Below are 72089 nucleotides of genomic sequence, written 5' to 3'. Positions count from 1 at the left end.
GCACATACCCCTGTGAACTATCGAAACTGACCCTGGCTAAGTCTAGCCAAGCGCGGTTGGGAATACTTAAGTTAGTCATCGATAACCAATCGATAGCCAATCAATAGATAATCCGGAAAATTTTGGAAAATGCTGGGGATGACTTCATAGTGCTTAGCCTAGCCCAAATACGTGGCTAATACCTTGCGATAGCCCATCGATAGCCAATCAGTAGCTAATCGATAATCGATCAATAATCAATAAATTTTGGAACATGCTGGGGTTGACTTGGTAATGCTTAGTCAAGCCACAATGCAAAAGCGCTCGTGTTCATAGGTTTAAAGGCACGTTATAGAACTCCAAGCGGTCGAAATACACGCAAAGTGCGTCGAGCGGCCGGTCGTGGGGCCATTTTGCGTGTTGTTCGCGGACTTCTTTCACGCTCGGAAAAACACATTTTTGTAGCATGTATATTGAGCAACAAAAAGCTTTATCGGGAGTTTTTCATGTTGCTCTACAACTTTCTCATTGACGCTTTTCATCTAATTATGTAATTAGGCGGGATGCAAAACATTATCTGAGTATGTCTAAGTGACGGCAAACAACATTATTTTGGTTCTGTTCAGCTACGTGGTGTTTGTATACATTTACAATTTGGCTAAAATTACGAGGGAGACTGTATTAAGCAGTCACACGCATACAGTGTTGCAACTGCGAGAAAAGTATTCTTTTTAAGGCGTTGGCCTTTATATAGTTTTCTCGTGCGGCAGTGTTGCCAGACGTCCTTGGCGCCCGGCCTTCTACCGGTACATATTCCTTTCCCTGCCGAAGCTGCACAAGGCATGGTGGTCACCTAGTACCGCAGGTAGCCTGGTAGCCTTCGCACTAGAGTAGAACGTCGTAGGGGCTGGGTTGTAGGGTTCACATTTGGTGAGACCACACAGATGGGGTTATGCTCTCCTGTTGTTGGCTCCTGGGATGGCACTGCAGTTTCGCGACTCTCTGGAGTTTGTGTCCTTGCTGGGCATGATGAACCACAAGAGGCCCTGCACTTACCACAAGGTCATCTTCAGGGACCGCCTCTGGCTAAAAAGGCTCCTTTCTCTTTAGAAGGTGTTGTCGGTTTCTTCGGTACTGTTGACCTCCTTCTGTGCGACCCCTGTAGGTCTTTGGGGCCAATGATCCCTCCACTTGAGCCTTAGGACCCCACCACCCGTCATGGTGTATCCTTACAATATCTCCTTCGTGTAGCATTGGGAGAGGGTGACTATGTGTTGAGTTCTGAGGGTGCTTGTGCACAGGATTTTCATCGGGGGCTGAAAAGATCGCCAGCCTTCCGCGAAGCCGTCTGCCCATGAGTATCTCACAGGGTGTCCACCCGACCTCCATGGGGGTTGTTCGGTAACAGTCCGAACCAGACAACAGTCCCAACCAGAAATTTTCGTTTGCGCGCTCACTCTATTTCAATAATCGTTTCGCTACTTGAACTCATTTTCAACCAAGCCGTTGGACCTGGGGAATCGTAGGCTGGATGTTGTGTGGAAAAAGTCGCACTTGTCTCTGAACGCCTTGAAGTCACGATAGAAAAACTTGGGAACTCCATCTGTGCACACTTCCAACGGAATTCTATGGCGGGCAAACTTCATAGAAAGTATGGCGACTACTGCCTTACTTTTTGTCTGGTACAAGCACTCGACTTCGGCGTAATTCGAGTAAGCGCAGCAGGCTATTGGGTATGTCCGGCCACCGTGCTCACAAAGGTCACCGCCAATGCGCTGCCATGGTAGCTTCGGGGCTTTTCTTGGTGTCAGAGGCTCTGCTGGTTGTCGGTATGCAAACTAACTACAGGTTCCGCGTCGACTAAACGATGTTGCTGTGTCGGCATTCATTCCTCGCCATTACATCAGCAGCTTTGCACAGGCCTTGCACTTGTTAACCCCTAAGTGTCATTCATGTAGGTGCTGCAACATCTCGTGACGTAGAATTTTGGGTATCACCACTCTGTTGCCCAGGAGCAGAATTCCATCAATATACGACAACTCAGACGAGAATTGCGCTAGTTCCCCACTGCAGGATTTGTCTTCTGTAGGGACTATATGACTTGCTTCAACTCAACAACTTCCGCTGTTGCCGAGGCCAGTCGGGCTTTCATGTTGTCACTCACTAGCACTGAGAGAACGTGAGCAGCATGTCAGCCTTGTCAGGGTCTGGGCTATAGGCGGCTGCCCCTTGGATCTGAGAAAGGGTATTGGCCAACACCAACTGCTTCCTGGACCACTTACTGGAGTACAACAACATCAAACTACATCAGACTCAAAAAATATCGCTGCAGCCGTGGGGGCATTTCACACAAGTTTTGTTTTGCTATCGCAAGGAACGGCCTGTGGTCCGTATCGACTAGGACTTTGTAACCCACTAGGAAGTAACCCTCAAGCCAACGTTGCAGCAAGTGTCTCCTTCTCGATCTGTGCATACATGGCCTCGGTGCTAGACAGAACTAGCACGGGCGTAGCCAGGGGGGGGATGAAGCCCCATCAGCCCCCTCGCCGAAATTTTTTCGCGCTGGCATGCACCACCGACCAAAACTGCCATCGACGCCGGGAATCATTCTGGATTTTGTCTACAATGTCTTTTTTACGCTCGAAAAGACATTTCGGCACGAACATTGCGAACTCGGGCTGAATTTAGTGGGAACACCCTTACACCTGGAGTCACGTAACGCAAGGAGCCCCATCCAAGCACAAGCTTTCAAGGGCTTTTCAATAGCGAGCGGGCGCGTTGCGGCATCTCGCAGCGGCCGCGGAATCTACGGAGCGCATGGATTTCAATTACGAAACATTATGGGTATAAAGTTCTCATAAACATTTGACGTGAATGGTGCACTGACATTTCTAAAGGCGTGCTTTAAAAGATTTTCAATTCTAGAACTTCATGGGGTTAATGCTGTTATAAACTTGGGCCGACATGTGTGCACTGGAGCCCTCGTGTCCAAGCCGTTCCAGAAATGGAAGTACGCGCTCGCAATCTTCCACACAGACGAAAATACTAAACATCACCGTGACTGTCAGCTATCAGCTGATAATTTTCTCCGAACATTTTCAGGAAGCATGCCCAATGTGATCCATCAGCTGTACCAGGGCAGGCAAAGTAAAATATGAGAAAACAGTAGAAAGTAAACAGCCTATTATTGAGAATTTTATTTGCGGGCGACAAGTTCTGGCTCTCCGTGGCCTCAGGGACAGTGGCCCTATGGATTTAAGCATAGCCCCCGCTGAAAATACAGGTATTTTCAGAGCGCTTCTTCGCATGCGAGCTGTTTGTGGAGACACATATCTGAAGAACCATTTGGAAAGTTGCCCCAGTAATGCCTCGTATTTATTCCCAGATGCACAAAACCAAATTATAGAAATATGTGGTAAAATTATCAAAGAAAGCCTAGATGCAATAGCAGGCTGTTTCTCCATACTTCCTGACGAAACGATGGACATAGCTGGAATCGAACAGCCTACTGTTTGTGCAAGGTACCTAAACAAGTATGCCAACGGCATCGAGGGAGTGTTTTAGGCTTTAGCACCGGAATAGATGCCCATCTCTCATTACGACTGCAGGTTTTATGTAAATGTGTAAATACTGCTGCAGATTCTAGTCACCCTGCCAGTGACCACTGCCAGCGCACAGAGAATATTTTTAACAAAAGTTTACTAAAAAACTACTTGAGCTCTACAATGTCTGTGGAACGCATGGTTAGGCTGGTACTTCTATAGACCCACAGAGACGCCGGCATCAACGTGTCCGGAGTCATTGACCGCTTCGCTCAACTTCCCCGCCGAGAGAGTTTGTCCTTTAGATAGCGAAGCAGCAAAAGTAAATCCAAGTAAAAAGCTACGTTCTTTCAGGTCCATAAGCTCGTAATATGAAAACGTATGACTGTTCGTTAGCTTTTAAAACCGCAGGAATTTTAGCCGTTTATTCTAGCAGTTAGCATCATGATCAAAATTATGCGAATACGAAAATTACGAGGACATCGATAGCCACTTTTTACCGACCTTGCTCATTGAAAGCGCGGCCCACGCGGCATTTCCCAACAAACACACTCGGATATTGGGCAGTTGAACTTGCCGCTTCATCTATGGCTTTCGTTTAAACTTTTCTGTCCTTTTTAGCTACCTGGTTTTACTTCTTTTTTGAAACGAAGCAATACCCTACTTTAATTTTCGGTGCAGAATAACTGTTGGCGCTGTGCAGGCAGTTAAATTACACATTTTCGTACTGATTTCTGCATTATCCCTCTATTATTCTAGCCACATGGTGCTGTCGCGACCGCTGCATGGCCCGAGTACATATCACGATTTCCGCGATCATAGTTTTGTTCTTGCCTGGATCATCTTTCTTTCTGTGTGCAAAGTTTACTATCTGTGACTGCGCAACATGTTTATTTGTCTTGTTTGACGCATTATATACAGTGACGTTTGCTTAAATACATAGATTTATTGGAGACTTATACGTATATTTAAATGTCTCGATCGATGCGAGGTTTTGTGTATACAAGGAGTGAACTTTGCTTCCAGCGACTCTTTTTTGTCCTTTAGCGAGTTGTATCTACGCATTTGTATATTCTATTCTATCTTCGCATTTCTAATGTATATTTTGCAGAACTCCTACTTTTCATCTGTACTCACTGTTGCGAGTATAATCTCAGTGTAATTACAACACACGACCGGTTACAGCTGCTCTTGCGCAATCTATTGCAACGAGGGACAGCGTCATTGAGGTTTTCTCCTGACCCTTGCATATGTAAAAAAATGTAAACAATGAATGACAAATATTCATCAAAATATGTGTCCTCAACTTATGCATTTCATGGCCTTTACGTTTTTCATATCAGCTGCATGCACTGCTTTGTTGGTTTCAAACTGATATAGTTCTAAAGTTCGTGTGATATTTTCTTTACTTATTAAATAGACAAAAAAACGCAGAAGCATTCATATCAGTTATTTCTGCCGCAATTTTTGGGGCATACGAATATATTCTTTTATGAAAAAATACATATTTTACTGGACAGTGTATGGCGTTGAATAACTCGTTTACAGCATGTAATATACAATAGCATTGGTAATGAAGTTATTATTCATGCGCTTGATCCCTCGACAAAGTATATAAGGAGAAGGCCGCGCTGCAACCTGAAACACCCCCCCCCCCCCCTCCCCGAACAAGCTTTCTGGCTAAGCCACTGAGAACTAGCGGCGCATAAGCCACAGGGCACCAGCCTTGGTCATGCTGTTGAAACAGTGCAGTGCCTATAGCAAAACTTGACGTATCGGCCGAGTCCTTCGACGGTTTCGCTGGGTCAAAAAATAATCACCGCATATCCACGAAGTTAATGATGATGAGTGGGCGAAGCACCGGGAGATCATTCGGTTAACCGTGAATCCCCCGACGCCGGCAAGCGGACCCAGAGGCGGCGAGAGCGCGTGAATCGGCGGCAAAACGCCGGAAGCGTTCTCTACCTTAGATTGGTGGCGCCGATGCTCGGTTCAAGCGCGAGCTTCGCGAGCCCTCAGCTCCGGGTCCGCTTGCCGGCGTTGCCGTGCTACTGCAGCTTCGCGAGCCCTCAGCTCCGGGTCCGCCTGCCGGCCTTGCCGTTTTGCTGCAGCTTCCCGCGCCCTAGACTCCGGTTCCGCTTGTTTTCTGCGTCGCCGTGCTGCAGCAGCTTTGAGAGCCCTCGACTCCGCTTGCAGTTGAGCCGCCACTCTCGTCTTTTCATGCATAGCGGGCGCGCCATTATCAGAAGTGACCGTTATCATCCATGGCTGAAAGAGAAAGCGAGCGCGCGTCGGGAACGAACAAGGAGGTTATAGACCTTTTCACAAACCGACGTTTGAGCAGCGCCATTTGCCGACGCGGGCGACGTCTAGCGTCAGAACATGTTATGCCACCATTTTGGACTGTGCGCCTTGCGAGAGCAGGCCGGCCGCACTTCGGTTGTGTGATCTTCGCCGCGCATTATTTCGATTGTTTTCTTCCGTTTCGCTTGTCTTGTGCGGCTTGACTTGTAACATGTTTCACGTGCTCGCGTGAGCGCTCAGTGTGGTGTGCCATGGCAACAGCAAGCCCAGCCAGTGGATGTGGTGTTTCGTCGTCGGTAGCGGCGGCAGCCGCGTCTGCTTCGTCGAGACCTGGCGTGCTAATCAGCGGTATATTTCATTGTCATTTCTGGACACATGTGACCGTATCGTCGATTGAATCTGATCACCATTAGGTTTCGCGGTTGAGGTTTGCCTCATTTAGCGAAAGCAGGCACGTACGTAGCTGTCGGGAAATGCTTAGAACCAGGCGCCGGCGGCCCGACGACGCGTGTCAGTGGTTGGTAGATATGCGGTGGTTACTCCATACGCTTCCGACGCAACTGAACAGCTCAATCATGCAAAATTTATTGGATCTGGTGCGGTGCAGTGTGCTTATAATCAAATGTCAAAGCATAAGCGTGGCGATCGAGCAGCGTGGTACCTGCAGCGAACCGACGCGCGGCAGTGATCACAGATGCCAGCGCAACTGATACAGCCCAGGTGCTAGATTTTTATTTTTAGTATTTAGTAGTTATTTATTTATACATACTGTCAATCCCAATAGGGATTGTTATAATAACATGACTTGTTATAAATATATATTTGTTTACCTATTTTTTTACGTTTGTTTACCTGTAATGGCTTTTCTTTCGAATGTCTGAATTTGGAACAAGCTTCGCTCACGGTGAACCTTAACGTAGATCGTGCGCGAAGTTTGTATTGAAGATATCGCGTACGGAAAGAATTGTTCATGTGCGCTATCTCTGAAGCGAAATAAGCCAATAATATTGCAGTGTTAGGGCCATCTCTGCTCTTTCTCTAGTTTCTGTGCAATGTTCATAATAAAGTAATGTCGAGTCTTGACAATTGTCGAATAAATACATATGCGTATGACCGCAAACCACTACTCACCGTGAGTGAAAAGCGCTTAGTGGTCAGCGAAGCGGTCACTGCACGCACGTAAGTATTTCACTTGATCGACTGTGCGAATAATTTATTTTTTCGTTGCTGTTATTCTTGAAAGTATGATGCTATTGTCCGCGCGTACCCATGCGAATACCATTTTTTACGTTCTAACTTGCGCGGGCTCATTTAGCGCGTTTCTACGCCATGCACAGTTAGCGCATTACGGTTCCCGAACTCTAGCACTGGCGCTAGGCCGCGCTGATGAGGTTGACACGTTCGTTTTTACATTCTCTTGCTGCCCAAGCACATAGACAACGCTCAAAGATGGGTGAGCTCGATGCAGCACCACACTGTTGAAATTATTAACTTTATGGGCAGGGCCGCGCAGGGTGCGTGTGAACGCAGAGACAATGTTTTGGTGGACACAGGGTCTGCATACATCTTCCATAGGACACGATTTTTCCAGATCGTTGCGAAGTGTATTTACCGACTAGTTCTCTCGCAGAGTGCTTCAATTTGTGTTATACCGGTGTCACACGGCCATTTTGATAGCGATCGAGACCGATCTGGATCAGAATGTTCGACCGCGATTGGCTCCCTTCGGCAGATTGAGCAAAGAAGCCAATCGCGACCAAGAAATTCGACCCAGATCGGCCTCGATCACGATCAAAAGTGCGCCGTGTGGCCCCCGTATTAGGCAGTGGAATGAAGTCGTGTTTGAAACAATAACAAATGTAGCCTCTGCCACTACACACGAGAAAATATTGCATCGAAGAGCTGACAATTCTCGCAACCTATTGGGAAATGTGCCGAAAAAGGTTTACCAAAATGCGTTGTTTTACTGACGTGCGCATTGGTTCACATTAGACTGAAATGCCAAGTCCTCAGGTGATGCAGGAAACCGGCGAAACGTGAACATATCACATCGGCAGTGGTCTCGCGGAGTGCTGTGTTGTGGACACACTTAGTCCCCAAAATCGTTATTTTCCGCTGGTTGTTTGTGCACCCATAAACTGCACAGTGCTGGCCTGTAGCCTTTTGATGAGTATATATGCCATTATTTACGAGCGTAATTCGTGACAAAAATAAACGGAAAGATCGAAGGAAAGTGGAAATCCCCTATGCGCGCCCATGCGACTGGCTGAAGCCTGGGAAACCGGTTGGCTTGCTCCGGGCAAGAGCGAGCGCTGCTTGCGCGCTGGTAGCGTAACCAGTGCGCTTTCGTGGCGGCGTTTTATGATGAAAGCGGGAGAATTAGTATGATTTATTTAGCGCAAATGTTTTTTTAATGCAACAGCCTTTTATGCATACCTCATGGTGGGGTGTCCGTCTCAAGGCTGTTTCAAAACCGTCTTGTTGACACGAAAGGATCCTCTTAGGATAAGAGGCGATAGCGAGCGCAATACCACTATTAAATGTACAATATTAATTAAGCAAGTGAACTGAAGTAACAATGAAGATATAGAGGTGAATGAAGTGTATTAAGACTGTAATAATGTTGAATTAGGAGTAAATAATGGTGGATTAAAGAGGTTTAGCTGGGTGATAAGAGTTTAACGAAAGGTAATGATGGGAAGAACACGCGGTGCTGGGCTAGTTGATGATGATGAGAAAGCCACATTTAACAGTCTAAAAGTGATTACGCAATTGAACTGAGGCAATAATGTGTGCTCAGAGAGGCGTATTAGGCGAATTTAGAGTGACTTTTTGCTGAAAAAATTATGACGAAATAAAGTGACGAAGACTCCGTAAAAGAAGTGGAAAGCGGCCGTTGTATCATTGAGTTAGCGACGCTAGGGCTTTCGTGTCGCCTGGTTGTATCATTAGGAATCCACAGTAAGCTTTGTCTTGTCAGGTTAAGGACAAATCCACAAGGCAGTTTTTAATGCAAGAATACGTGGGCTGAAGCTGTAACGCCTTTTAGGCGCATCAGCTTGCCACATTACCGAAGTGACATGAAGTACAAGGTGAAATCAGTAAAGTGGTAAAAACCAAAAAATTGCACCAATGCCCAAAATTAAAGGCATTCTGATAATGTCACATCTTAAGGCGCACGGTTCAGTAACTACGAATAATATCTTTTAAATATTGTAAAGATCGTGAGTCCGCAATAGACGAATTTGTATGAACTCTGATTTGTATAGAACTTTACACGACGACATGCAACAGCAACTTGATCTCAGAAAACCGTAATATTCGCGATCCATCCTATGTTAAATTACGCCGAGATAGGATACCTATGGCTGCACAAGAACTGTTGTTGCTCCAGGCACATATTGTGATGGTTTTTTTTGTTTGTTTTTTTTTGTCACCGATCTCGGGGGCGTGCGGGTGGTAAAAGAGATGGAGAAGGAAGACGGATGGCGACACAGCAAACAGATTTTTAATAACACGCAACCTCAAAACCAAAACTAAAACTCAAGCACATTCAAACACACTGCGGGAAAAAATACTAACAAAGATGCAACCGAAAGTTTAATATACTAAACATATTCCAACCGCCACAGACACGCCCACGCTTGTCTGTGGCGGTTAATTCCCCAAAGTCAGGCAACCCTGTCCTATCGCTGAGACGCTACCAATAAGAGTCACCTTGCTGCGCTCGTCGTTGCACGTCTGTTCGGACTTGTCGGCTCCTTTCCCAAGCAATTGTCGCTCTCGTTGATGATGTAGTCGCCTTGTCGTCGTCGCGTTGTCTCTTTTCTCGGTGGTGAGCTCCTCGGTACTTCGTCGGTGATGAGCTCGTCAGTAAGTCTTCAGTGATGGCGCTCGGCGTTGCTTAGGCCCACCTGCATAGGCCTAGCGTCGGGATGCGTCGCAACTTCTTCATGAGTGCCGACGTGGCGTCCCGTGGAGAATCGAACGTGCCGGTCTGCCGCAGAAGGGGGATCCTCTCTGGGGTGCCCGGTCCTACCGTAAGAGGCTGCAGCCAGTCCAGGAGCCTCGCTCGAACTTGCCGAGTTCGACGGCCACACCTTGGACGGCCAACGTCACGGACTCAGCCAGATTCCCAAGTCTCCCGTCGCCAGATCGGAGCTGGCGATGCGACCTTCCTGGCCCGGAGCCACGTCGATAATCCACCGACAGCGCCGTTCATCCCCCGATCACGCCTCGGCTCACGCGCCTCGAGAGCTCGTGCCGTTCCGAACACTGTGCTTCACGTGTTCTTTTTCGCGCCGCAGGCGGCCTCTTACATATGACACATATTGCGCGGTTACACACACGATATGTGACTGGCAATACTCTTTATTTACCAGTTACGTCAGTTATTTTCTTGTTTTGATGCGAAACAGTTGCGATGCGAAATTTATGCACGTAATTATAAACAGTCAACTTGTGAGACGCAGCTACGACGTCCGCCAGGTCTGAGAGCTGCCTCATTTTATATAAATAAGTAGTGAATAATTCCTCTCGACAAGCGGAATCTCATATGCAAGCACACCGAAAATATATACGAACAGCAAGCATTTCCTAAGAATTCGATTTTTTATGCAGATGTGCGGGGAACGCTGGAAAAATGGTTGGAATGCTGCCTTGTAGCAGCCTTGTCGTTTGACCAGATCTGTCAAAACAGTGCACCGAACAAAGAACATCCGAATCTTTAGGCGCCCAGCCATCTCTGTGAACAGTGGGCTGCCATGCGTCACGCAACGTTTTCTCTTTCGGGAACCTGTCGCACAAACACATGCAGAAAAAAAGCTTGTTTCAGCCTATATTCGCCAGTTAAAAGGTTGATTTCAGGTACAACAGCGCTCCTCGACGGAGATAGTGCACAGTAATGGTCGAGTGATTGAAGGCTTTTTCGCGCTACTTACAGGTGAAACGTTACTCCTGACTTTTGCTTCGCACGATTCGTGCAGCCGAAGGCGACGCAGGCGTTCACCATCCCGTTCAGCAGAGCTTGGATATTCCCTTACAAACGCATAACTACCGCTCAGCAGACCGTAATTAAGCACTAAGAGTGGATAAAGGCCGCAACTGCCGAACTACCGCAAGGGCCCAATCGGCGCAGCTACGTTTTCTGCCCGGAGCAATATGGCGGTCGCCGGCGTCAGCCGCGGCGCGGCATCTCCTCTCCAGAAGTTTTTTTTATAACCTCCTTGGGAACGAACACCCTTGTAAGGTCCCTGTATTTTTCAAAGGTAGCGCAAACTCCCCCTCTCCACGCTGTTTCCTCCTCGCCCCTCCCTCTCGGCCGCCATTATTGAGCGTAAGAGATAACTGCGTAATACCCTCAACGTGTTTTTTTTTTTTTTAATTTCCAAAATGCATCCGCGCGCTTTTCTTTCCCCTTCAGTTCCCGTGGTTCCCGACGCGCGCATTCTGCGTTTTCCTCTTTATTTGGCGAGTCTGCCATATGCTCATTTTTTGAGCAGTCATGTTGGTATTCATATTCCCAAAATGCGCCCTTTTGTTCGCCGCAGAGCATAAACCGGGACTTTCTTTTTTTTTTTTTGTCAGTCGGCTGATGGTGAACTTGCGAACGCAGCTACATTTCCGCGTTCATCACTAACTGGGTGAGAACAGCGATCAGAACCTCCCTCAGTAATGACCTCTCTCGGTGGCAGTCAAATTTCTCTCTTCCGATACGGTGGAGCCATAACGCTCGCCGTTTGAGGTTTCGTTTGCCACGAGGAACCGCAAGAAGGTTGCCGCCCTTGGCAATGTTATTCGAATATCCAACAGCACAGCAAGTCGGCATCGTGCTGCAGCAGAGCGCGTCTTCAAAAAATGTCACAGTTTCGCCCTAAGGGCGAAGCAATGAATGCGATAGCAACACAGCAATGTCATACGAAGTAAGGTGAGCGGCTTTGGTAGCAATGTGAATTGTAGTAAACATGAGCTGATTAAGTAAGCAGGTGTGCTGCGGCGTAAGTAGACCGACATGAAGAGAGACTCGATGACCACGAGAAGGCGCGTGTGAAACGGTGGTGTTGATGAGAAGCGCTTCCCGTGGGCAGCACGTGCGAAGGGACACACCTGTAGCGCCGCACTGCCGATCCGGGCAGCATTACTTGTGTAGCGTGCGTTGGAAAATGTGGCCCGACTATTACTAACTGAATGAACAAGCGTGGTGTGAGCGCGCACAAACATGAATAGATCACACTGAATGACTGCAGACAACGACTGTCAAAACGCTGGCAGCAAGCCCATACGCTGCAGCGGGCGAAGGTACGTGCGGTCTATCGCTTCAACAGAAACTGAGCGGCGAATGCACGGTGCATAAAGGTCAGAGCCGTGTGGAGATAAGAGACGGTGCGGTCGAGCGACGAGCGCGGTTGTTGGCAGAGTAGAAGTGCGCCCCCCCCCCCCCCGCTCCCTCCGGCGCTGGCTTCCCGCTTCCTTGCTTGCGCGTGGGAAAGATAAGAGACTGTGCGGGCGAGCGACGAGCGCGGTTGTTGGCAGAGTAGAAGTGCCCCCCCCCCCGCTCCCTCCGGCGCTGGCTTTCCGCTTCCTTGCTTGCGCGTGGGAGATTGAGTGCGTTCGCTCTCCGTGATAGCGCGCGTCCCCGCACGCTTCCGCTCGGGCATACGGCGCGCGGCGAAGATTTTATCTATACGGAACCTCACGGCGACGGCGACGGCAGAAATCCGGTTGAAGTGTCCATATAATTGCTATCGCAATAAAATGTAAGAAGCCTACGCTCACGCACAGCGCACATGTGTCCCGGTGTTTGTACGCTCACTAATGGCGCCGTTTTCCTGTGATAACGAAAGCCGCGCAGGTTTTCGTCAGGTATCAAGCCTCGTCCAATAGGAGAGCGGAAAACGTCGAAGAAGTCAGGAGAGGGGTAGAGTGCTGGGAGGAAATTCTCCTTTCCTATTTGAACAGTGGTTTCCGCTACCTTTGGAACATACAGGGACCTTACACGTGATGATGATGATGATCATGATTTATTGGCATCCCCTTTGAAAGGGGCGGCGACAAATAGTCACCTATCCTGCTTGATTTAACCAGGTATACTATACATGTTCTTTATCTAGCATTTTTGTATACCTCTCATTATTATTTTTCTTTTTTAAAAATTTAACTTGTGCCGCTGCCTATGATTTTAAGAGATCAGGTCGTATCCATCTTTTCCCTGCTTTTTTTCCACCAGTACTCCAATCGTCTCTTGCTGATCTCTACGGCTGATCTGTTTATGTTTCCTTCCACTTTGAAACCAAGCGCTTCTGGGAGTTGCACGTTACCTACGGTTCTCGCTGGGTGGATCCCGTCGCATTCCATCAGGATGTGCTGAGTGGTTTCTGGATCTTTACTGCAGCATGCACATGTCTCATCTAGTTCCGAATATTTGTTCCGATATGTTTTCGTCCTTAGGCAACCGGCTCGAGCCTCAAATAGCAAGGCACTGCCCTTTGTGTTATCGTACAGATTTTCCCTTCTAATTTCTTTCTTCTCATTCTTGTAAATCTCCATTGTCCTTTTTGTTTACATTCTTTGCATCCAATTCACGGTCTCTATTTCTCTCACTTTCTTTCTGATGACTCCTGATTATCTATTTGCAGTTTCGATTATCCTGTACTTTGTTGCCAACTTCCTTGACCTCTTCCTCCATTCTGTGTCTACGCTTTTCATGTAGAGATACTTGTGCACTTTAGCCGCCCATTTATTTTCATCCATGTTTCTGAGCCTTTCTTCAAAACTAATTTTGCTCTGTGCTTCTCTGACTTCAAAAGAGGCCCAACCCATGTCACCCTGCACTGCCTCATTTGTGGTATTAGCGTGGGCTCCCAAAGCCAACCGGCCTACTGATCTTTGGTTAACTTCCAAACCCGCCAATATATCCGACTTTAAGCATTTGCGAATGTTAGCGCTGGCACCATTACTCCTTTCCAGATTCCACGCACCACCTCATACGTATTGTGGTCCCACAGTGCTCTGTGTTTCATTATTGCTGCATTCCGCTTCCCCTTTATTTTCAGATTATCTTGGTGGTTGTTTGAGTAATTCTTTCCTTCGTTTATGATACGCCGAGGTACTTATATTGCTTCACTATGGGTATTACTTGCTGTTGAATTGACACCACGAAGTTACTCGTGTGTTCATTAAAGATCATAATTCCTGATTTCTCTGTGCTAAACTTAAGGCCTAGATTTGTCGCTGCATTCCCACAGATATTCGCAAGCATCTGTAAATCTTTTTTATTGTCCGCTAGTAGCACAATGTCGTCTGCGTACATCAGTCCGGGGACCTTCTGTTGCACCATTTGTCCATTATGCATGTAGGATAAATCAAAACCTAATTCGCTGCTTTCCAGTCGTCTTTCTATACCCTTGACGTAAATCGTGAACAACAATGGTGACAGAGGGCATCCTTGCTTCAATCCTTGGTGAATTCCCACCATTTCATTTCTTTTTCTACCTTCCCATACCACTTGTACTTGGTTGTCTCTATATATCTCCCTCAGCAGCTCCACGAAATCGTCATCTATGCCTTCGTATTGAAGAACACCCTTGTGCACCGCAGCGCCCCTAGCGGTCTCCATGCAAACCAGAGCTACGGAGGTCGGACGACGAGCGAGGGACAAGGCTCAGCCCTAAGGTGCTTCGCTCCTAAAACCGCAAGAATAGGCACTGATGTAAGCATATTTACTAAATTGTTCCATTCGTGATCATGTTGGGGTTCCCATAAGAACGCTGTTTCTTGCGTTATCGGGGACCTCAAGCGCTCTGTTTTCTTCGAGAGATTAGGTAGAAACTTCGCAAAATAGTTTACCGCCCCAAAAACCTTTGTATTTCTGGCTTGCTGGAAGGACGGGGCAGGTTGATCATACACCAAGTTAGGTCGAGTTCCGTCGTAATCCCAGCTTTGCTTATGCGGTCGCCCAGGAATTTTACTTCCTCCGTGGCAAATACGCATTAGTCCACTTAGGGTTAGTCCTGCCCTTCTAGCCGCTTCCAACACCACACGAAGACGTTTGTCATGCTCCTCTATCATCGCTCCTTAGACAAGGGTGTCTTCGATGTACACACGAGTTCCCGGCAGGCCTCCTAACATTTTTCTCATCGTTTTATTGCGATAGCAGTTATATGGACACTCCAAGCTGATTTCTGCCAGCGCCGCTGCCGTGAGGTTCCGTATAAAGTCCAAGGGCGATAAAACCGTCGCACTGTATGCTTTATGTGCGAAGGAGGCACATACAGCGCACGAGGAACGCCGCTTTCACGGAGAGCGAACCCACGGCGGTGAGCAAACGCGACGTCTCCGTCGCGCGAAAAGCTGTGGGCGGATGGAAGCGAGGGAGGGGGGGGGGAGGGGGGGCGCTGTTGTACTCCGGAACCAACTGCGCATTTAGCAACACGACATAAGGGGGTCTGGCGATTCAATCTCACGCGCGAAATGAGGAAAGTGGTAGGGCAGCGCGGGGGGTGCGGCTTCTACTCTGCCAGCGAATGCGCACTTGTAGTTTGCGCTGCTGCTAGCGGTCGCCTGTACCGTATCTTGCAAGTGATCTGCACACAGCTCCTATTTTTGTATGCGCTGTGCTTTCGCGGCTCAGTTTCCACTGAAGCGATGGACCGCACGACCCTTCGCTCACTGCTGAAGGTGCGCTTCCTCACGCCAGCGTGTTGACAGCGGTTGTCTGCGCTCATCGAGTGGGATCTATTCATGGTTGCTTCTTTGGGCTGACACCATGCTTTTGTAGCGTTAGCTACACTGGCCTAGCCAAGCCCGTTTCGCGCGGCACATCAAGAGCCGTGCTGCGCATGCGCAAGGATCAGTGATGTCACACGGCTTGCGCACCGGAGCCACCGGAGCCGGCACCTCTCGCGCACTCCGCCGCCGCCGGTCTGCGCATTCCAGAGGAGTGACGTCGTAGCCGTGGTAGACGCACTGGCGCCGGCGCGCGCTCGCTGTGCAGTCGCCGTCTGACACTGCGCTGGAGCCGCTGCGCTTCTGACTGGCGTTTGCCAGTGTGGTATAGCCATGGAGAAGGAGAGCGCAAATGCTGCTCAACAGCGCAGAAGAACGAAGAAGCTTGACTCATCGGATTCCGAAGTAGTTGTCTGGCAATCAGCGGTTGAGCGTAGGAGACAACCAGGAAAGCTAAGAATAATCAGCTGAACCTTTGCTAACGCTACGTATATCCTGGCATAGCCGAGCTAAGCCACTGCAACTTTTTTTGATTCAGTTATAAGCGAATGTGTCCAAATTTATACAGCCGATAAAACTGCCATCACGTACTACGTATAGCTCTCTACTACTTTGCTATCGTAATTGATGCTTCGCCTTTCGGGTGAAATTGCGTCGTTTTGGAGCACACGCGATCCCAAAGAGCAAGCGTAGGAAGCGGTGACATCAGAATGGGGTGTCGAACGTGCATACCTTAGAGGATCTTTCATCGAGAGGGATCTGATGGAACCAGCAATTAGCTTCTGGGTTGCTGAACAGGGTGGCACCTGCTAATTCTGCCTTAATGTTCTCCCGTCGAGGGAGTTGGTAGTGTTTACGCTTTAGGTTCAGGTTAATCTGCCGGGGTTCCATGCAAATTCTCTGTCGGCCATCCTTTCTACGAATTATGACAAGCGGACTCGCCCAGTCTGTGGGCTCTGTGACTTTGGCGACAATTCCTGCAGCTTCCATACGGGCTAGTTCCTTTCGAAGCGGTTTCCTCAGTGCGCAGGGCACTCGCCGAGGAGGCATAGCGACGGGCCATGTGTCGTCACACAGCTGAAGATGGTATGGACGCCGAGTGCACCCTAGACCTTGAAACAGTGTAAGAATCTCCTCCTGCCAGGCTGGCAGAGACTTGCCAACGTCATACACTGGAGAGACGAATCTGAATTGCTGAGATGACTTCAGGCCAAGCAACGCTTGCCGGCCGTTCTTCACAACAAAGAAGCGTACGTTTTCTTGCCTTACTTCCAGACGAAGCGGTAGTGTCGTTTCTCCGAAGTGCTGTGTTATGTTGCCGTCGTAGTTCGTCAACACGGTGTTGCGTGAGCGAAGGATAGGATACGGTGGGATGTTTGCTTCCTCCCCCGTGTCCCCTTTGAGCCGCGTCGGGAGGTCAGCCACGAACCTGTTCACAATCTAGTCTCGCTGACCTGAGACGCTGTCGATGTACACTGTTAAAATATCCGAGTCCTCCTCCGAGTCATTTGCTGCTTCTTGCTGTTGTGCATCGCCGGAGTGTGGAGTGCTAACTTCATGAACACTGGCGTTTTATTATTGCGATAGCAATTATATGGACACTCAAAAGCAGATTTCTGCCGTCGGCGTCGCCGTCGCCGTCGCCGTCGCCGTGAGGTTCCGTATGACGTCAATGGAGATGAAATCGTGGCCGCGCGCCGCCGAACGCTGTATGTGCGAGTGAAAGGGCGCGAGGGACGCGCTCTTTCACGGGGAGTGAACGCACGGCGGAGAACAAACGCGCGTTCTGCGCCGTGCTTCCTTAAGGGCTGCAGAAGTAGGCGTCTCTTTCCTCCTTTACAATCACCATATATGTAGAGCAAACGCGCCTTCTTCCGATGCGCGAGAGGCTGTGGGGGAGGGGGGGAAGGGGGAGGGAAGGGAGGCGACGTTTAGCTGCGGCACCAAGTGCCTATTTATATCAGAGGCTCCGGCAACAGTCACCAACGCCGCACGCATTTTGAGCGAACGCGGGCAAAATGCCGACGGCGTCGACAACAGTTCGGCGCGTTGCCGGTGCTGCTGCATGTCCAAGTTTATACAGCTGATAAAGCTAATATCATTACTCCGTATATCTCTCTACAAATTTGCTATCGCAATTGATGCTTCACCTTTCAGGTGAAACTGCGACAACTTTTTTGCAATAGCAACTATATGGACACTCCAAAGCGGATTTCTGCCATCGCCGTGACGTTCCGTATGACGTCAACGGCAGAAGATAGCGTCAACCTTTCCCTTTCCTCACGAACCACTTACTACTACTGAAATCGTCGCCGCGCTCCGGACGCTGTATGTGCAAGTGAAAGGGCACGAGGGACGCGCGCTTTTACAGGGAGCGAACGCACGTCGAAGAGCAAACGCGCGTTCTGCGCCGTGCTCCCTGAAGTAAGTGGTTCGTGTGGAAAGGGAAAGGATGACGCTATCTTCTGTAGCCCTTGAGGGAGCACGGCTCAGCGCCAACAGGGAGGGGAAAGTGGGAGAGAAAGGGGATAGGGAGAAGTCGTCACCATGGCTGGGCGAGGCAAGGGCTGCAGAATTAGGCGTCTCTTTGCTCCTTTCCATATATAGAGAGCAAACGTGACTTTTTCCGTCGCGCAAAAGGCTGTGGGGGGACGGGAGGGAGAGACAGAGGAGAGGTGACGTTTAGTTGCCGCACCAAATGCGTATTTATATAAACACCCCGCGCGCGTTCAGTGCGAACGCGGGCAAAACGCCGACGGCGTCGACAACAGTTCTGCGCGTTGCTGGTGCTGCTGCATGTCGAAGTTTATACAGCTGATAAAACTACTATCCTTACTCCGTATAGCTATCTACTAATTTGCTATCGCAATTGATGCTTCGCCTTTCGGGTGAAACTGCGACAATTTTTTTTTTTTTTGCAGCATCAAGCTAAGTGATTTTTCCTCTTGCATAAGGCACAAGTCTTGCCTCACGCAGGGCATCTACTTGGATGATGAACCTTTCCACAGTAGCCGCAACTTCCATGATTTGCGTTTCTCTCCGGAGTTCCCAGTGTTCTGTTGATCCGGCGCGCATTCGCTTCGCTACTAGCAGCGTTCTCGAGCTGTTTTGCAACGCCACCACTTCTGCCGCTTTGCAGAACTCTACAATTGTTTCTAGCGTAAACGTTCTTCTGCCGCAGGAGGCGGGTGCGGATCTTCTTGTCATATATGCCGCATACCAGCTGGTCTCGGACCAAAGAGTCTGGCAAGCCACCGAAGTTGCATGTTGTTGCCTTAAGCTGCACATCCCGCAGAAACTGCTCGCAGGGCTCCCCTTCCTGTTGTTGGCGGGAGCGAAACACGAAACACAGTTTCGCTCGTCTTGGGACTGCAGTAGTCCTCGAATGCATTGACAATGGCGTTGTAGAACTCACGCTCACTTTCCTATAGTGAAAAGGTGTTAAATACCTCGATGGCGTCGGATCCCGCGACGTGCCAGAAAGAGAGAGAGAAAGACGTTTAATAAATTAAAAAAGAAAAACGCACATTTTTAGTTCTCACGCTGTGTTTCCGATAGTGAAAAGGTGGTAAATAAATCGATGGCGTCGGTTCCCGCGGCGTGCCAGAGAGAGAGAGAGAGAGACGTTTATTAAATAAAACAAAAGGGGCAAGAAGATGGCGGTTTTTTGTGCTGAAGAACGCTCTTTGTCCAAGGCTGCCGCCTTGAAGAAAAGTTCTATGGTTGACGGAAGCGTTTCCAGTTCTCCGCAGCGTTTTCAGACAGCACCAGGCGTTCAGGAGGTGGCAGACTATCCATATTTAAAAGTATGGCTTTTTGGGCTAGTTGGTTAGATACATCAGAGTTGGTCATAGCGCTAGCAGACACGGACAAGAACGTTCTGTTCACTCCTTCTTGTCCGTGTCTTCTACCGAGATGACCACCTCTGATGTATCCATATTTAGCCGACTAGTTGCACTTCTGACACCATGTATCAAGCAGCGACTCGCACATAGCATTGTAACGGTGAGAAAAGCATTCTTTAGTAGGCGATCGCAGTTATGTAGCTTTTTTGTGCAGCAGCGTTGCCAGATGTCCTTTGCGCCCGGCCCGGACCTCTACCGTTACAGACGCCCTGTATATTGTTCCCATTGGGGAGGGAGCCATACACAGTAACCCTTAGAGGGAAGCGCAAGAAGGGAGCTCGCCTGCGTTACACGTCTCATAAATCACGCGTTTCGGCCGTTCGCATAGGATGGTCATAGTAGATGAGTTTTGCCCGAATTTTTTACCTTTCTTACGCAGTTAAAGAAGGAAACTGATATAATCTCTGTCAATAAAAAGCGTACATAAGAGTGCTTACCAGTTCTTGAATTACAGTACTTACCTAGAACGTCTTCACCGATTCACTCGTGCTCATGTAGAAGAAGCCGGCAGATCCCACGCCCTGTGGGAATCCATGTTGTGCGAAGCGGTGTGCGGGGAGCCTACCAAGTTAACGAAACGAGCATGAGAGCACCAAGACATAGGCGGCTCTATCATGACCTACATGACACGGATGTCCTGACATTCATGTCATGAGTTCTCAGGAGTCCCTTTAGCTACACCTAAGAGACCTTAACCGGAAAGCCAAAGTCATGCTCATGACTATGACTCCGACCATCAACCTTTAGCATTTTCCTTCACTTAGTACCACATCCGAACCCATTCCATTGGTTTTTGAGTGCTAATCATTTTTCTGTGAGTCATTCTAATTTTTGCTGAGTCATGCCCATGATTATGACTTCTACCAACATGCTTTAGTGTTTCCTTCACTCAGTGTCCACGTCCGAACCCATTCCAGTGCTTTTTAACTGTTAATCTTTCTTCGCTGAGTCATTGTCATTTTTACTGAGTCATACTCATGACTATGACTTCTACCACCATCCTTTTGTGTTTCCTTCGCTTAGTACTTACGTCAGAACCCATTTCAGTGGTTTTTGAGTGTTCATCTTTTTTTGCTGAGTCATTGTGATTTTTGCTCAGTCATGGTCATGACTGATTTCTACCACCGTCCTTTAGTGTGTAGTTCACTCAGTACCCACGTCAGAACCCATTTCGGTGACTTTTGAGTGTTCATCTTTTTTTGCTGAGTCATTGTCATTTTTGCTCAGTCATGGTGATGACTATGACTTCTACCACCAACTTTAGTGTTTCCTTCAATTAGCACCCACGTCAGAACCCATTTCAGTGGCTTTTGAGTGTTCATCTTCTTTCGATGAATCATTGTCATTTTTGCTCAGTCATGGTCATGATGACTATGACATCTGCCATGATCCTTTAGTGTGTCCTTCACTCAGTGCCCACGTCAGAGCCCATTCCAGTGGTTTTTGAGTGTAAATCTTTTTTCGCTGAGTCATGGTCATTTTTGCTCAGTCATGGTCATGTCTATGATTTCTACCATCATTCTTTAGTCTGTCCTTCACTCAGTACCCACGTCAGAACCCATTTCAGTGGTTTTTGAGTGTTCATCTTTTTTTCGATGAGTCATTGTCATTTTTGCTGAGTCATGGTCATGACTATGACTTCTACCATTATTCTTTAGTGTGTCCTTCACTCAGTGCCCACGTGAGAACCCATTTCAGTGGTTTTTGAGTGTGCATCTTTTCGCTTCGTCATTGTCATTTTTGTTGAGTCATTCTCACGACTATGACTTCTACCAGCATCCTTTAGTGTTTCCTTCACTTAGTATCCACGTCCGAATCCATTTCAGTGGTTTCTGAGTGTTAACCTTTTCGCTGTGTCATTGTCATGACCTACATGAGACGCATGTCATGACATTTATGTCATGGCCTATCATTTATGTTCGTCATACATTCCTGTCATACTATGCCAATTTTGGTACCTACCAAGTTAACGAAACGACCATGAGAGCACCAAAACATAGGCGGCTGTTTCATGACCTACATGACACGCATGTCATGACATTCATGTTATGACATATCAATTATGTCCGTCATATACTTTTGTCACAGTATGTCAATTTTGGTGCATACCAAGTTGACGAAACGACCATGAGAGCACAAAGACGTAGGCGGCTAGATAGATAGATACTGTCAAAGTAGCAAATGTTCACCAGGAAATGCTTCGCATTTAATAACCATTATGTGAGCCATTAGCGCGTCAAGACTGCTTGTTGATGCTCACGCAAATGACTTTTATATGCCGCAGCGGCGTAGCTACTGAAGGAATAGAAGTAGTGTACAACAGCCTGCAAGAACTGAAACTCAAGCTTACCTCGAGATGTTTTCCGTATTTGGTCACGTTTGCAGTAGCCGCAACTTTTGCTTCGCATGCTTTCTTAGCAGCACTAAAACGATGAATAAATGACGCCTATACCACACTTCTGATTTAAACGACGACGAAAAAAGCGAGACGTGAAGCTGCACGTGGTGAAAACACAACCAAAGATACGCAAGTATGGACTCGGCTTGTTTCATCTCGCGACCGTCTTTTTATATGGCTCCACCATTAGCAACGTTGTAAAATGGTCCTTCTTTGTTATTATTATTATTATTGTTTTCTGCGTTTGATGAAGGTTTATTGAATAGAAATAATGGAGCTGGACGTAGGCAATGTTGTCTTCTTTCTTTTATTTTTCAACGAAATTGGCGCTCCTGGTGGTGAACGCGAAAGACAATTTCCTACTTGGACGCCATCACTGGAGGGGACGCCAAACTGTTCCCAGAACGCCGAGCCTGCCGCAGTGGCTTAGCACTGCTTTGTGCATGCAGTGACGTACCCGGGCCCGGCCGCCGGTTTCTGACGCCGCTAAACGTAAGTGTTGTTATGCGCTACGACTTTTGCTTCGCGTTCGGACCTCTGTGGGCGGTTATAGAGCTTTGCTACCTGAAGCTGTTATGTGCAGCTAAATGGAGCGAATGTTGTCCGTGCAGCAGGATGGGAACCCCGACAATCACCATATCTGAGAAATAACCTCGAAATCGACAGCGACATGTCTGCTATGAGGGATAAGCTTCGGTGCTCGATTCAATAAGGAGCTTGGTAGCAATTATACGCGTCGCTCCAACGTGTAATGCGCTGACTACTCTCGGGGGAAGATGAAATGCGAACGCACCCGCAGTGGTAACGTAGTGGTTTTGGCGGTGCGATGCTAAGCCCGAGGGTGGGTATCAAATCCTGGCCACGGCGGTCGCATTTCGATGGGGGCAAAAACGCCCGTGTACAGTTTATTGGGTGCACATTAAAGAACGTCAGGAGGTCAAAATTAATTCGGAGTCCCCCACTACGGCGTGCCTCCTAATCATGTCGTGGTTTTGACACATAAAACCCCACACTTTTATTTCCTTTAATGTGATAATTGAGCGTGTGCCCGAAGCATAACTAATGGTACAGTGCGGGCCGACTAACCGCGGAACTCCAGCGGCTAAGGTGTTGCGCTTCTAAGCTCGACGTTGCGTTCATTTGCGCTCTGTCAGCCTTGTCTGGTGCGTCTTACCGTGGCATTCAGGTATACTCAGCGCATTACAAGATGAAACAGCACCAACTAGCCTAAGTTTACGCTATACTCAATGGGTAACTTTTGAAAGTAATCCGTAGTGTTGCAATACGATGCTAATCATTCGCTAACTGGCCGCGCCTTAACCCTCAAATAAGGGTGGAACGCGTAATACCTTTCAGGCCGAGATTTCACACTGAAGAATCCTTTGCGGGAAATATTAACCCAGTCCATGCATTGCGACGTCACTAACGGACACATAATTTCGGGGGGCTGAAGCAAATCGGTCACATAATTTTACGCTTCTACTGCCGAAAAGCAGATCGAGGGAATTCTACCGCGCTATACCTGTCTTAACACGAGCAGCTTGCAACTTGTTCGCCGTGAAGAATTGAAAAGCGATGGCCTGTTGTTTATGTTCTAAATGCTAACCTTTGTCTGTCCTACTGAGAATATGAACTGCTTTCTCATCCTGATGTATTAAATGCGTTACAATACTTTTCTTGTACATCGGTGCCGTTGAAAATTTGTACATAGATGTGCACTCTTTTGTACATTGTGAACATGGTCTCTGCTTATAGCCACCCAGCCATGGCACTGGCATTCCCTCAAGCGACTCAATCCACTAATCGATTTCAACTGATAAAAGCCCCGCCTGCGGCACTACATTTTTTTGTATTGGACCCATCACTAGCCGCTTTAGGCTATGGGACCAAATATCCTTGTACGCATTTTTTATATTATTGTGTAATAAAATTACCCTTTGATTGATTGATTGATTGATTGATTGATTGATCGATCGGTAGCACACGTACATCTGCGTTCAGGTACCAAATTGACGGGTGTTCTTTAAATGCGAATAGCATTCATGGCATTGTCAGACAAATACTATTTCTGGCTATCTAGCCATGCCATCAGAAATGTGGGCCGATCCCGGAGACAGTGCAGTCGAAACATATGGGCCGCTCCCAAAGGTAGTGCAGTCTAAGATGTCCGTTCATGCGGATATGTGCCACTTGGTGTGTGTGTCCCTCTTTAATGAACCTTTCAGACGCCACCTTTGGTAATCTGTATGTGCCACAGGGTATGCGCGTCCTTCACGGCGGCGCCTCCAGAAGGCGCCGCGGGACCAGAGAAAAATAGGGCACTGTGGAATTACAATAGGTACGAAGTGGTGAGAGGGATTTGGAAAGGGGTGATGGTCCCTAGTTTGACTTTCGGCAATGCGGTCCTGTGCATGAGATTAGAGGTTCGAGCAAGGTTGGAAGTAGCGAGGGGTAGGTAGACTTGCTCTGGGAGCACACGGAAATACACCAAATCAGGGGGTACAGGGTGACACGGGATGGACGTCATTCGAGGGCAGGGAAGCCAGCAGCAAGATAGAATTTGAGGAGCGATTGAGAGAGATGGCAGAAAAGCGGTGGGCAAGGAGAGTTTTCAGTTATTTGTACATGAGGAATGTTGATACAAAATGGAGGAAGCTGACCAGAAAACTGTCAATCAAATATTTGGACTGCAGGAGGGGTGCAGACCAGGAAACAGCGGTTAAGAAAAAGGTTAAGGAAACAGAGAGGGGTCCGTGATTGTCCCTAAGCCCCAATGTCCGGAAGCATTGGGGTTTAGGGACAGTGAAGGCAAAATAGACTTTAAGCGGGTAGAAATAACCAAGCAGAGGTTATCTGATTGGTGGATAAAATTAAGGCAGGGGTGAAATTTCACCCACCACAAAGTACAAATTATGTTAATGGTCATGGCTAGGTGGCGTATGCCACCGCCCGATTTAAAGGGTTCAGCCTCATCCATCCATCCATCCATCCATCCATCGACGCCAGAGAGAGAGAGAGAAGCGCTGCCGCAGTAGACGCCTCATGCATGACGCGGATCAGCTGTTCGCGTGTATGGACAGTCACCGTAGATTACTTGTGCCCCAATTTTGTTCCCTATGTGACGCTCGGAATAAGTGAAACAAAGATAAGAACGCATCACATACGCAAATAATCTCACGGGAAACGTCCACCGACTGATAACTTCGTGCGGGTTGACGCCCCTGTAGGATTGGAGTCTAAACGTTGCTGCTGTTTTAAGCTCGAACCGCCATGTTGCACTGACATCTCTGGCGCTTTCAGATCATGGACAGCGAGTTCCAGCCATTCAAGTTCCTGCATTTCGCCGAAAAGCAGTTCCAGGACGACCCCGAGTTGCTCGAGAGGGCCGCCGATGTCGCCCGCCTTGTAATGGAGATGCCTTCACTGCTAGACCCGTGCACACAGCAAAGCAAAGGAGGTGCCCGCTGCTGGATGTTGACTCAAGCGGTAACTCATTTCGTCACTTCAACCACGTCTACGCGGGGAATTGACTTCCGGTGTAGCTAAGGGGCAAGGCGCGCAAGGCAAGCAAGAGAATGAGAATTTTACGTATACGGATATTTGCCGACACAGCTTGTATCAGTTCGAGCCGTGAAGCGAGCCAGTTCACGTTGTTTCTGGAAACATCTCTTACGAACTTTATTGCCATTGCGCGCGATGCAGGGACAGTTGAACAAGCTCCTGAACCCATTCGGCATCGAGTTTAACAAAGTACGCGAAGGCAGCCTGGACCTCACAATGACCCATAAATATCCCGTGGCACCCTGCGACCCCAAAGCTGCGGTGCTCTTCCTGGCTACATTGTGGTTTCTCCGCGAGCACCGCTGTCTCTCTGGCGTCAGCCTGAATGTGTCGGTGCTGGCGCGCTTTCGCCCGGTGCAGTTCCTGGAGCACATCACGTTCTCCAAGCAGGTCGTCACAGCCCACCTGATCGGTGTCGAGGGAATCGAGCTCCCTTTCAAAGTGTGCCCCCTGGTTTTGCAGCTTGACGAAACGGAGCTGCTGACGCACGTCACCCTCGACAGGGTGAGTTTTGAAGGCTCGTTCTTCCAGGCATCATGGAAGGTGTCAATAGTTTAGTCCTGTTAACTTGGTGCAATGGTGTGACAGAGCTGATAAGGGACCCGCCATGGTTGCTCAGTGGCTATGGCGGTCTGTTGCTGCGCAAGAGGTCGCTGCATGTTTTTTTTTTTCAATCCTCCGTAGAGCTCGATACTCACTCTCTTTTATCATTAAATTTTTTGCACCCTGTTTATTCTTGGCCAACTGTGAGACATTCTTGTAAGACGATCAGACAAGCAAGCTTTTCGGCCGAGTAGTAAGGTTCGACCAGAGTCCAGAAGGTATTTCTGGTGACTTACGGCTCGCTTGTCTGGATGGCTACGCCATGACCACGGCAATCTCAATGGCCAGTTTTACCAAACCGCTCATGCCATACGTATGCAATGACCCGCCGCGGTAGCTAAGTGGCTATGGCGTCGCACTGCTGATCGCGAGGTCGCGGTTTCGATTGCCGTCCGCGGTGGCCACATCCCGATGGACGTGGAATGGAACATTGTTCGTGTACCGTGCTTCGAGTGCACGTTAAACACCCTCATGTTGTCAAAATTAATCATGCGCCTCGCAACACGGTGTCCCTCATAAATAGGGTTCCGTGTTTTATTTTATTGCGATAGCAATTATATGGACACTCCAAGAGGATTTCTGCCGCCGGCTTCGTCGTTGCCGTCGCCGTGAAGTACCATGTAAAGTCCAAGGGCGATTAAATAGTCTCCGCGCGCCGCATGCTGTAGTGAAAGCGCGCGAGGGACGCGCGCTTTCACGGAGAGCGAACGCACGACGGAGACCAAACGCAACTTCTTTCGTCCTGCGAAAGGCCTTGGGCGGATGGTAGGGAGGGGAGGAGACGTTTAGCTGCGGCACCTACCATTTGTCTGTTATCTTGCGACCGGGCGCAAGGGAACTGGCGACTCAATCTCCTACGCGAAAGGAGGAAAGCGGGAAGGCAGCGCCGGAGGGAGGGGGTGCAGCTCCTACTCTGCCAGCAACTGCATACTTGTACTTTGCGCGGCTTTGGGCTATCGCGCGCACTGCATCTTGAAAGCGATCTCAACACGTTTCTTACCTTTGTATGCGCTGTGCTTTCGCCGCGCAGTTTTCGTTGAAGTCATAGACCGCACGAACCTTCGGTCACTGCTGCAGCCACGCTTGCTCACGCCAGCGTTTTGACAGTCGTTGTCTGCGGTCATCGAGTGTGATCTATTCATGTTTGCTTGTGCGCGCTTACACCATGCTTGTTCAGTTAGCAAGCGAATGTGTCCAAGTTTAAGCAGCCGATAAAAGTACTATCCTTATTTTGTATATCTCTGTACTAATTTGCTATCGCAATTGATGTTTCGCCTTCCGGGCGAAACTGCGACTTTTTTCTTCGAATTTGGGACTTATTTATCGGCGTTTATTTTTTGCCCTTTTACACCCTACATAAATAATCAATTAACCAACTGGTGAAAATAACAAATGAAATGCGATGCTTTCAGTAGCGTGAAAATAATAACTAAAGGTGTTGAAAGAAATGGGCATGTACGTTGTGATGGATTTGGGAGCCATCGCAGCACGCTCCTTACGGTTGGGGAAACGTAATTCAGAAAACGGACGTGCTACGTCTGCACTTGACACGGGGATGACAATAAATTAAGGGAAGCTTTTGACGAGACCGGCCATTCTTTGCTGTGCGCTCGCCAGGTGCTGTCAAGGCCACCTTCATCAGGTAGAACTGAGTGGATATTGTACAGGTGCCTACATAAAAAGCAGATTTTTTTTACTTGTAATAACATCAACGAACACTATACTTTCGCAACAAGAAAGGAAAACAAAATATGCACGAGAAGTAAGAGAAAACGACGCCCGAATTGCTCGAGGTGACTGGAAAAATCGAAGATGTCAGGCAATTTTGCCGTACTTTTTTTTTTGTCAGGGCTGGCTGACATTTTGGGTTTGTCGGATGTTACCGATTCAGAGAAAACTGCCTCGGCTGTTGGTTTTCTGTGTGTATCGGTCTAGACCGCGAAGACGGAACTGTACTAATAACCTTGCGGACTTTCAGGGCATTAAACCAAATAATATATTTTAAATTATTTATTCATACATTTTCTGCTTCTTTAACACACACCTTTATGTTGTTTTCCCTTAATGCCCTCAGCTCGTTTTCATAACTTTAAGTCTTATTCACGCCTGCATAAGGGTATATCATTTGTAAATCTCACCATTCGACAACCATGTCCTTTCAATTTTCATATCCCCTTTCTTATAATCTAAGTCCAGAACTTTCTTTTTTTAATCCCCTATAAATGCTCGCTGTGCTTAGTGTGCATGCCGTTGGCCTTCTTTCTAAATATGTCTTCGTTATGAAGTAGACGCTACCTTTGTCGCCTTTTCTACTCCAGTGTCTTTCTACAAGAAGTGGCTTTCTTATAGGAAACACACAGAGGCGCCACCACCGAAGCATCCCAGGCGCCTCGCTTTGCTGTACGTGCAAGCTGCATTATACAGCGGGCGATGCGACAGGTGGCTTCCACGTAACCTTGCCGTAGCCACGTAAAAATCGGTGGCAAGGCCCATCATTCAGAAAAAAAAAAGGAATTGCCAACAACTTCCTACGTTAAACCAAATGGCCTATCTGTAATGATTGAATAACCAGACAATGGCTACCGAATTTCGATGGGGGTGAAACCGTTCGTGCACTTAGTTTTATGTGAATATCGAAGGAACCCCATGTAGTCGAAATTAATACGTAGACCTCCACAACGGCGTGCATTATAATCAAACCGTGATTTTGGCACGCAAGACCTCAGAATTAGCTTTTATCTGTAATGAAGCCGAGAGACAACAAAAAGAAACAGCGATGATCCATTGTTATAAAGGGTATTTCACGTAACTTGAGCCAAAGTTTAAAAATATGGAAATGCCACCTAGCTGGACCGAACCAAGGTAAAGTTTCCGTCACTTGGAGATACTCAGATTATTTCGTGCATTCCGCCTAATTACATATTTTGTCTTAAACAATTAGCCAACTTCTCAATTATTACAATTAGATGAAAATTGTCAATTAGAAAATTGTAGAGCAACATGAAAACTCCCTATACAGCTTTCGTTTTCTCAATACGTGCTGCATAAAAGTGTTTTCCTGATTGTCAAAGAAGCCCGTAAATACACGGAAAGTGCCTCCAGCGGCCAGTCGCGCGACACTAGAGAACGCAACATGCATAAGCTGCGTCATCTTCAAACCGCATTTGCCTAAACGCCAGTGAAACAAAGAAAAGTCGTGTAAGCGGTTTACCGTTTTCGGGTAAACCCGACAGCGCATGCAACATCTAACGTTGTCGTAGAAAGGAAAATGGGAAAACGAATATCTTTTCCTGTTCGGTTAATAAATAAATATCAACGGCGAAGAGCCACAGAAGTCCGACTTTTCTCACATTATGCTTTTTTTTTCGTCACATTTTCTTTTTCTTCGCAACTTCCATTGCCTTTGAACTGCAGGTAACACTGATGGAAGCAGAGGGTATCTATCTCTCCTCGCTGGTGATTACCAACCACGGGCTCGAGTATTTGGCCCTTCGGAACGTGACCATGAAAGACTCCGTCCTGGTCAGGCTCGCGCAGGAGTTCAAGGAGCACCGCAGACCGCGAGAGTTCGAGCTCCGAGGGAGGATCCGCAACAGTGGGACGCGCACTGAAGCGGTCTCGAGGCTGTTGGACACCGCCTTGCAAATTCTGCGCCTCGAAATCATGTGCGACTTCACCCAGCTGTTCGAGAAACTCAAGGACAACACGCAGCTGAGAGAACTTGAGCTCGGACGCTGTTCCCCGGTCTGCGTCTATCTGGACACACTGGCTTCTGCACTGGCCCAAAACATGACGCTGCAACTCCTCACTCTCAGCCTCGACATGTCATGGATGCCGCGCACAAGTAGCTCCTGGAAGCACCTGGGAGCCCTGGTTAACAACAGCCGCGGGTTGGAGACTTTGTGTCTCCGTGATTCGTGTCTTGGAATACACGCTGTGTCCCCGATATGCGAGGCCCTGAGAAGCAACGCGAACCTCCAAACGCTGAACCTGAAGGGCTGCGGATTCTCCTGCACCGATGCCCTGATGTTTGTGCGGGCTCTTTCGCGAAACGCTTCGTCTTGTACGACGCTGAAACTTGGTGTCTTAACGGGAAAAGTGTGCGAACAGGGCCAATTTTTCCGAGAGATCCTGACTACTGGACTGGGCGATCGCGTTCATTGGGTTTTCTCGTCCTTTCAGGCGGAGACGATCGCCTCGTCATTGATTTAAGTGCACATTAAAGAATCCAAGACGATCAAAATTGTTCCGGAGTCCTCATTCACGGCAAGCAGCATGATGAGATTGTGCTTTTCTCACGTAAACCCCCATAATTTATAATATATATTAATATTACGTTTTTAAAACAGAAAACCAGTCTGACGCTTAATATTACCGGTCCATATCTTTAACATGCATTGCTTGCAAATTGATGGAGCCCACATTCTACTCGCATCTAGCAAGTAATCTTGAACGTCACTCCTCTTTCCCCACTCGACAAGGCTTCCACGCAGGCCTCTCATGAGAAACCCAGCTATTTGAACAGACCAACGACTTGAGCTTCAATTGGGACTCCCTTCTGAAAACCGACATGTATCTTGATTTCTCAAATGCCTTTCATGGGTTTCCCCGTTATCTTTAACTGAGCAAATTTCCATACTTGCATTCATGTCCGTCGACCCCTTCGTTTTGTCATGTATTCAGGGCCTGAATTCACTAAGCGAACTTACGAACAAATTTTGGCTTAAGAACAATCTTACGAAAAAGGCGTATTCAGGAAGCTAAAAATGTTCGTAAGATCAGCAAGCTTGCTATGCCCGCAGCTGCTTGGACGAGCGCTGTGGTCAAAAAAAATTCATTACCCATTCCCTTCTGTGAAGGTGGATGACCAGCGAAGCTGTTTAGCGCACGACACAGATGTGACACAATTTTGAACAAAGGTACGAACGTATTCATTGTCCTGATCGTTAGTCATTGCCTACTGCAAACAAACATGTATCCTAACCCGGTGGCCTGCAGCAGATTCTATCCCGGGGACAATACAATGATCAATGCAAATTATGTAAAGGTAGGATGAATCTGCCACATATTATATGGACATGCTCGAAGGTGGCTCCTTTCGAGAGCCGCAAAATTCAAAATCGGCAGCAATGGGAGACTGTACTGATCAGCTCAGACCAGCAAGATCAGGTCTGGGCCGTCCAGCTAGCCAGGCAGCCGCTGAGACCCAGGAGATCTCGGCCGTCTGCTAGGCGGAGGGAGGCTGATTCCGCTCTGTTATTTCTGTGTTATATGGCTCATACCCTCTTAAGCAATGGCTCATACCCCCGTAAACGCGACCTCCCCATTACGACAACAGAAGAGAAGTAAAATTCCATGCTTGAATGATGAGCGGCAACGGCCACCAGCCACCATCTGTGTAAGAAGACGACGACGCTCGAGCCATTGCTGCTGATGATAGTTTTTTGCACAACGGAGCCAGCTGTGGAAGAAGGCGACGACGACGAACGCGTGAGCAGTGGCACGAGCGTTGCGCCGAGGGGCGCGAACAAGCCAGCTTTGGAAGATCTTCTATGAGAAGACGACGACGCTCGAGCCATTGCTGATGATGATTTTTTCCGCGCACATGCCACAAAACCTCTCTCCTAGCCATAGACAGCTTAGCTGTAAAAAAGGCATGTATGTAAGGTTTGCACAGGGGCGAACTTTTTGCGGCTCCTGTGCGACAAAAATGCAGGTGCTGGGCTTTGTCGGTCGCTTCTGGGCTGTGATAGTGTAAACATTACAATCGCCCATAGCCTGAAGTGAACGCTCTTCAGCCCAGGGAACGCGACACCCAATTTTGAGGGTACGACAAGCTTCGCACGCCCCCCTGTTCCCGGTAGGGGAAGGCCCGACGAATTTTTTCAAGCGAAGCTTGTATTCCCTCACAAGTGTCGGTGCCGTTGAACGTGTGACCGCAAAAATACCACCTCGCGCAAGTGAAGTAAAACAGCGGGAAAGGATAATTGCAAGCCAAGCTTGTATGGCCTCCCAAATGTCGGCGTCGGTGGTCGTGGTGGTATCACGCTGAAAAGTGGGCCGATCTTGGTGACAGTGCAGAAAGGGTCCAAGCTCAGCTGCACATACCCCTGTCGGCTCGGGGACCAGTAACGCGCCTTTGAACTACCCTTGTCACACGTTGGGTCCAAAGAGACCAAATCACCAGCCCTTCCCCTGTCGAGAAAATGAGGGTACGCGAAGCTTGTCCGACTCCTAGCACGCCAATTCTAATGTGAGCGCTTCCGAAGCCCAGGCGAAACGTCAGCGAAGAGCCGCGGACACCTAGTTGCGGGAGCGCGATGTTGAGGCCAAACGTATGCAGAGAGCCGGCGACCCTGAGGGCAAACGAATCGGAACTCCTGCGACAGCGTCGCCTTGTCACAAGCTTCGCTTACTCCCATTTTCTCGACAAGGAAGGGATTATGTCATCGCATAGACGTGCCGCTTCATGTCATAGATATGCTTGCCGTCCGTCTACGCATACGTTCGCTCACACCGTAGGCCACCGGATGAGCAAATCCGTGGGCACAGAGACTACGTCGCTTCGACTTAGTGCTGAATTGAAACTGCGATCTATATAATAGAAGGCTAAGGCTAACATCATGCAAGACGACAGCGAACTGTGCTACAGCAAGAGGTATTTATAATTAGAAACGTCTAGGAGTTTTTTCATTGTTTCGTCTAGCATGGAGAATTATAGCTTCAAAAGCCTCGGAAAAAAATAATCATTTGCAGCCCCATGAGCAAGAGAAAGCTCAGACTGAAAGCTCAGAAAAGAGGACGAAGATAAAGTACTCGAAACACATCAATGACAAACTTGACGGTTGTCAGTGACGGACACTACAGTTCTGTTTGCTAACACCCAAATGACGAGTATAAAAATTCACGCTATTGCGCACATACAGAATCACAGCCTATCAGACATTAAACAGAAGTTCCCAGCACCACATTAATGTCTTCTGCTGCCTTCCACAGCAGTAGACGCCCAATGCAATCATGCACTTCAACTGCACGATGCGCTTTGAGATTACAAATCAGAGCGCGCCACACAGATATAAGCACGCGCCATCCTCGGCTATATGTTGCGACCTCTAGCCAATCGGCCGCAACAGCGCATTCAAACCCGCGTCATCTCGAGCGACGCAGATAGACATAATTATGTTCGTAAGGCTGCTACCTTCCAATCGTAGAAATTTCTTCTGGTGTCAACTGCGACGGCTCTTTAGGTTTTGTGAATCAACTAATGCCCGACCCACATGGAGCGAAGTTCTTGCAAAAACCCGCATTTCCCCGAAGGGGAGTATGAGGAAGTGCGAAGCACGGGGTGATGCTATGAGGGGGCGCGCGCGACTAAACTGCAGAGCCGAGCGAAGGAGACGGCAGCGAGAGAGCACGCGCCAGCCGACCCAAGGAGGTCTGGCCGTTTTTAAGTGCAAAGCACTTTTACTGATGATGATGATTAAGTGTAATTAATGATTTAAAGTGTTGTTGTCATGATGCATTTGTACACACACACACACATACATTTATATATGAAGTATTATTTATTTATTTTACACTTCACGCTTTTCGTATGATGCATTAATGCACCTCGCGAGTGCGTCACACACACACACACACACACACACACACACACACACACACACACACACACACACACGTCACGGCGCAGAGAGGGTGCGAGGAGCCGGCGCGGCGCGCGCAGCCACGGCGCGGAGGCGCCAGCTGCACAACGCGCCGTGACGTCACGGCGCGGAGAGCGGTGCGGAGCCGGCGCGGGGCGCGCGCAGCCACGGAGCGGAGGGCGGAGCGCGCGCAGTCACGTGGGGCGTGACATCGCTGCGCCGTTGCTACAGACGCTCCTCTCCGCTCCTCGCGCCGTTGCTAGGGGAGAGGAGGAGGAGCGCGGATGCCGGCGGAGTTTTCGGGGTCGCTTAAGGTGGATACACACGCGAGGGCAAAATCCCGCCTGCTCCGCGGACAAACAGTGACGTCAGCACTTGCATCCGGCGCAGCCGAGTTAGGTCGCATTCGCACAGCCGGACCGCCGTTTGCGGAATCCGCGTGCGTACTCTCGACTCCAACGTTTATTAGCAGCTGCGCGTTTGCATACTCGGCGTGCCCTATATGCCATAGTGCTATGAATCCTTTAACAAGAACCAAAAGAGTGACGGTTGCCTCGTCACTTAGCGTTTTATTGTGCACCTCACTCATGTTGAAGTCATGCAGGCTGCGCGGTCTGAGTAAATAGCAATGCGCGCGCAACCACGACTCGCCTTTCCCGCTGCACCACAAGAAAATACGCACGGTCACTGCTGCACAACGAAATCACACGTGGCTCCAAGCCGATAACACGCCATCGTAGCCACGCCAATGCGTCCGATGTTGACAGATTTGACGCTGACTACGCTAAATTGAGGTCAGACGACCGCGAAACGGACGGATGGAAATACCGGCGAGCATTTTCAATCCGGACCGCGAGCGGAGGAGCCCGGACTAGGCGAGGGCGGCACGTTTTGATGACGCGCGCGTCACGTGATACGCCATCCGCTGCGAAAATTCCTCCTCCGTCCGGTCGTGTGAATCCACCTTTAAGAAGTGCATTCGCACTTAAAAAACTGGCGAACGGCCGCGCGCGGCATCCGCCCGGCGGCCGGCGTCTTTTCGCCGTCCATCAAGGCGGGCTAGATATGTTCGCAGGCGGTCAACCGCTCGCCGGAAGCGGCCAATGTAGGCGGTCAGCGCGGACCAATCAGGGCGCGGTCACGTCCGACTTCCTGCCGCCGTATTTGAATCGGCTAGCCAGCCAAAGAGCCTAGAGCGAACATGGCAACAAAAGCTTCGCAAATCGCGTTCAATGATCGATTGATCACAGCCGTCCAGTTGCAAAATAGTGGTTCAGTTGCAGATACAAAACTATTTTTTCACTGCATTTTACTGGGAATGGGGTCACGCTGTTTTTATCAGCGCTGAAATCGTGGCGGCGGCGGCGGCCGGTCTTTCGCCGCATGAGCGTACAGCACGGCGGCGGACGCTGGCGTTCCGCCGCGCTTGTGCGGGCAGCGCGATGTTCGCCGTGAAGTTCGCTCCATGTGAGCCGGGCTTTAGTGAGCACGCGCCATACGCACAAACTGTGAAACGCTGCCGCTTCGGCGCCGGCAGGGATGCGCGAAGAGCCATCTGATGATGTTGCAAGAGTCCCAGGGGCGCACGCGAGCAAGTTCACAGCGGATGGAGAAATGGTTGGATTGATGCTAGGAGCGTACCCTTCGGGATGTGGCGGTGGGTTGAGCAACCAATCTCTTGTTATTATATTGCCTAATGTCCTAGCTATTGTCAAATAAAAATAAATAGAGAAAACGCGAAGAATTATCCTCAGAAAGCTTTCTGAACCGCTATTGGGAACCTTGTTTTTGTACGACTCCGTTGTTTGTCGTTTCCCTACTTCCACCAATCTTCCAATCGGCTCTTACAAATCTCTACTGCTGACATGTTTACTTTCTCCCTGCTCTCGCTGAACCCAAAGGCTTCAAGGAGGCCAGAGGTGCCTAATCGACCACGGGGATATATCTGCACATTCTAATAATACATGCTCCATCGTTTCCCTAGCTTTACCGCAGCAAGCACACGCTTCTTCTTCCTTGTTGTATCTCGCTTTATAAGTCCGTGTTCTAAGCATCCTCATCTCGCTTCGAAAAGTAAAGAGCTTCCTCTTGAGCAGGTGCGTATCCAGGGAGGATGTCCGGGTGTCTTGACCCCCCCCCCCCCCCCTTAGATTTCTGCAGCGCCCCTCGCTGACAGGGTGACAGCCCTGTCGCAAGAAAATGTGGGTTCCAGCATTGTTCAAAAGTATTTTTGCAAGTACCAGTGGTAGCAGCCATGTAGAAGTAAAGCTAGCTCGCTCATAAGCTTAGCTGTTTTCTGTAGGGGTGCGGTGTCGCGAAGTAGCCGTAGTTATTATTTCGCATGAACACCTTGGACCTCCTGGCGCCGGCCGTGCCCGTTGGGGGCGACGAGCAAACGAGGGAACGTCCCTTTTGTCAAGCACGCCCATGTCCACGCGAGCGCCTTCGCTCCTGATTAACTTAGAACCCCCTCGGGGTGTCATCGGTGGTCTCTTTTTTTTTTTTCTTATTGTTACCTGGAAAAGACAGTGGTGTGGGGTAGCGCGTTCAGGCCGGAGAAAGAAAGCTAATACCCTGTCAAGCAGGAAAGTTAAGTGCACTTACGGAGAGTGTCACTCGGTTTAAGTGCACTTTGCCAAATCTAAACGGCGCAAGCGGAGTGTCACTCGCAGAAGAGTGCACTCCGGTCGGAGTGCGTTCACGAAACGCACTTTGCTGGTCGAGTGCGTAGCCTCGCCGCCAGCGGTTTGAATGGTACAAAATGCAATGCATAAAAAAGGACACAGAAGTTCGTTTTAGTTGTTGAACAGCTAAACACAAAATAATTTGTTTAGCGAGAAGCGAAACAGCACACTAATGAACAAAATTATCGTATTCGCAACTCAAATGAACTACAGGGGGCGCTGCGAAAGCTGGCCGCGTCTGGCTACACTGTGCAACATGGCGGCTATACGGAGGTCCCCCCGTCGCCGCAACCACTGTGTTGGATGTACAGTACACTGTAGTTAGATGATTTTCGTGCAGTGTGATGCCAGTTTGCACTGTTTTGTGGAAGAAAAGCGAGTAGCTTACACCGACCAAATCATTTTAGCCGATCTGAGAGAGGCACAGTGGGTAATGAGGCTGAAATGGTCGCACGGTGTGTGCAAACATCTGGCGTGACAGCGGACCCGCACGAGATTGTGATGAAAATCACCGATGTATTCTTGAACTCATTTGTCGTGGAACCGGAGTACTCGTGCACTGTTGGATGGTCGGAAAAGTACAAGCACGTTTCTGCTGCTTTGATTCACTGTTAAGGCGCGGATAGATAGTCCGGCGTTTCAAGCGTGCGAGACAGCGGCCGGCGAAGTTGGATACGTCACGCTGGCCTCGCCAGGATTGCCGAAATCTTACAACCTGCACAGTTTGGCACGTTTAACATGGCCCGCAGCAGCGCACCGACTTGCTCGATCAGCTGTTGCCGCTGTACATGCGGATAAATGCGCAGCCGTCGCGCATGCACTTCCTCATTGTTCGTTCGGCGAAGGCGCAAACTCTGCACGCTCTTTTCAGTCCAGAGAGCAAGCGAACCTAAAATCAAGCTTTGCACTTTCTCGCGAGCATGCACTACGAATCTGTCTCGAACCTTTTCCGCTACTTTTGCGTTCCTGTTATCTATTTTACATTCAAGATTCGCGCAACGTGACTGCTGCTTCGCTTAGCTGTAGTTATTGCAGTAGTTGGCGCATTGTTTCTCCCGTAGAGAACAAAGACATAAATAACCGAAAGATCTGCTTACTACAATAAAAACACATTTGCACACCATGTACAGGTATGGCTTGTGCTGCATGGCCTGACCATGAATGATTACTCATCCCCGCTTTCTACGAACATGTCGCTTATGGCTGCTGTGTAAACTAATTAGATAAAACAAATGTTTCTGTGTAAATTAATGTTAACTAAGCTACTGCATTATGAATATAATTAATTTTCCACGTTATTCTATAATTGACGTATCCTGCACTTTAAGTGACCAAAACTGTGTTCGCCTCTGAACTGCCAGTTTCCTTCACACACTGATAAGGGATACAATTGCTTTGATAATTACGCACTTTCAGATAAGCGCATACTAATTTGCACTAGTTACACGGGTAGCATGTCCACGTCGCAATGAAGGCGTACCGCTACGCCACCCCATAGTTATTTTGCACGCTGGCGCGTACATGTTGTGCTTACATAGAACGATTTACTGACGTTACCCGGGAGTACCTGAAACTCCGATGTACCGATTGTGCGCCGCATGTATCCGATATAAAAGCTTTAATCAAATAAAGCTTGAGTACCGCGGCGACATTCGCATCATAAACTGCATTACCACGCCGGCTATCACATGAAACTGCATGTTGAAGCACGCATACGCTGAACGTTATCACGATGGCAGTAACAACCTCAACGCAAACTTCCTGAAGTTCGCTGTAATGATTTACTGCAAACGTAGTACCAGTAAAAGGATCGCGTTCTCTTCACACAAACAACAAACCAACCCTCGCCTAAAAAAAAGAAAAACAGAAAACTTTCTCGCGCAAGATGTTGAGAACACAACTATTGCCGTTGTTGCAGCTTATTATAAGATTCGCAATCCATGTGGCTCTTCGGCGCCGCAAAACTCAAAAGCGCAGCATAATTCCACGGCCGTGCGGAGTTTCGTAGATGGTGGCTCCATCGTATCGTATTAGAAGCGCACCCGATCGCAGTACGAAAGCTACGGACGGAGCGTCTGCTCCGGTGCTCCGACCTCCGTGTGAGGTTTCCGGCGCTCGCCGCTAGGTGTCGCATGAATTGCTGGAGTCGGGTTGCATTTATGGGTACCATTTCTAGATATTAAAGGAGCTTATGACAACGTAGACAGGGAATTGTTGTGGGATATTCTTCAATACGAAGGCATAGATGACGATTTCGTGGAGCTGCTGAGGGAGATATATCGAGACAACCAAGTACAAGTGGCATGGGAAGGCCGAAAAGGAAATGAAATGGTGGGAATTCACCAAGGATTGAAGCAAGGATGCCCTCTGTCACCATTGTTGTTCACGCTTTACGTCAAGGGCATAGAAAGACGACTGGAAAACAGCGAATTAGGTTTTGATTTATCCTACATGCGTAATGGACAAATGGTGCAACAGAAGGTCCCTGGATTGATGTACGCAGACGACATTGTGCTACTAGCGGACAATAAAAAAGATTTACAGATACTTGCGAATATCTGTGGGAACGCAGCGACAAATCTAGGCCTTAAGTTTAGCACAGAGAAATCAGGGATTATGATCTTTAAAATGAACACACGAGTAACTTCGTGGTGTCAATTCAACAACAAGTAATACCCATAGTGAAGCAATATAAGTACCTCGGCGTACACATAAACGAAGGAAAGAATTACTCAAGCAACCACCAAGATAATCTGAAAATAAAGGGGAAGCGGAATGCAGCATTAATGAAACACAGAGCACTGTGGGGCCACAATAAGTATGAGGTGGTGCGTGGAATCTGGAAAGGAGCAATGGTGCCAGCGCTAACATTCGCAAATGCCATTATATGCTTAAAATCGGATATATTGGAGGGTTTGGAAGTTAACCAAAGATCAGTAGGCCGGTTGGCTTTGGGAGCACAAGGTAATACGACAAATGAGGCAGTGCATGGAGACATGGGTTGGGCCTCTTTTGAAGTCAGAGAAGCACAAAGCAAAATTAGTTTTGAAGAAAGGCTCAGGAACATGGATGAAAATAAATGGGCGGCTAAAGTGCACAAGTATCTCTACATGATAAGCGTGGACACAGAATGGAGGAAGAGGTCAAGGAAGTTGGCAACCAAGTACAGGATAATCGAAACTGTAAATAGACAACGAGGGGTCATCAGAAAGAAAGTGAGAGAAATAGAGACCGTGAATTGGATGCAAAGAATGGAAACGAAAAGGACAATGGAGATTTACAAGAATGAGAAGAAAGAAATTAGAAGGGAAAATCTGTACGATAACACAAAGGGCAGTGCCTTGCTATTTGAGGCTCGAGTCGGTTGCCTAAGGACGAAAACATATCGGAACAAATATTCGGAACTAGATGAGACGTGTATGCTGCAGTAAAGATCCAGAGACCACTCAGCACTTCCTAATGGAATGCGACGGGATCCACCCAGCGAGAACCGTAGGTAACGTGCAACTCCCAGAAGCGCTTGGGTTTAAAGTGGAAGGAAACATAAACAGATCAGCCGTAGAGATCAGCAAGAGACGATTAGAGTACTGGTGGAAAAAAAGCAGGGAAAAGATGGATACGACCTGATCTCTTAAAATCATAGGCAGCGGTACAAGCTAAAGTTTTGAAAAAGAAAGATAACGAGAGGTATACAAAAATGCTAGATAAAGAACATGTGTAGTATACCTGATTAAATCAAGCAGGCTAGGTGACTATTTGTCGCCACCCCGTTTCAAAGGGGATGCCAATAAATCATCATCATCATCATCGCGAATACGCAGCTTCGTCGCACGCCGCCATGTTGTTCTGGAGTGGCTAGGTATTCGTCTTGGCCGGCATTGACTTTGCAACACCTCATAGTGAAAGAAATGACGTTTTTGTTGAGAAAAAATAGATTAAGTTTGTTTTTATTTATAATACCACGTAAAACAATCACTTTTTAGAAGTTTTTTTTTCTTTTTTATCTACATATTCAAAAAACGCGCTCGTGTCTGTCGCCATGTTTCTTTACGGCGAGTGCACTCCGTTTTCCCGTTCAGCACCGCGTAGCCTAAAGTGTCACTCAAGGTCCCGAAGTGCACTCCCCGTAAGTGCACTTAAGTTGCCCGCTTGACAGGGGTATAACAAAGCGGAGAGGCGTCGACAGCAACAATGTGAATACAGACAACGTGAACACAGACAGCGAAAGCGGGACCGTGCAAAAGCGCAGAACTTGTGCGTCGCAGGACCACGAGTCCAAAGAACGTCACCGTCTGTAGTCGGCGAGACTTCAGGTGATGATGATAATGATGATGATGATGATGAATATGATTTAATGACATCCCCTCTGAAACGGGGCGGTGACAAATAGTCACCTAGCCTTCTTGATTTAATCAGGTATGCTATACATGTTTCACAGCGAAGCTGTACATGCCTAGCCAAAACGACTGTGATATGTTGTGCCTTAATTGCGCATGTTCAGTACGGACTTAGGGGACGTTGTTTTCAAGAACGAAATTCAGTTGTTAGTCCAGCCACCTTGCTGTCGGTTTGTCTATGTCTGCTTCTCGATTTTTTTTTTTTTGATTATTTTCAAGTTTGCTGACATTTTCCTAGTATAACCGCGTACCAACGAGCCCAACAAGCCACTCTCATGAATTCATTTTCTCGTTCATTGGGCTATTTCCTAAATCCGTTTCCTTCTACAGTCCGTACGAACGTGTGTGTGCGGACGGCATAGTTTACTACACGATCAAGGCATGTCCCTCCGAAGGCGGTATTGTTCCGAATACCGCGATCACATCACCGTGTGAAACACCGTTCTTGATGCACTTGGAAAGGTACCATGCCTTGATCGTGTAGTAAACTATGCCGTCCGCACACGTTCGTACGGACTGTAGAAGGAAACGGATTTAGGAAATAGCCCAATGAACGAGAAAATGAATTCATGAGAGTGGCTTGTTGGGCTCGTTGGTACATGATTATACTAGGAAATATCAGCAAACTTGAAAATAGAAAAAAATCGAGAAGCAGACATAGACAAAGCGACAGAAAGGTGGCTGGACTAACAACTGAATTTCATTCTTGAAAACAACGTCCCCTAAGTCCGTACTGAACATGCGCATGGCACAACTTATCAAAAACAGAGTCAACACCTTATCTATACACGGTTACACTGATCAAGAAATAGAAGTTCTTTCTTGGTAAGGAACACAGAGGGCGCGCTTACACACTTCTCGGTAGGGAGCCTACATGCAACGCCGTTTTAGGGTGGTGACAGCCTTTGAAAGGGTACTTGCCGCCGCCAGCTAAATTGGCGGGTTAATTGTGGGGACCAAAATGGTGGCAGACCAGCCGACAGACCACACTTTCCGCAACCTTTGGTGACGTGAAATTAATTAACTTCTTTTAATAAACTTTGGCCTCAGCAGCCAGAGACAAATGGCGCGTCTGAGCGCCGTACACTGCACGCCTACGTTTTAGTTAAACAGACTAGTAAGGACAGTCTTTATTACAACACACTTCGAAAAGCACCCTTTATATATTATTTACAACTGGAAGGCAACGACAATGCTTACTGCATTTCACATTCTTGGCGTGAGATAATCCTACCACGAGCACGCCATGGTGCCTTATAACTTCTTGCTTTATATGTGTCGCACGACGTGCAATAGAAAAGTCATTTTGATGTGTTAAAATAAAAGGAAAAGGCAACTAGTATATTAAAGATGTATGCAGGTTTCTTGTGCGCGTTGGCGCAAAACTAAATTAAAGAAATTTAATAGATCGCGTGCCAACATGGGTGCATCAGAGCGTTACAAAAAAAGGCAGAAAAGACTGGGGACCAAAATGGCTACCCACCAAATTTAGCGGTAAATAGCAGTCAAAATGTTGGTGTTGTCACCACCCTAAAACGGCGTTGCATGTAGGCTCTCTACATCTCGGGACCAAGATGGCTGCCCTTTGAGAACCATAGTGACAGAAGAAGGTTCGTGGCTGAAGCCTGCTGGAAGGTTCTTGCAGCGTTCCTTGATTGCACTTGCTACTGAGGACCCATTCGGCATTGACATTTCAATTCCTTTTTTCCCCTTCAAAATCTACCTTGTACTACCGCTACCTATAGCTGCTAGAGATCCGGTCGCATCAATTTCTTCTTTGCTTTTTTTCGACCATTACTCCAACCGTCTCTTGCTTATCTCGACTGCTGACTGATTGACGGTTCCGTCCACTTAAAACCCAAGCGCTTCTGGAAGGTGTACATTACCTGCGGTTCTCACTGGGTGAATCCCTTCGCCTTCCATAAGGGTGTGCTGAGTGGTCTCCGGTTTATGGCTGCAGCATCCACATGCCTAATCTAGTTCAGAATATTTGCTCCGGTATGTTTTAGGGGCGAAGCTCCTTAGGGTGTGGGTCTGTCTCTCCTCTGTAATATGTAGTAGTAGTAGTAGTAGTAGTCGTCGTCGTAGTAGTCGTCGTTGTCGTAGTAGGTAGCCACGTCTACTTTTATCAGAAAAAAAATTCCGAAAGTTGTGTCCGTAGCGCGGAATCGAACCAGGGACCCCTCGCTTCCGAACGCGCGGCGCTAACCACTACGCCACGAAGCTTTTTTTTTTTTTTTATTGCCGGGCTTCGACATAGTACAAGAAATGAACACACAACAATAGACAGTACGCCAGATCGCTCAAGTGGCCAAAATGCCACTGCGGCCAAGTGTTGTTATTTTAAAATTCCCTGAGCACTACCAAAGGCTCCAGCCTTGACAGCCACTCAGGAACATCTGTTTGTGCTTTCAATATCTCAAGAAACCTGTGCACACTTTCGCGGAAGTACATGCGTGCTGGTCTTGCGTCTGGGTTACAAAAATAGCCAGCCATTCTGGAGCGCCATATACTGTGGAGGCCCATCAGCATAATCTGGTCAAACGGAAAACCATCCTCATTATCTGTTGGCAGGTACCTGATCCCGTAAGAGTCGAGCGGTTATTCTTTTTTAATGGTTCTTTGTAGCACATCCTAAAAATATACCCCTTCCCAGCAGTGAAGAAAAACATGGTCTATTGTCTCAAGCTGCTTGCATATGAGGCAGTGGGAACCCCATGGTAGAAAGAAACCCCTTTCCTCTAGAAAAGACTTAACAGTTAAAGTTCCAGTGTGTAACATGAAAAAAAAAGGTTTTGGTTCCCGGCGACACCTGCATTTTTTAACTCTCTTTAAAACATTTCCACCTGGCCTCCAGAGTATACGACTCTGTACAAGGGCACGGGAAACCCCACTTCACAAACATCTTTGTACAATTTTTTTTCCTTTTAACGCCACTCAAGTTCTCCATCGAAAAACGTGTGTTTAGAAATTTGAGACTTACAACAATTTCTCTGCAGAAACCACGAACGCCACCTGAAACATATTGCGTCGTCACCACAATGCATTCCCGAGTCTTTGTTGACACACCGTACGCAGGAATGGGTCTCTAACATCTCGGAAAAATAAAAACCTGTTTACAATCTGTCGCACAAACAAATGTCCCAGTCCTAAACCACCGGCCTTCACCTGCCGAAACAAGTTCGTGCGGCTGCACCTCTCCCAACTGGACGCCCAAACGAAGACAGCAAAAACACGGTGCAGCTTCTGCACATTTACTCGCGAACAATGCAGCACTTGCATTACGTACCACAACTTGCTGATCAAAAAAAAGGCTGCATACCGTAGCTCTTGCGAAGACTGATAGACGAGAACTTTTCCATCGGTCCGCTTTTTCTCGCGTCTCTTGCGCCTGCGCTCGCCAGTATGGATCAGTGTCTTTATAAAATTCCAGCGGCACCCCCAAGTACCTTGGTGGCGTCGTAACCCAAGCCACGTTGGCAAATGTGTCTGGGGTCGAAGGCCATTCTCCGTGCCAAAATCCCAGGCACTTACCCCAGTTTACCCCACTTCCGGTTACCTCACTGAAGCGCTTCACTCCTTCGACTGTTCTGGTAATACACTACGCCACGAAGCGCACATGGACACACGCACCACGATGACAATAAATACCCAACATTAACGAAAGACTGCGCGTTTCTAACGCGTTTGTGCTAGCGCGTTACGGCTCGTGTAAGAAGCTGGTGTAAGACGCTGTGGCCTCTCCGCCTTACCCCCGTATTCATAAACGCTCCTCGACTTGAACTTGACTTGCCACCGCCTTCAACGCGTTCGCTCCTCGACTTGAACTTGACTTGCCACCGCCTTGGGCAGCGCGTTCGAAACGCGTTGAAGGCGGTGGCAAGTCAAGTTCAAGTCGAGGAGCGTTTATGAATACGGGGGTTATACTCTCTCAGCAGTCATGTGATGGCGTCGGCAAACGCGGTGCACGTTCCGGCTAGTGTATAAACGGCTGCGTAAAACGCTGTGGCCTCTCCCCCTTACTAGAGAGTACTGCACGTTTCTAACGCGTTTGTGCTAGCGTCCCCTTAAGCGGGAGATGGTGCAATTATAATGAAGGGCGCTGTTATAAAATAGGAATGACGTCACATATGGCGCGTGTCATTGGTGGAAGTCAATCGTTCGATTTAGTGCGGCGAGACTGGGCGAATTACACGGAAGATTCACGGTTTACCGATGATTCCCTCCGGAGCTTCGCCCACTCATCATCATTCACCCCGTGGATATGCGGTGTTTTTTGTCCTTAGGCAACTGGCTCAAGCCTCAATAAGCAAGGCACGGCACTTTGTTTTATCGTCCAGATTTTCCCTTCTAATTTCTTTTTTCTCATTCTTGTAAACCTCCACAGCCCTTTTTGTTTCCATTCCTTGCATCCAATTCACTGCCTCTATATCTCTTTCTTTCTGATGACTCCTGGTTGTCTATTTACAGTTTCAATTATCCTGTACTTCGTTGCCAACTTTCTTGACCTCTTCCTCCACTCTGTGTCTACGCTTTTCAAGTACAGATACTTGTGCACTTTAGCCACCCATTTATTTTCATTCATGTTCCTGAGTCTAAGACTCAGGAACATGAACCAACTAAACTTAGAGACTTAGATAAATTATCAGGCAGAGCCGCCAAGCTGTGTCTGATAATGTATCTGGCACAGCTGTGTTCCTGTGTTCAGCTGCGTTGGGCAACGTCCTTTTCCTGTAAGTTTATAGAAACCGATACCTGGCTTAGCTACAGGTGTTGCACTAGCCGTGTAAGAGGCGGGTTTATCGTGAACAGAAACGGTGAAATTCTGTAAATAATAAAGGCTACTATCATCATCATCATCATTGACCGAAGCCGACCCCCCTCCCTCAGAAAGGGAGCCCTTGAGTTATCATGAATTGTTTCTTTCTTGATTTCTTTTGTCCCTCTTTAGTAGTTACTCATAGCAGGTTTTTTTTTTTCACTCACGCTACCGATGAAATTATCTCAGCCTCTCCCGCATTCCACTTTACGTTCTTTGTTGCCTTGTTGCTCACCATACCGGTCGCACACTTGCTGGTAAGCTTCCTAGTTCTTTTCCTCCACTGTGAATCAATGTTTTTGCTGAACAAATATCTAAACACTCTCCCAGCCCGTTTTCTTGCTTACATATTTCTCAGTCGTTTTTTTTATAATCAATTCTACTATGAGCTTCTCCCACCTCAAAACTCCATCCAGCCCATATCACCCTGCACAGCTTCATTTGTAGTCTTCCCGACGCGTCACGTCACACTCACCTTTAGTTGCCATCGAGTCCTGATTGTTCGCCTGACTTCGAGTAAGCAACTGCATTACCAAATGTAAGTCCTGGAACCATAACACCTCTCCACATATCCCGGAGCACCTCGTACCTATTGTATCCCCATAGCACTCTGTGTTTCTTTATGGCCGCATTTATCTACCCCTTTTCTGATGTTTTTTCCTGTGTTTGCATATATCTATTGTCTTCGTTTATCTACATGCCAAGGTATTATTTTACCCTAGGTATTTCCTGCCCCTTTATTGACACTGTCTGTTCACTGTTTTCATTAACTCTTTCCGTACCGCGCCCATTGGGCATAGTGAGCCCTCTATCGTTGGTTTGAAACGCCGCTTTCGAGACCTTCCGCGACGCTCACAGACACACTGCGCCATCGGATGTGAAGGAGGAGATCTATATTTCAGTTTTCTGAGCACTGCGCTTTTTCCCGCGAGGTGGTGATTTTTAAACGCGCTTCGAAGTTCCGCGATCGTCAAAGGAGAACGAAAAAATGCCCGCTCCGGAAACAGTGCACGCGCTTCGGGAGATCGCAGATGTCGCGAATCCGCTGCCTCTGCGGCTGGTCTTATCGATACATCAAATAGCAGGAGTCAGCGGACGCTGAATTTTCGTCGGACTTTGATGTTGAATTCCAATGGCGGAGTCAGAGCAAGTTTTTCTGCTCGTTTCGGAGCAAGTTTGTTCCAATGGCAGAGTGAGGGCGGGAGCAAAGTGTTCCAATGAGAGAGTCGGAGTGGATTCAGAGCGGGAGTCACTCTGTGGAGCAGAAAAAGATGCTCCGCCAAAATCGGCGGAGTGGACCGGAACTCTGCGTGACGTATTTCCTGTACCACGTTTCTCTGCTGGGGGTCGCCACCGGTCGCGACTCGCGAGTTGTGGTGGTAATGGCAGACGACATGAACGGCTCGGCTAGTTCGGCAAAGCATGCGGCATTGCTTATGCTACTCGACAGCGACAGCTCCGAGTCGGAAGGCTTAAGTTCCGACACGAGCGATTACTCGGATAGTGACAGCGACGCTGAAACTGCCGCTTACGAGCGGGAATTCGACAGGATGTTCCGCATTCCCGCGAAGAGGCCCAAAATAGTCGGCTTCATCGAGGACGTCGTGCGGCAGTGCTCGGACGATGAGGTAAAGAAAAAAAGAAAGGAAAGCATCATACTCAAGGTTTAACACGTTGCGGTGCTTTCCTTTCTGTTTCTTTCTTTTTTTTTTCAGTTCCGAAGGCACTTTAGGCTAGCTCGACCAGTGGCTGAAAAGTTGATCGCCGAGTTTGCTGCGTCGTCTATGTGCCCTTCGAGCACACATGGAGGGGTTCCAGCAAAATCTGCGGAAACGCACATCTTGTCTTTTATCTGGTGAGTTCTCGCCTTTATTTCTATGCACCTGCCAAATTAACAACGATAAATGAAACGCGAGGGCGTCGGATGCCTGCATAAAAATGCATTTGACTGCGAGCTCGTTGCTTGCACTGCAGTGTAGTCTGAAGCTGCTTTTCCGCATGCGTGCTATCCCACTGCGCAGGTACGCGGCCAACAAAACCTGCATGAGAAACGTGGCAAGCCGGTTCGACTTGTCAGAAAGCTCTGTTCACCGAATCCTCCATAGAGTAGCGGACTTCCTCCTGACCCTGGGACCATCGTTGATAAAGTTTCCTGCTGACCTGGAGAACCTCACTAGAAGTTTTGAGAAGGTTTGTTGTGATTTTCTTTACCTATAAGGAACAATGATATCGCCCAGCCAAGATTTATTGATGATATCGCAACATCACTGTGCACGTTTTTTTTTTTTTTTTTTTTTTGCTATTTCAAGCTCTATAATGCACTATGCATTATAGAGCTGGACCTTCATGAAAACGTCACAGCTTGTGATGATAACACTCAGAATTTCTACCAGTGGTGGACGAAACATTCAACCTAAAGTATCTCCTGGGATCACAGCAAATTCCTTTCATGGAATCATGCTGCATACTTTGTCATCACCCACAACAGTAGATTTCTGTTCATAATTCCGGGTGTACGATGCGATATAGACCACGTCTGCTTTTGCAAGAAAGTTCTCATTACGTGCTTCAACTCGCTTAAGGGAAGAACATACACAGGCTTTGTTTTTGTTTTTTTCTCTCACATTTTGTTTAGTAAAAAAAAAGAAGTGGATAGTAAAAAACGTAATATGTTGTGTGCACGGCAGTGCATGCTACCTTCAGTACTTCTCAAAGTTGCATTTGGTTTCTTTAACATGAAATAAATGGTGCTGTGCCATGAAGGGTGTGCTGTTAACGGGAGTTAATGGATATGAGCACCAGTATTTCCTCTTAAAACTCATTGCAAATGATAAATTTCTGTTCAGACATGGATGATATCGCTCAATACAAGTGTATGACTTGCTTGCAGGTGTCTGGAATGCCTGATGTTATTGGTTGCATAGATGGATCCTACATCAAGATACAGTGCCCGGACAAGAAGGTTGCTTCAACATATTGTAACAGGCACCACTACCTTTCACTGACACTGCAAGCCGTCTGCGATGACAAAAGACGCTTCCTTGATGCATTCATTGGAAGCTCAAGCAAAATGCATGATTCCCATGTGTTCAGCTTGTCGCCACTTTCAAAGAAAATCTCTGCCGTATGTCAGGGGTCTTTCCATCTTTTAGGGGACGCAGCGTATCCACTGCGGGAATACCTGTTGACACCCTACAGGGATTATGGTGCTTTGGCAAAACAGCAAAAAGGATTGTTTTCAGCCACAAGAGTGCTCATCGAAAATGAGTTTAGCAACCTCAAAAAGCGCTTCAGACAGCTGATGTATCTTGAGCTCCGCACTATTCAGTGGCTCAATAAGTTCATCATAAGCTGCTGCATTCTCCACAAATTGTGCATTGCGTATGGTGATGTAGAGCCAGATGATGATGATGATGAACAAGTACCCAATAGCCGCGTTTACATGAATGCGACAGTGGCGCATCGCATCGCATTTCTAGCGCATCGCATTCATGTAAACAGCGTTAATGCGCTAAGAAGGCGCATCGCATTTATGCGACAGGCGAGGGTAGATTAGCGGGCGCGAGTCGACTCTCGCGGAGCATGTAAACGCAGGATCGTCGCATCAGGAATTATGGGAACGAATTAGCTGCGGGACTGCTGCGCTGGTGCAGCTGCGAGATAGCAGCGCCCGAATCAGAAGCAAAATGGCGTCCCCCCCGGCAACTTCGCTCGTCGAAACGTGCCCTACGCGAACCTATTTTTCCCCAGAGGAAACCACCGCTTTCCTCGCCATAATATCGGAATTAAACATTGGTGAGCTGTTGGATTCGCGCCGCCAAAGGAATCAAGTCCATTTCGCCAAGGTGCAAGAAGAGATGGCTCGGATTGGATATCTGCGCTCCTGGCAACAGCTGCGTACGCATTGGAAAAATCTAAAAGGGAAATACAACAAGGTAAGTTGTCTTGCTGAGCTCACTGATATTTTGAAAGGCTTTGTCAGACTCACACTCATGTGTCGAAAAAATTTCTTTTCTCGCTAGGAAAGAGAGCTACAGATGCTAAGCGGCGCGGCGCCATCTAAATGGAAGTGGTATAAAGAACTAAGCGCCATTCTCTGCCATCGTCCGATGGTAGAGGCCCATCATTATGGCCTCGACAGTGACGCTGCCAGCATCGCCGACGATGACAACACAGGTAAAACAAGTGGAACGAATTTTTTTTCCCTCCCGAGTGTTCATCCTCCCAGCTCGGCACTCGGCGTCCACAGTTTTATTCGAAGCTGCACCCCATTTTAAGCTAATGCAAGACCAGTCGATGAAGACTGCCAAGGCAAAATTCCTGGACACACGCTCATTATATATATATATATATATATATATATATATATATATGTATGTATATATATACATATAAATTATTTTCCCCCCCATATATCTAATTGTGAGCGATGCTGCACGCACGACCTACTTCCACGCGCTCACTTTAAGAACGAGTGTGGGCATAAGCACACCGAGTGTGCAAATCTGTGCTGTGAACCAGTACCAACAACTAGTAAAGCTGCTTTCTCCGGATGAAACAAATTCTCCTGATGAAGTTGTGATCTCCCATCTTTTGGCACTTGAACATTCAGACAAGCAACTCGAGTTTCATGATTTCATTTATTGCAAACACTGAAGACATTTGCATCACTGGCAAACTGGTGTTTTATTGTGCAATTTAAAATGGGTCACATATTAAAGAACAGGAGCTAACGATCAGGCACCAAATCAATATGTGTGCATGCATACAATATTTATGTACATGGAAACAGAAACAGCAGAACAAGAATCAATTAAGCTTGTAGCAAAGCAAAGCAAGAAATTGAGAAAATAGAATATGAGCACAGGAGTTGTTTTACACATAAATGAAATGAGCAGATGTATTTCTAACGGTGAGTTATGCAGTGACACCACCGTCTTTTTCAATTCAGGTCAGAGTGATGACGAGAGGCGTTCGCATTTCGATAGCCTCGATTCACCTGGTGGCAGCCAAACCTCAGAAATGAGCTCAAGTGGTAAGTGTGTTTTCTTAATGGTACAGTCTGTGTTCTAGCAATGGAGTAGTGCAGTTCCTACAGGCACAGAGGGAAGAGAGGACAAGTGAATGTTTATGTATGTGCATATTTATACATACAATAGCATGAGTGGGATTGAACATACCACATGGAATGTTTGTATATGTACATGTGATGGCATAACACGGAGCCGTTGATCATGTCGCATTCCACGTTTCCTTTTTCTACGCTAGTCCAGTACCCGTGTGGAACCAAACAAGAAACATTTGGTAAGCTCGCGTCCAACGGCCAAATTAGAAGTGACGTCAGCGGTGTCATCTTGCTGCTGTCTTTACACGCCGACACATAGCGGTTCATCTTGCATAAACAAATTGGTTCCCCCGATTGTACTTTGCATAATCCCAAACAATGCTATGTAGACAGGTACCAGCATAATGGTTTTTGTAACATCAGTGCGTGGGATTTACTTCATTTATTGTTTTGGATGCAGCAATTTGAAATTGCTTTGCCATGTGATGTAACAGTATGACCAAAAACGAAGGTTTTCCTATGTTCATGGTGATTACCGTTGTGTGCTGTTTCTTGCAGCAACCACTGGCTCTACCATGCCACCAGCAAAGCGGGCCAGGAACAGCACCTTGGCGCTGCCCGAGTTGCTGGAGCAGCAACATCAAAGGACAGCTGCACTTCTTCAAGAGCAAAACGCAGTTCTGTTTCAGCAGCAGAAAGAGCTGCTACAACAGGAAAATGAAATCTTTAAAGAAGTAATGGCGGGAATAACGGCATCATTCCTTCAAGGAACCCAAGCCATGATGGCACAATTGATGAGGCAGCCTGTGCCGGCATTTGCCCAGCCTACAGCACCTTTTGGGCAGATGCCCTTTTCGTTTGGCCAGCCGCTCCAGCAAGAAGGACTTTATGTCTTTTCTGCACAACAGCCTCAGGGTCAGGGCAGTAGCCCGAGTAATGCTGCCAACAAACAGTGAAGTGAGGAACTTGTACTTGTGACAAATAAACACTGCTTTGAAAAACCGTGCTTCAAACTCTGTTTTATTTGACTGTCTTTATAACTTCACAAGATAGAATTCACCACGATGCAGACCGAAGCGGAAAGTTTTCAGCCAAGAAATTGCAGAGGAAATCCCGCACTTCACTAACAGTGCTTGTGTGCAGAGGTCTGGTTGAAGGCTGCTGGTAAAGCTCTTGCTCAGCTGACCTAACATCACCAATCCATGCATCACTGACTGTCTCTCCTCTCTCTTCACAAAAATTGTGCAAAATGCATGCAGCTACTATGACTGTCGGCATAAATTTGTAATTTATGTCGGCTCGCTTCAGTAGCACTCTCCATCGCCCCTTTAGCCTTCCAAAGGCATGCTCCACAACATTACGGCCGCTACTGTGGTACACATTAAATGACTCTTGCTCCTTTGAGAGCCTTCCTTGTGACGAGGTGTATCCCTTCAATATCCAAGGCAAACCAGGATATGCAGGATCCCCCAATAGCATGAGTGGGATTAAACAGCCATTCAGCATGATTTCTTGTCTTGGCAACAGCTCCTCGCTCCTTTGGAACAGTGTCGACAGCCTCAACACGGATGCATCATGTGCACTTCCCGGGACATTGCAGGTAACACTGCGAAATCTGAAACATATACATGTGCACTATAATTAGACACACGGTAAGAATATGGTTTTTAGCAACAAGGACACTTCTATGAGAACTTACAAGTGAACTGTCTGTGTGCAATCTATTCACTAACATTAATTGGCCAGCACTAATGCAGTCCTTGCTACAGAAGAACTATGGTGCAAGCAAACGAACTTGTGGGAGGAAAGGCCACAGGCTCCCATGTTTACCAGGATAAAACTCCCAAGAGACAAAGAAAGCTGAATATTTTGTGAAATGAAACTTACCGCCCTCGGTCGTCTACTACAGCTTGCACATTGTATGATGTCCACATTTTTCTGTTCACAAAGTCACGATATCCTTTCTTTGGTGCCATGATAGGGATGTGGGTACCGTCGATTGCTCCAAATATTTGAGGGAGGTGGCACCTTGCTTCGAAGTTTCTGGCAATAGCTTGAGCTTCTGTGGCAGTAGGTATACTTATGTACTTTTTCAAGTAATGCTGTACAAGCGATTTGCAGAACATGTAAACACAATTTTTGACGCTGCTTTTGTGAACACCAAATTGATTCGCAACCACTCTGTACTCACTGCAGCTGGCCATTTTGAAAAGGGCAATAGCCACTCTCTTTTGCAGTGGTAGTGGTTGTCGCACACAATATGTCTTTGGCGACATGAATGGTTCCAGAAGTAGAACAAGTTCGTTGAAGGAAGCTCGGCTCATTCTAAAGTTATCTTTCCAGTCCTCGTCAGTGAACTCTGTTGCCACAATGCGATCCCACCAGTCATTCGAACGAGTCTTCATCCAGACACTTCTCTGCTTCCGTTTTTTTTTTTCAGCAAAGACCCTATAATAGAGGAGAGAAACCATGAAATATTTCGAAAAAAGCTTCTAATGCAAAGTAGCACATAAATAATATACTTATTAAAATGTACACAAACGCGACATGAAGTGTCAAATGTTGCTTGCATGAGTAGTGCAACCAAATGCGACAGAACTGGGTGATTTGTGTGCTGTGGGACGATGTGAGATAGCAGTGAAATTAAGAACTTTTGAAGCCTGAAAAGCGTGCTGCTCCCACGGCAGAAGCTGTTGCGATATGAATAAATGTTGATGTTTACTGCTCACTTCCACAGCTGACACATTTGTTTTGGTCAGTTCGAATACATGTACAGGCCACACAAAAGTAAACATCGTGATTGTGCGCCGCGAAAGAAAGCATCCGGTACTTTTCGCACTCGATGCAAAGCAAAGCAATCGCTTTTGTCCTGTTTCGACTATCGCGCCCAATAATGTTATAAATATAGCGCTCCCGTGCGTTCCAGCCACAGCGCGGGCAGCGAAGGAAAGCGCTTCTACACTGGGGAATCCGGCGTCTACAGCGAACTGAATTCTCCTGCCGCCGACATTCGCGTCATTCACACAGCTTGCCCACCGCGCCACCGAAACTCCCGATCAAACGCTTGTCGCGTCGCCGACCCCACGGCAGCTGCATGGAGCTTTGACAGGCGTTTCTCTCTGCTGCATCTAGTTTGGACACTCGGTGGCGCAAACTGATGTTAGTTCCCACCAATCTGTAGTCAACAAAATAGAGAAAGCGCGACTCAGCCCGCGAGCTCGCCTCCGACAATGGGCAGTTGCCTCGGCGCTTGCCACGGAGTCCGCTGGAACCAACCCCTCGTTTCTATACCCCATTTCATACATAAGATTCAACGCTGTGGAAGCTACGCAAGTAGTACGGTCACCAAAATTTATCACTCCACGCGCTGCGTCTACTTTGTGTTTTGTCAGCACGCGAACGAACAGCTCGAAGCGCTTCCCTATATTTTTGTGTCACACTCAGGAACACGTAGTCAGAATTTGGCAGCCAGCTGACCTGATCCCCGGCGTCACATGGATGTTTTCGATCGCGAATTTGCGCTAGGGCTCACTCACTCAATCATAATTTCTGGACCGCGTGGCGGCAATTGTTGCCGATCACGACGCGACTGCTATTGAAAGTACTTCGTAACAAACGCTACTCGCCTTCGTACGCTGCTTCGTTTTGGGAATACTAGCGGGCTTAGATGCTCTCATTAACAAGTATAGCACAGTGTCTGTCCAAAAGGATCCTTTAGAGATGTTCTCACCTTGCATGACAGCCAAATCGTTGACGGCAGAGCACGTCGCCAACCCTCTTGCGCGCAAAAGTGCTTTCATGTAGGCCGACCCACGGCCGGGCTCGACTGGCGCGCGCGCTCGCTTCTTACGGCCTTCGCATCGGGGCTAGTTCATGCCTATCGCCGCTGCTTGGAGGGGGGCGCTGCGACCCCACCCTCTTGCTCAGCTGCTCCCAGCCGATCTGTGCAGCGCGCGCAACGCTGGAAGATTGGGTCCGGCGCGCTTCTTACCTCACCATGCATTCAAGAACAAGTCGCCTAATTGTAGAGGACTCGTAAATGGTTAATCTATAGGCTTCCTATAATTGGATGCAGTGTAACTGTATTAATACATCGAGCTTCTTTAAATTCACTGGGGCTGCATGCGCCGGGAAAATAGCTCTGCGCCATCAAATGCATTTTTAGGAATGAAAATAAATATTTATTGCTCGTATGCACTTACAATGGTTGCCATACTTTCAGGCGAAAACTTGCGGGCACAATAGCTCACAAATGTGTCTTAATTCACAATTACAATCTAAAGTGTTTCCTTGGCGACTTGTGTACATAGGGATTGTCGTTTTCTTCAGTCAGTTGGTTTGACTGATTTACAAGGAATATTCTCAGAAACTTCTCGATTTGCGGATCGTATCGCATGACTGTCGTCAACACCTTCAGGGCAGCTCAAGATGGGAGCGCGTTGTAAATAGGGCTGCACTGCTCTTTCAAGAACTTCTAGTACATTCCTGCGTGGCAGGTGTGCGGAGGCTTTATCGAAAAAAAAACGGTATAATTTATTTATATTTATTTTATAAATACTGCAATCACCATGCGGTGATTTTAGCAGGGTGGTACAAGCATAACGAATACATTGGTTTGGTATGTACAGAAAATGCACACGTTAATAAAGAAAACTGTTATTTGAATAAATACAAAGCGTACAGGTTGGGCGCACGCAACGTTACTCTAAAGAAGTAAAACATTGTCACTGCAAACATGGCACAAACAAAATAATGTCACTTTAAACATGATAAAAAAGAAGTTAATGTTGGCGCAGAGACGACGTCATTTTTTAGCTGGTTCCAGTCCACTGCTGTGCGCGGAAAAAAAAGAATACTTAAAAGAGTTTCTGCGTGAGGAAAAAGGAGTTATAGTGAAATTATGTATTTGCCGAGTAGCGCATCCGGAGGAGAAGGCTACGATCTTTGTTATGTCCATCTTATAATTCCTCTTTATTAGTTGATGCTATCTTGTACAAATATCTTGTCCAAAAGCGCTAGAAACTCGGGCTAGAAACTCATTGCTTGGGAACTGGTGCAAAGAAACACCGGGTGTTTTTCCGGAACGGGACTTGCAATACGGAAGACAGCAGTACATCATCACACAGCAGTTATATACGGATGTGCAATGAACGGCGCCAAGTCTTGGCTGTGGCCGCGCGTACTAAAGGCTGTACGACCGTCTTCAGGATGGATGGATGAAGAACTTTATTAGTGTCCTTTTGGGCGCAGAGCCCACAAATTACTTCATATTGAACGAAACTGACAGAGCACCGAATAAAATGCGCGGGAAAACGATCGTGCGAGCGCGAAGGCAAGCGCATGTACGCGGAGCAGGGTCAGGGTCGCAGCGCCCCTACCGCCGACGGGTGGCGAAACGTGCTGAGAAACTCTCCCATTGTTTCCCCGACGGGTGAGAAGGCCGTAAGAAACGAGCGCGCGCGCCAGTCGAGCCCGGCCGTGGCCGACCGTATCCGACGACGTCGCTGCTGATGCTGCATGCAGGCGACAGCGTACAACATGACGTGAAAGTTAGTCCATGCCGACAAAAGTAGCATAAGGTGGAGACGGAACGCTGCATTCCCAAGCATTTTGCACAAGCGTCAGGCTCTCGGTAGTCGGAACAGTCGGCACTCAGCCACCAACGTGCACTCGGCCCACTACCGGAAACCAGTTACGCCGGAAGTCGGCTGCACTTCCCTTCTTATACGACACCATGTGGCGCTACGTCCTCGCGAGAGTTAATGCGCTTCATGTAAACGGCGTCGCATCGCCTCTCCCAAATGCGCTTGGAAATGCGATGCGCCACTGTCGCATTCATGTAAACGAGGCTAATGATGTACAGTGGCAGAACTGCAGTGATAATCACACTGACGAATCTGGTGAAGAGCGAGCACTGCGCAGGCTTGGGGAAATTAAGCGCACGAAAGTCTTGGCAAAGTTCCTGTAGAAAAATTGTGGGCACTAAACCATCCTGCTCCAAAGTGTACTTTTCCTCTAGCTTCAAAACACCATAAGCCCTAAATGGATTCTGCTGCAAACTCTTCGTTTCCTTGAGCTTCAAAACACCAAAAGCCGCTTTAATAACAGCACTAGGCTTTACGTGCGTAATCATGCAATGATGGTATGACATTCTTTGTAGCTCTGTAATTACCTGGATGTAAACGTAAGAACCACTAGCTCCGACGCCGTATTGGAGCTGGTGCATCGAAATAAAGCTGCAGCAAGCTGGTGAATCAAAAAGTCCATGCAGTAGTTGGGGGCTGCGGTATGTGTACTAACGCGCAGCCCCCTTTAAATACACAAGCACACGTTTGGCACTATACACTTTTATTTTAACATGCTGACATTCACACTGGAATTTTTTTATTCGCCCTCAAGGCCAAGAGCACTGCTTAAAAGCATCATTTTTTCGGCGTGATGCTTCGCTTTTTCTTGGTGAATACTGTCTTTGTATTCTTGCCTCTGTTGGTGGCGCTTCTCTCTTTGCTGTTCCCGTGCAGCTCGTTTTTTTTTTTCTTTTTCTTGTTGAAGTTTTGACATCTCTTCAAAAAAAAACTTTCATCTCAAGCATTCTGGAACCCGAGGGCTTAGGCTTTTTGGCCACGGGTTCCTCTGTAAATGCCTGGCTCGGCGCTAGGCTTGCCGACTCCTGGCTGGTCGACACTTGGCTGGTCGACGCCTGGCTGGTCGACGCCTGGCTGGTCGACGCTTGGCTGGCCGACGCCTGGCTGGCCGACGCCTGGCTAGCTGGCCTCTTCACAGCAACAATGCCAGAGCTGTCCCTCAGCTCTTCGGGCTCGAGGCTGTCGTCTAGCCAGCGTATTCTCGCTATTTCGTCTTCAAACGGCACATCACACGGGGAATTCCCAGATTTCTTATTGTGTGCTGTAGCGCTTCTTTTCCTTCGCATGACCGTTTTATAGCGGCTACAGCACTGCTCACCGGTTTTGGGAATTCCCAGTGCCTCTGATATGTTTGCTGCAATGCGGGCGAACATTGCCTTTTTATTTTTGAATTTTTTCATCGGACCAATATCTGCAAAATACTGCTCATAATAGTCTAGTAACAGTTTGGTTTCTCCGGCTGTCCATTCACAGCCTGTACCTGCAAACAAAAAGTGAATGAGGTAGTTCTAGAGGTGTCACACCTGCATATCCCAAAGAAACAGACTTGAATTCCTTAAATTACTTTACCCCAAAAATTTAACCCTTGAACCATTGAACATTCATCGCAGTTATCGACCAGAACTACACGCCACCGCAGACATGATGCATGGTTTAACCCCTTACTTTGCAAGAACAAACACATATAAGTTTTCTTTTTTTCCTCTAACTGTAACCGAATGGAATACTATGATTGAGTCCACTTCCTAATCTTGTATTGTCATTGCTGTGTTTGCTTTATCAATCTGATTTTCATTGTATGTACCATATGTCACCCTCCCTGCTTGGACCACGTGTCCGCAGTATTCAATAAATAAAAATATAAAATAAAATGTACTCACTGCGTTGCTCATTCTTTTGGCTGTGTTCCGGCACTGTTGATGGGAAAAACCAAATGAAATATTATTCATTGCGCTGGATGAAAATAGGTGGCATATATGAAGCGACATAACCACAAACAAGTTGTGTTCGGTGACATGTTGCAGTACATTGAACCACCACGTGCATTTCATGCAACTACGTAAGCAATTAGGTTAAGCCATGTCAGACTTCCTAACACACCTTAACAAAACAATAACTCGATGTTTGCTGCGCTACCTCATCTCAACACGAAATTTCGAATAATTTCATGTAAACATGCACGGTGACGTTCAAGTTAAATATTTGCTCAACACATTACACACCCTCAGCATGATGCAACGTTCCTGATCAGGTGGCTGTTAATCAAAATTTCAGCACTGTCTTACAGTGACGCTTGAGGAAAATCAATTTGCTGATTTCTCTGGCAATGAGACCAATTCGAAAATTGGATGCACTTACCGTCCTGACCTAGATAACAGTACGACCCCATTGGGCAGCAGAATATGCCCTCACACTGATACCTCTGCTAAAATTTCGTGGGAGACAAATTCTCAGGCACGTGACACTGATTCATTGCTTCTTCGCGACATATAAAGGTAGACAACTGCTTCAGCGCCACGACGCAACTTCGTGCAAATACAGCGGCGCCGCGCGCACGTTTACGTTTGGCTGTAAGGACACTATAGTCCGACGTAGCGTAGACGCGCGAGCGCGCTCAGCACGGCGACGCTACGACAGCGAAATCGCAGCACTCTATAGTCCAGCGCGAGGCGCGGCCGACGTATCCGGCGTACCCCAGCAGCTGCCGGCATCGAGATGCGAAATACTGCATTTCGCGCGGCCTCGTCACCAAAAATGCACCCCGTCCGCGTCTCGTCGAGCAAGTTGGCCTGGTTTTCGCGCCACCGTAACGCGACGAACCTGGCGTCGCCAACCTCCACCGACACTAGATGACGCGCACGCTGCCTCCGATTATAGAGTTGTCTTTACAGCTGTGTTTGTGCAAAAACGTTAATGCGGCGTGGGTGCCCATTTCCACGGACACACATGCAAATGCACAATACAATGAATGCAATGCGTTTGAGTGAAACGAACGTATCAGCAGTAAAGCAACTACGCAATTGAAATAAAGCGTCAACTGTTGAAAGCGCACGTGTTGCGTGGAGACAATCGCTCCACGCAACACGTGCGTTGCATTGAACCTGCAGCACGGTGTTCTAGTTGCGAAAACACCTACCATGTTTATCCGCATCCTGTGTGCTCACCATAGGAAGCAAAAGCTGCTGCACGGTTGGCGACATGTCCAGTCCGCACTTGAACGGCGCTTAACAGGTGAACAACAACAGGTGAACGGCGCTGAAAAGACAAGTGACAGGTGCGGCGGAGCTGGGAGCAAACAGCGGAAGGGAATGACAACGCGCAATGTATCCTGGGTAACTCGGCGCCCGAAGGATAGAACTTCCGCTTCCGCCTTGCTCCGGCGGCGCAGGTTGTGTTCCATTCGCGGATTTGGAAGCGTTGCTCTACGCCAGAGTCGAGTGCTCGCTCGCGGAGTCCGTCGGCTGCTCCGGCTCCGCCATTGGAATTCAACATGAGTCTGAAAGCGACGATGACGCAACCCAGCCCAGCACGCCCAACTGTAGTGCTTGCAGTGAAATTTTTGTAGCGAAATACCTGTTTAATGAAAAATGTTTTTTTTTTTTTTTTTTTTTTTTTGCAGATAGTGCCTAATAGACGGTAATACATTTTGTATATCTCATAATTTTGGTAACTTTTTTACTTAGTAGATACCAAGCGTGTCTTTACAAACTTTGTTCAATTTTATCGTGCATTCTTGATTCTAACAAATTAAATCTTTTTATGACGTAAGTCTCGTTAATAAAATTTTGATGCATGAAAAGTGCATTCAATTTGCTTTCTGCTTATGTATGACATAAAATATTGAGTGAAGCAGTTCCATCAGAAAAAAAAAACATCTGCCGTAACACACAAAAAACACCTATTTTCCCTATGGTAGGGAAAGAGTTCTTACCATAAAACCCGATTTTTAATGCTAAATTTCGCACCTAAATTCTCGCCTTCCTGTCCATAAATATTAGACAAATGTTGCAAATCACTTTGCTTGTTAGCTAGCAACACAATGTCGTCCGCTTAAAATAAACATGGAAGCTGCTGCTCTACTATTGCACCTACCTGTTTGTATGACAAATTAAACCCGATAATGCTTCCCTCTTGCGCCCTTTCCATCCTTACCATGTACATCATGAACAGCAGTGGGAATAGAGGGCACCCCTGTCCCAGTTCCCTGTTGATATTGTGACACAAGGATTAAAGTAACAGTGAAATCTATTTACAGCTGATATTACAAAAGACAGGTAGCGCAGGTAAGTCCTGTTGTTGTCTTCCGACACCAGCTCGTGCCCTTCTTCTTCCACCTTGTTCCCAGCGTAGTCACATATGGCCCTTCGGCGTGGAAGCACCTTCCTGGGCGTCTTATGTAGACGAAGACTGGTAGCGTTTGAGGCGGCCAACATGCACGACGTCACGGGGAGGCTGGGCAGAGCAAGCGGGAGTCGTGACCGGGGAGATTTCGTAAGTTACAGTTGTCACCTGGCAAAGGACCCGGTAAGGACCAGCGTAGCGCGACATTAGCTTTTCTGATAGGCCAACGCGGTGGCTAGGAGACCATAGAAGGAAAAGGTCCCCGGGAAGAAAATTAGCGTCACGGTGGCGACTGTCATATGTGCTCTTCTGCTTGTTCTGGGGAATAGAAAGGCGACGATGAACAACTTGACGTGCCTGATCGGCTGTGGCAATGGCGTGTCGGGCGTATTGCGACGTAGAATTCTGAGCGATGGGCAGGACGGTGTCGAAAGGCAATACGGGGTCGCGGCCGTACAATAGATAAAATGGTGAGTAACTGGCTGTGTCGTGACGCGACGAATTGTACGCGAATGTGACGAAGGGGAGAGCATTCTCCTAGTCACGGTGGTCATCGACAACGTACATTGATAGCATGTCGGTGATGGTGCTATTAAGGCGCTCAGTAAGGCCGTTCGTCTGTGGATGGTAGGCAGTAGTGAGCTTGTGCTTGGTGGCGCAGGAAGGGAGTAGGACGTCCACAACTCGGGAGAGGAAATACCGGCCACGGTCTGCAAGAAGTTGACGAGGAGCGCCGTGCTGAAGGATGATGTCGTGCAAGAGAAACTCAGCGACGTCGGTCGCGCAGGATGTCGGAAGAGCTTTGGTGATCGCGTACCGAGTTGCATATTCGGTAGCGACAGCAATCCACTTGTTGCCGGAAGCAGATATAGGAAAAGGTCCAAGCAGGTCTAACCCAACGCGAAAGAACGGTTCGGATGGCACGTCGATAGGTTGAAGGCCACCAGCAAGGAGTAGAGGTGACTTTTTCCGGCGCTGACATAACTCCCAGGAAAGGACGTTGCGGTTGACGCATCGGTATAGACCGGGCCAAAAGAATTGGCGTCGTACACGATCGTACGTGCGAGAGACGCCAAGTTGACAAGCCGTGGGTACATCGTCTAACTGAGAGAGAATGGTGGCACGCAGATGGCGAGGAACGACAAAGAGAGAGAGAGAGAGAGAGAAACGTGGTGGGAAAGGCAGGGAGGTTAACCGGAAAAGATTCTGGTTTGCTACCCTGCACTGGGGGAAGGGGAAATGAAAGGCGGAAAGAATAGGGAAGAGAAAAAGTAGTCACGAAAAAAAAAATTTAAAAATTCAAGGAATTAAAAAAAAGGAGGAGGTTGGAAACGTCTGTGAGAACTATAGTCTGTCAGATAGTCCACTAGATCGCAAAAACTTCAAGAGTGTCTTGACTGACAAATTGTGTGACGACTGTATAGGCCGGCGTTCCAGGACTGTCTGCTCCGAAAGCGGCCGGTCGTCAAGACGTGCCAGCGCGGTCGCGAATGACTGCCTATGTGCGCTGTATTGGGGCAGTGACAAAGTACGTGCTCGATTGTTTCCTCGTCGCCGCAGTGGTCACACGCAGCACTATCATCCCATCCAATGCGGAAAGCAAACGACTTTGTAAATGCGACACCAAGCCACAATCGGCAAAGTACTGTTGTTTCGGGTCGGGATAGTCCAGGTGGAGGTCGAAGTCGAAGACAGGGGTCCAGTCGATGCAGACGTGTGTGTTGCAAACTAGGTGTTCCGCCAGGGGCGTAGCCAGAAATTTTTTTCGGGGGGGGTTCATCGGCCCGACCGGGGGGGGGGGGGGGGGGGGGCAAGCGTCTGTTTTCCTCTACGTGACGTGATCGATAATAAATATCGGTAGTTTAAGCAGACTCTATGCATGGATGTCAAAGACATGGGACCCCCCCCCCCCCTCTCGCGTGTGTGTGTGCTTGTGAAGAAATTAAGTAAAAAGTGATGTAAGCTCAGTAAAATACAGTAAGCACGACAGGTACAGTGGGCGTTTGGAGCAACCGTCTCTCATCGCGCCACTGAATGGACCAGTCTTCGAAAACGCATCACTGAGACGACCCGCCCGATCGGAGAAGACGTCATTAATTGTTAATCTCCGTTAAGCGTAGATGGCGTCGTCCTCGTCGTGGCGAAGTGCGTTTCACAGGTCAAGGACGGCTATACATGTGAAAATGCACGTGTTACCAGGCTATACCTACTCCCATAGCAATAGCTTGTTCGCTGCGTCCTTGCGCTAGAAAACTTAAATACGCGCAAAAACGAGTAATGCTTTTTTTTACGAAGCTTTCGTCGCCTTGCATTTCCTGCGGCAAGTGCATGGTCCGCTGTGTCTTCCGCTGTGTGCGAGCGTGCAGCCGTCATTTGCCTTTACGTCAACAGATTCAGAATTGTACAGAATATTTCACCGCACTGCATAGTTATGGCATGTGTACGCATTCTAAGTAGTGCGTGCGAGTCATTTCTGCTTCACTTAGGCCGGTGCAAACAGGAAGCGGCCTTGTACGTCACAGAATCTCGACTGATTGGTGTACTAGTGATGCAGGAATGAACTCCGGTCTTGTTCAGTGCATAGTGCACATAATCAATTTCTCAGGACGCGTGAATTCCGACGAGAACTGTCAGCGCCTGCAACAAGAGTTTACTTACGCTGTACTGCGCACAGCAGTAATCCATGCTTGTCGGCTGTCTGTTTCATGCATTCTGTTGCGAGTCGGTGGAATTTCACTGCTGGCATCAACCCTTGCGTGTGTACATTGCTGTTTTGGGATTCCACAACACAACAGCAACTACCACCCTTTCGTAATTGCTGGTTTGGGATTCAGCAACACAACAGTATACCTAACAGCCTTCCGTAGGGGCGCAATCGCAAACGAGAGGCGTTTTGCGCTGCAGACTATGGCTACGTTCACACTTGGGAAGCGGCAAGCGGGTGGAGAGGCCAAAGCGGCCGGAAAGGCCAAAGCGGCCGGAAAATCTTTTCCGCGCATGGCCAAGTTCACATTTGTTTTGCTACCACCGCGGCCGCCGCTGCCGCTTTCGTCCACATCCATCTAGTCTGCGTACGTTTGTCGGCGTGGTGGCGCTCATTATCGCATTATTTCGAGCGGTATGTTCATTCACTGACCCACCCGTCATCAAAAGTGATCATCTTGCGCAATTTCGCGTGTCATCTGCGACCTTCGGTAAGTTCCTCGTTGGCGTTCCGTAATTCTCCTCACACGGGCGCGGTAGCGCTGTGTCACAGGTTGCTGCCTAGGCGTGATTATATTTCTTTAATAGTTTTTATTTACAAGTTGTAATAACATTCGATCATTTCGTATTATTTTCGGCGCATCCAGGACACGAAAGCGGCAACGGGAACACCAAAGCTAAAACCCGGGCTGGCCCTTGTGTTGAGGTTCGCCGAAGTCTGCGCGTCCTACGTGACACCTACGCTCCCAATCTATCGTCGCGACGAGAAAAGCACCCCGCGACTTCTGCAACATACCGTGCACGTGCGAGGAGAATTATGGAGCGCCAACGAGGAATCTGCCTAACTATTGTCTGCCGTGGAAGTGGAAGAAGAAATGGCTTTTATACTTCTACCTACTTGTTTTCTAGAAATGGACAATGAATAAACGGAAGACGCGGACACCTCGGAAACGGAGGTGGTGGGTTTGCTTGGCTTTGCTAAAGTGTTAGAAGTTGGGTCACGCCAAGCCTTCGTTGCCGCACCTCCTGTCGCGCGACGTTGATTACTATCGCGAGTATTGCTGACAGTACGTTTTAGTACTTCTCTTGTCGTAGAGCAAGGGGTGGTTCTTGATCGCGTCGATCAGCATTGCAGCCTACACTTTTGGTGCCATGTTCAATGTTACAACCGGAAGTTTACATGCTAGTGTAGCTTCCGGTCGAGCAGAACGACTTTCCGCCACGTTTCCGCTTCGCCATGGCGAAAAAATCGGTCCGAGACCAATTTGGCTCGCCGCCTGTTTTTCTGCCTGTTTTGCCGCCTAGGCGGGCGGATTTTTGCAAGATTTTGCCGCTTCCGCCAGCTTCGAGACCAAGTTCCTACGCGAACGCGGCCTAACCGGTACCTGAAGGGAAGCGGCGGAAATGTATACCGGAAATTTCGACCACCTGGGGACTTTAACGTGCACCTAAATCTAAGTAAACGGTCCTCGAGCATTTTCGCCTTCATCTAAAATGCGGCTGCCGCATTTGTTGCTTCATTTGCTGCGCATTTGTTGCGCATTTCTTGTTTCAGAATGCGGCCGCCACATTCGCGCCCAAAACCTCACAGAGTGTCAAGGCCTTGACAAACGCCGTGACAGTTTTTTTTCCATATGCAGACATGATTCGCTGTAAATTACCAACCCAAACGGAAGCGCCCAGGAATGAAAGTGTGAAAGTAGCACCGGTTTCTGGAAATATGTCAGCGCGAAGCGACGAGAGCAAAGGGTGGGTTAGTGGGGGGGGGGGGGGGGGGGGTGCAAAAAATTTCGGGGGGGGGGGGGGTTTGAACCCCCCCAACCCCCCCCCCCCCCCTTGGCTACGCCACTGTGTTCCACAACGATTGTGTGGCATCGTTTGCAAGCACTCGAAGTTTCGCTGCTGCATCTGTTCTTGACAGCGGGATTGGTTCCTGTGCGCCGTCTTCATGAGCAGATCGAGCAGCTTCATCAGCATATTCGTTGCCCATTACGCCACAGTGGCTAGGGAGCCACTGAAAGGTGACGTCGTGTCCTTGCTCGACGAGGCAATGAAGGAGCTCTCGGATTTCGAGGACTAGTTGTTCGTAGGGTCCACGGTTTAAAGCGGAAAGCAAGCAATGTAGCGCTGCCTTGGAGTCACTGAAAACACTCCATTTGTTAGGTGTTTCCTCGCGAATTATGCGAAGTGCGCTACGAAGAGCAGCAAGCTCCGCGGCTGTCGATGTCGTCTAGATGGTGTGATGTCTTGAACTTCAAGGTGGAGACTTTCGCAGGAAAAAACACTGATCCTGCAGAACCGTCCATGGTGGTTGAACCATCAGTGATCACTGATGATCATAGGTATGATCACTGTATTTTTCGTAGAGCATGATCAGCGAAAGTTGCTTGAGAGCTGGTGACGAGAGTTCGGCTTTCGTTCGAATTCCAGGCACTGTAAGTCGAACTTGTGGCTGAGCCAAGCACCAAGGAGGAAACAAAACTCTCGTTGCAGCTGTGTAACCTGATGGAAGGTATATACGATAAGGCAGTATTGTCTGACAAAAAGAGGCACGTGGTCGGTCTTCTGGCAGTGAGGCTAGATAGTGGGAAGGGGCGCGAGCAAGGTGCCTGACGTGTGCTCTGAGCGCTTCCATAATAATGTGAATCTTGGCTGGGTAGTCATGTGCAATTGCAATGGTTTCTGATGTTGATGTACATCGTGGCAACCCTAGACACACCCTAAGTGCCTGTGCCTGAGCACTTTCGATTGTACGAATGTTAGTTCTACAGGTATTGGTCAGCACTGCCAAGCTGTACCTCAGATACCCGAGAAACAGCGTCCTGTAGAGTTGCATCATCGCGTGTACTGAAGTACCCCAGGATTTTCCTCCAAGAAACTTGAAGAGATGATGATGGCTGTCAGGCGCTTCTTTAGGTTGGTGACATGGGGACTCCAACAAAGGTAACGATCGATGATTACCCCTAAGGACCTGTGCGTTCTGACGTAAGGGATATTTTGTCCATCGATGGTTATGGTGTATTGTGTCATTCGTTTCCGGCTAAATGCGATCAATGCGCATTTTTCTGTGGAAATCTTGAGGCCTTGTTCATTAAGGTACGTCGCTATCAACGCCGCAGATTTTTGGAGCCTTGCACGTACTTAAGGACGCGTCACGCCAGATGCCCAGACGCATATGTCATCCGCATATATTGACAACTTCACCGTATTTGGTAGGCATTCTACGAGGGCAATGAGCACAAGATTGAAGAGTGTTGGGCTCAACACACCACCCTGTGTGTGTATAGTGTTGAGAAGTTGGGCCGTCTTCAGTATTCACAAATAGAAACCGCATATGCAAATAACTGCGTGTCCAACGATAAAGCCTACCGCCGAGGCCAACCATTTCCAGGCCTCTAATATAGCCTCATGAAGAACATTGTCATATGCTCCTTTGAGGTCGAGGAACATGGCGACAGATAATCGCTTACACGTCTTTTGATGTTGAACGTAAGTAACCAAATCGATGACGTTGTCAATGGAACATCGGTGACGTCGAAAGCCAGCCATTGCGTCTGGATAAACTTCATAGCGTTCCAGGTACCATTCAAATCTGGCGAGGATCATTCGTTCCATCACCTTCCCAATGCAACTAGCCAGCGCGACTGGGCGGTAGAAAGTAATCTCTAGAGGAGACTTGCCAGGTTTGAGGAGTGGTACCAGGCGGCTGGTCTTCCATTCTTGAGGAACGTTTCCATTCTTCCAGGACTCATTGAAGATGTTCGGCAAGGCACTTCGCGCTAGTTCACCGAGGTGGCACAAGGTACGGTAAGAAATACCATCTGGTCCAGGTGACGATGACCGATTACATAGTGCAAGTGCCGCGTTGAGCTCTTGAGTGGTGAACGGCAGATCCATGCGTGAGTCCCGCGTGTCCGGAACTTAGTCAAAGGTAAGGGAACTTGATCCCACTGACTGGCCTGTAATGATGGCACAGAAATCTTCCGCTACGTCGAGGTCTTGGCGGCGTTGGAAAAGTGCTAGTGCCTTGAATGGAAAGCGTTGTTCCGGAACAGAACGTAGGCCTCTCACAGTTCTCCATATTTGAGAAAGTGGCTTGCGGGGGTCAAGGGACTCACAATACTTTGTCCATCTCTCCGATTCCAGTTTATCTATCCGGCGTTGTATCTTCTTTTGAGTGCACCGGGCTGTCCTTAGATCGTGAATAGACTTCATGCGTCGGTATCTTCGTTCGGCGCGACGACGAATAGCACGAAGTCGCTCCAACTCCAGGTCGAATTGCGAGTACTTCGATGAGCACATGAGCGTGCACATAGCAGTCTGCGCCGCTTCTTTAATAGCTTCCTGCAGTCCAGATAAAAGACCTTTCTGACAAGCGTCCTCCAGGTGGTTTTTAAACACAGTCCAATCAATTCTTCGTAGTGTGCTTGGCGGGTGAGTGTTAGACATGCCGTCAATCTTGAGGTAGGTGGGGATGTGATCGCTGCCATGTGTCTCAATGTCCAAAAACCACTTACCGCGCGTGGCAAAGCGGCGTGATACAAGGGTCAAGTCCAGGCAGCTGCTGTACACTGTGCCCCGTAGAAACGTAGGACTAGCGTCATTGAGCAGCAAGAGGTCACGATTGGAGAAAAACGAAGCGAGTCTTCGTCCGGTTGCGTTGACTTTTGAGCTTCCCCAAATGGTGTGATGGGCGTTAAAGTCCCCGGTGATAATCCAAGGACCAGGAGACGCTTTCATTATGTCTTCTAGTCTTTTGGTGTCAAACGGGCTTGATGGAGATAGGTACGCGCCTACAAGTATTGTCTGACAAAGTGAGCTTTCTATTTTTGACGGTTAAGCAGACATACTGATTGTCGTCATGAGGTTGCACAGGCTGGATGACGTAAGCTCACGGCGAATAAAGACGACTACCTTGCTATTTCCGTTGTTATTTGAGGACGTAATTGACTCGTAGCCGGATAGTCTGATAGGGTGTGTTAAATTTGGTTCGGAGATAACGATTATTGGAAATCGGTTAACATTTACAAACTGGCGAAAATCAGCAATGCGAGATCTTAGACCTCCGGCGTTCCACTGAATAATCGATGCTTCTTTGACCTCCTTACGAAATGACTGGTGGTTGTCAGCCATGGTTCACTCGAGGGTTGCTAGGACTGGGCTCAGCGAGTCCAGCACTTGTAGTCAGTCCCCTTCGATCGGATGGAGTTTCCATGCTGTTCAACATTACTCTGATGACATCAATTATGGACCGCAACATCGGGATGATTTGGGGGTCTACTGTTGGCAGAACATCAACTGAAGGTTGCTTCGATGGAGGCATCAAACGTGTAGTCTCCTTGGAAGGCTGAGCGCTCGGGAGCGCTGGCCAGTCTTCTACAAGGGAAGGATTTTCCGTTGGAGGCCTCCTTGTGATCTCGGGTCTGCTTGTACTCGAAGCTGATCTCGTTGGCACAATCTGTGCATGAACTGCACCTTGAGTTGTACGTTTCCGTCGGTGACGTCGACGTCGACGCCGGATCTTTTCAGAAGCTTCACTGTGAGATGAGCTGTCCCTAACCATCTGTTTCAGGATAGAAAATTCTTTTTTGATCCGTGGGCAGTCTTTAGATGTGGCTTCATGAGAACCGTTACAGTTGCCACATCTAATGTTGGTTCCGCGGCAGACGTCTGCAGTGTGCGACTCCGCGCACCGAGGGCACACTGCAGATTTTGCACAGGCGCCCTCGACATGTCCGATCTTGAAGCATTTGTGACATTGAAGCGGCTTAGGGACAAACGGCCGAACAACATGTCGGAAGTGACCAACCTTGACATGCGAAGGGATAGAGTCGCCCTTGAAAACTATCTTCACGCAGCGGCTGTTTCCGAGGCGGCATACGTGCGTTATGACTACTCCTTCATACGTCGGTTTAATCAGAATGGGCAGGTCTGAGTTCGTAATTGCCAGGTCAATGTCGTAGATTACGCCGGCAGTGCAGGTTTCTTCCATTGGTATAACCGGTCTTACTTTGATGTTTCCCAATTCTGTTATCTGTCGGAGCTTATCCAGCGCATTTCCCCGGGTCGTGTCGACAGCCAAAACATTCTTTCGCGTGTTTATTCGGACCTACTTAATTTCGTTTGGTGCCATTCCCTCAAGGAAAACGGAGAGAGCTTGCCTGTTTAATCCTCGAAGGCTGATGGAATTGTCCACAGGGATGAAAAGGATGGTGTGCGGCCAGCGCTCAGGTTTTGCATGCAGGGTTGATGTACTCCCGGGTGATGACGTCTTGATGAGTCTTCTTTTTGCCTTTCGGCTCCTCAACGATACAAAGCTGTCGTCCGATGAGTCGTCGCCTGTGACTGAGTAAATCTCAGTGTCTTCGCTGGTGCTAGACCAAGTACCTCGCTTCCTTTGAGGAGCTTGTCAAAGTAGACCTCTGGCCCGGCGGGATTGCAGGATCCGCATCCATGACCACGAGAGCAGGAGCCTCAGTGGAGTCTTCACTGCTGGTGGACCGGTTGCCCCTTGTCAATGAAGAGCTCGCCGTGGTAGACTTCTGGCCACACAGGACTGCGGGAGGCTCCGCGTCCATAGCCGCAAGGCTGGACGCATAAAGAGCCCCGGAAATCGTGGAAAATTGGAGAAATATAGCTAGCCGAGATAGATGCGTTCTAGCAAAGAGCAACTTCGTCGTCGTTCCTCAACACAAACAGCAGCTCGGGACCACTAGGGTGCATGCTGCGCCGATACAACGTGCCGTCCTGGAGGAGAAACAGTCGAAGGGAGGGTTCGGACGGCGCAGACGCGAGCTTGTTCATGACATCACGTATGTAGGGGTCACGGCGCTGCTCGGTGGCGAGGTCAGCGAATGCAGAGAGCGAGGGAACAGGAACAGGAGTGTCGGTCGCAAAAATATCCGGAGGATTGACAGGATGACGTGACACACAGTAGGGCATCTTGGTGTAAATGACGGTGTAAAGGGTACTCCTGAAGTCGCAATGCCCAGCGACCGAGGCGGCCTGTAGGGTCCTTCAGGGAAGAGAGCCAGCACAGCGCGTGGTGGTCTGTAGTGACTGTAAATGGCCAACCGTATAAGTATGGACGAAATTTCACGACGGCCCAGACAAGTGCAAGGCACTCTCGCTCGGTGATAGAATAGTTGCGTTCAGCAGCAGAAAGCAAACGACTTGCGTATGCAATCACACGGTCATTCCCTCGCTGACGCTGAGACAAAATGGCGCCGATTCCATGACCACTGGCGTCAGTGCGGACTTTCGTAGGCGCAGACGGGTCGAAATGCGCCAAAATAGGTGGAGATCTCAACAGGGAGATGAGCTTCGAGAAGGTGGTCGCTTGCTCAGGGCCCCAGGAAGATGAAGCATCGATCAGCTTTCAGAAGCGCAGTAAGAGGTCGGGCCACTTCCGCAAAGTTGTGAACAAAGCGGCGGAAGTAAGAACACAGGCCCACAAAGCTCCGTACATCCTTGGCGCTGGTCGGTACGGGAAAATTCAGCACAGCCCACACTTTATCTGGGTCGGGGCGCACACCAGATGAGTCAACAATTAAGATGGCCAAGGATAGTGTTTTGGCGGTGAACGAAATGACACTTAGACGAATTAAGCTGGAGGCCAGCATTTCGAAATACAGAAAGAACTAATGAAAGGCGCTCGAGGTGTGTGGCAAACGTAGGAGCGAAAACGATGACGTCATCTAGGTAACAAAGACAGATGGCCCACTTGAGTCCATGCAAAAGTGCGTCCATCATACGTTCGAACGTGGCTGGGGCATTACACAAGCCGAAAGGCATGACTTTGAGCTGGTATAGGCCATCCGGTGTTACAAACGCTGTCTTCTCGCGGTCCATGTCGTCTACAGCAATCTGCCAGTAGCCGGACCGAAGGTTGATGGAAGAAAAATATTTCGCACCGTGAAGGCAGTCCAGCGCGTCAACGATGCGAGGGAGAGGATAAACATCTTTTTTAGTTATATTGTTCAAGTGCCCGTAGTCCACGCAGAAACGCCAGGTGTCCTTCTTTTTAACTAGGACTACAGGGGACGCCCACGGGCTTGAAGACGGCTCAATTACTCCCTGAGGAAATTATGGCAGGTCAAAAAAGAACCGACTGCTTCGTTTGAGGTGAACAAAAAAAAACTAACTTTATTTCAATAGGGATGCCCGTTGCCGAGCGAGTTCGGAGGAGTACAGGGTTGCCCGTTGACGAAGAGAATGAGGTTGATGTTGGCAGTTTCTTCATACTCCCCCCGGAATGAGCTTCAGGTCATTCGTCAATGTATTCCATGGGGTACAACAGTTAAATCGGTCTTCTCAATGTGGTTCCATTAGGAATGCGTACCATGCAGGCTCTAATTCCTCCATCTCGTCCGAGGAGAACTTCTGCCACTTGTCCAATTTTCCAGAGCTGCCTTGGTAGATAGCGTTCATGAATCAAAACTAGAGTTCCTTTTTTTCAGTGCACTTGACGAATTCGGCATTGCGAAATGTGCTGATCGGAGACTTGTCAGGTACTCCTTTTGCCAGTGACGCCAAAATTGATCGACCATCCTTTGGCGGTAGCGCCAGCGACGATTGAGTTGACCATGTGGCTGAGCTGTCTCTGTAGCGGAACCGCTTTCAGGAAGAGTGGTCAGTCGCTTTCCTATCAGAAAGTGCGATGGTGATAGAGGTTCGGGTTCGTTCGCCTCCGTGTAGACGTAGGTCAGAGGTCGAGAGTTGATGACAGCTTAGATTTCAATTAGTATTGTCGTGAGCTCCTCGAAGTTGCAGTA

General features: G+C 48.2%; 2 protein-coding genes across 2 annotated transcripts; one reads left to right on the top strand and one right to left on the bottom strand.

Moving 5' to 3' along the window:
• Positions 1–47225: 47225 nt before the first annotated feature.
• On the top strand, positions 47226–49605 carry LOC119454568 (putative nuclease HARBI1). The gene is made up of 4 exons (XM_049668109.1): positions 47226–47416; positions 47583–47751; positions 48452–48864; positions 49584–49605. The coding sequence occupies exons 1-4, from the start codon at positions 47346–47348 to the stop codon at positions 49603–49605; spliced, it is 675 nt and encodes a 224-aa protein (XP_049524066.1). The 5' UTR covers positions 47226–47345.
• A 2020-nt stretch (positions 49606–51625) lies between these two features.
• LOC119453909 (uncharacterized) lies at positions 51626–53302 on the bottom strand. Its single transcript, XM_049667053.1, has 2 exons — positions 52514–53302; positions 51626–52241 (listed from the first exon to the last, which is right to left on the bottom strand). Exons 1-2 carry the CDS (start codon positions 53095–53097, stop codon positions 51683–51685), a joined length of 1143 nt encoding a protein of 380 aa, XP_049523010.1. The 5' UTR covers positions 53098–53302; the 3' UTR covers positions 51626–51682.
• Between the last annotated feature and the right edge of the window lie 18787 nt (positions 53303–72089).

Source organism: Dermacentor silvarum, chromosome 5 (genome assembly GCF_013339745.2).
Source record: "Dermacentor silvarum isolate Dsil-2018 chromosome 5, BIME_Dsil_1.4, whole genome shotgun sequence".
Lineage (NCBI taxonomy): Eukaryota > Metazoa > Arthropoda > Arachnida > Ixodida > Ixodidae > Dermacentor > Dermacentor silvarum.
Note: the sequence above shows the minus strand (reverse complement) of the source record. Positions and strands in the feature narration are given on the sequence as shown.

Coding starts and splice junctions, on each gene's coding strand:
- LOC119454568 (XM_049668109.1), top strand. CDS start 47,346: ATGTGCCCTTCGAGCACACATGGAGGGGTTCCAGCAAAATCTGCGGAA. Junction 47,752..48,451: donor TCACTAGAAGTTTTGAGAAG/GTTTGTTGTGAT, acceptor ACTTGCTTGCAG/GTGTCTGGAATGCCTGATGT. Junction 48,865..49,583: donor AAGCGCTTCAGACAGCTGAT/GTATCTTGAGCT, acceptor TTTTCTCGCTAG/GAAAGAGAGCTACAGATGCT.
- LOC119453909 (XM_049667053.1), bottom strand. CDS start 53,097: ATGGTTTCTCTCCTCTATTATAGGGTCTTTGCTGAAAAAAAAAAACGG. Junction 52,242..52,513: donor GTAGTAGACGACCGAGGGCG/GTAAGTTTCATT, acceptor TATATGTTTCAG/ATTTCGCAGTGTTACCTGCA.